The sequence below is a fragment of the Mya arenaria genome, chromosome 5, assembly GCF_026914265.1.
Source record: "Mya arenaria isolate MELC-2E11 chromosome 5, ASM2691426v1".
Taxonomy (NCBI): Eukaryota; Metazoa; Mollusca; class Bivalvia; order Myida; family Myidae; genus Mya; species Mya arenaria.
The window spans coordinates 67,682,787-67,754,875 of NC_069126.1; the positions used below are offsets into that span (position 1 = coordinate 67,682,787).

A 72,089-nucleotide genomic window follows, 5' to 3' on the forward strand; every position below is an offset into this window, starting at 1 on the left:
TCAATGATTCTTCGAATTAATGAATCGTTTTTTTTTTTTCAAATGCACGAAAATTGAAAAGGCATTTTCTGTTGGTTTTAGAAATCTTACAGTGAAAATGCTTAAAGGTGCCAGCATCCTTTCCCAAGATTTCTTTAACCGAACCCATGTAGCAGAAAATGTTTATTTCATTTCCGTGTATGTCAAAATATACTATTTTTAAATAAAATATTTCACTTTGGAGGGGTTGCATTTTTTAAGTCTAAACGTAGTTTATAATTAAACTTGTAGGAAAGGCTCATGAAATGAGAGTGCAACACAATATAAAACTGAATTAATTTATATGAAAATATTTGTTTTATGAACATAATTCAATTGAATCCGAAAGTTATTTGTTTATAACTACTATAATTCACATGTTTAACTATTGTTTATTTAATTATGATAATTGCATATTTTATATATAAACAACTTAATGAAATAAGTTACTGAATCGGTTTTTTATATCAATATCAATGTTTCAGCGTCCACGGCATCTGATGTGGCCAACCATCCAACCGAAAGAGATGCCCTTTGCAGTGGAGTTGGCGAAGAGGCGTAATGCGGCTTCAATTGCAGTCAGGTTTGCGTAAGGTTATGTGGACAACTTCATCAACAAAGATATGTATTATTTTGCTCACTTTTTTGTATAAGATTTCGTTTGCACTATTTGGCTCGGCATTGTTTTTTTATATAAACAATTCATATTGAAAGAATGTTTCACTTAGTAGGTCACTTTACATTTCATAGCATTATGATGAATTAATTCAAATATGTGGACAAGATTTTTAAAGATTCTTATTAAATCAATTATTTTATTAAACATATCAATGATTCTTCGAATTAATAAATCGTTTTTTTCCAAATGCACGAAACTTGAAAAGACATTTTCTGTTGGTTTTAGAAATCTTACAGTGAAAATGCTTAAAGGTGCCAGCATCGTTTCCCAAGATTTCTTTAACCGAACCCAAGTAGCAGAAAATGTTTATTTCATTTTCGTGTATGTCAAAATATACTATTTTAAATAAAATATTTCACATTGGAGGGGTTTCATTTGTATAAGTCTAAACGTGGTTTATAATTAAACTTGTAGGAAAGGCTCATGAAATGAGAGTGCAAAACAATATTAAACTGATTTAATTCGTTTGAAAATATTTGTTTAATGAACATAATTTAATTGAATCCTAAAGTTTTTTGTTTATAACTACTTTAATTCACATGTTTAACAATTGTTTATTTAATTATGATAATTGCATACTTTATATTTAAGCAGCTTATTGAAATAAGTTATTGAATCGTTTTTTATATCAGTATCAATGTTTCAGCGTCCACGGCCTCTGATGTGGCCAATCATCCAACCGGAAGAGATGCCCTTTGCAGTGGAGTTGGCGAAGAGGCGTAATGCGGCTACAATTGCAGTCAGGTTTGCGTAAGGTTATGTGGACAACTTCATCAACAATTGTTTATTTAATTATGATAATTGCATAATTTATATATAAACAACTTAATGAAATAAGTTACTGGATCAGATTTGTATATCAATATCAACGTTTCAGCGTCCAAGGTATTTGATTTGGCCAACCATCCAACCGGAAGAGATGCCCTTTGCAGTGGAGTTGGCGAAGACGCGTTATGCAGCTACAGTTGCAGTCAGGTTTGCATAAGGTTATGTGGACAACTCCATTAACAAAGATATGTATTATTTTGCTCATTTTTTTTGTATAAGTTTTTGTTTGCACTATTTGAATCAGCACAGTTCGTTTTTTCAACAATTCATCTTGAAAGACTATTTTTACTAAGTATATCATTTTATATTTGATTTCCTTATAATGCATTAATTAAAGTATATTGACAACATTTTTAAAGGTTCTTATTAAATTAATTATTTTATCAAACATATCAATGATTCTTTGGATATATTTTTTCAAATACACGAACATTGAAAAGGCGATTCCTGTTGGTTATAGAAATCTTATAGTGAAAATGCTTAAAGGTGCCAGCATCCTTTCCCAAGATTTCTTTAACCGAACACAGGTAGCAGAAAATGTCTATTTTATTTTCGTGTTATGTCAAAATATAATATTTTTGAAATAAAATGTTTCACTTGAAGTGGCTTCATTTGTACAAGTCTAAACATGGTTTATAATTAAACTTGTAGGAAAGGCTCATGAAATGAGAGTGCAACACAATATAAAACTGATTTAATTCATATGGATTACATTTGTTTAATGAACATAATTTAACTGATTTCGAATGAATTTTGTTTATAATTACTTTAGTTCACATGTTTAAGAACTGTTTATGTAATTATGATAATTGCTTATTTTATATATAAACTACTTATTGAAATAAGTTACTGCATCGGTTTTTCATATTAATATCAATGTTCCAGTGTCCACCGTACCTGAAGTAGCCATCCATCCAACCGGAAGAGATGCCCTTTGCAGTGGAGTTGGCGAAGAGGCGTAATGCGGCTACAGTTGCAGTCAGGTTTGCGTAAGGTTATGTGGACAACTTCATCAACAAAGATATGTATTATTTTGCTCACTTTTTTTGTAAAAGTTTTTCTTCGCACTATTTGGCTCACCATTGTTTCGTGTGTTTTTTTAAACAATTCATCTTGCAAGAATGTTTTCACTAAGGAGGTCTATTTATATTTCATAGCCTTATGATGAATTAATTCAAATATGTGGACAACATTTTTAAAGTTTCTTATTAAATCAATTATGTTATTAAACACATCAACGATATTTCGAGTTTATGATTCTTTTGATCCAAATGCACGAAAACTTAAAAGACATTTTCTGTTGGTTTTAGAAATCTTACAGTGAAAATGCTAAAAGGTGCCAGCATCCTTTCCCAAGATTTCTTTAACCGAACCCAAGTAGCAGAAAATGTTTATTTCATTTCCGTGTATGTCAAAATACAATATTTAATCGATAAAATGTTTCACATTGGAGGGGTTTCATTTGTATAAGTCTAAATATGGTGTATACTTAAACTTGTAGGAAAGGCTCATGAAATGAAAGTGCAAAACAATATAAAACTGATTAAATTCATATGAAAATATTTGTTTAATGAACATAGTTTAATTGAATCAGTATGATATTTGTTTATAACAACTATAATTCACATGTTTAACAATTGGTTTTTTATAATTATGATGCTTGCTTATTTTATATTTAATCTACTTATTGAAATAAGTTACTATATTCGTTTTTTATATCTCTATTCAATGTTTTAGCGCCCACGGTACCTGAAGTGGCCATCCATCCAACCGGAAGAGATGCCCTTTGCAGTGGAGTTGGCGAAGAGGCGTAATACGGCTACAGTTGCAGTCAGGTTTGCGTAAGGTTATGGGGACAATTTCATCAACAAAGATATGTATTATTTGCTCACTTTTTTGTATTAGCTTTTATTTGCACTATTTTGCTCGGCATTGTTTCGTTTTGTAACCAAATCATCTTGAAATAATGTTTTCCTTTAGTAGGTAACTTTATATTTCATAGCCTTATAATGAATTTATCTTTAAAAATGGTTTACCAAATACACGCAAATCGAAAAAGGCATTTTTTGTTGGTTTTAGAAATCTAACAGTGAAAGTGCTAAAAGGTGCCAGCATCCTTTCCCAAGATTTCTTTAACTTAACTCGAGTAGCAGAAAATGCCTATTTCATATTCTCGTGTTTATATATATTCAATTAATATTGCACATTGGAGGGGATTTGTTTGATATTTGTTTATTAGCTCTTTATTTCATATGGTTAACATTTGTTTATTTGATGATGAAACTTGATATTAGTATATATTTAACGTGTTTTTTTAATATAAGTGACTGCGTTCTTTCAATGTTTCAGCGTGTGTCCAGCCATTCGGTTTGGAATCGATGCCCCATGCATTAAGCTTTGGATGGCATATCACTTATGGTACTTGGACAGGAGCAGGTGAGCATTGTGTATAAAACTTGAGTTTGAAAGAAATGATATAACAATTATTCGGTTAAACATGGTCAATTGTAATATTGATGAAAAATGCTTACAGTCATTGTACAGGGGATACTAGTGTTATTGATTGTCAATTCGGTCTTGCAAAATGATGGTATTGTTTCTTGCTTGACCTTTCGGAGAATAAGGAGGACTATACTAATCGTTTAAGCATTGTTGTCAGCGTTCGTACTTTACTGCGTTGTTCAGTACCATCACACAATAAGATTACATACCTCCATATCATACTAAATACGAATTATGACCCCTGATAGACTAAAGATTAACCTTGGGTTTATGTTTTGGGTACAGTGTTTTCTTGTTAATTTTTAAGGGAAGTTTGGATTATTACAAATAACTTTTATAGTCATCATTCAGTTGACTTGATACAACTGTTTACGGACATCAAACAATAGCGTTACATACATCCATGTTATCGACTTAGAACTTTTGGATTTTTACTAAGATATGTAATGACGTTCATTAAATGGATTTCATTCTGAACAGTTTGTACACGGCCATCTAACAATAAGATTACATAATTCCATATTATCCTAAATACAAATTATAACCCTTGACCGACTTTATTTTGAATCATGATGACGATTTTTAACTTAACCCGCACTAGACCCATATGTGGTTCAATATTTCAGTGTCCAGGGAACCGGAATTGTCCCACCTTGCAACTCTAAGTGATACCTCTCGCAACCTAAACGATGCTCCATCAGTGGCATTTGCAATGGTACGAATTGATTAAAACATTGCCTGATTGAATTTTAGAACTTAAATAAAGATAATATTTAATGGAAATATCACTCTAGTTCGTTCGAATGGCATTCGTACAACAATGATATAAACTTTAATTGATATTATAGTTATTGATTAGAATTATAATGAAGATGGTTAAAACGACGATTGTGGTGCTGTTGGTGATTATGCTGATCTTGTTATTTTCAAGGATAATGATTTTGTCAACAAGATATCTAGACATGATTGATAGTTTGTTGTTTAATACCATTTCAGCCCGAAGGCCGCACATACCTGTCTTCCATTTAGCACTTTTGGCCCTGTGTGATAAATTAGTGATGACACAATGGGTAACACCTCACTGATGACACAATGGCTTGATTGCTAAACTGGATCCGGCCTTTTCACGGGAAACACTATGGAAAATAAAATATTCAATAAATTGACGCTCTATTTTGGGGCCTTGTGTTGATCGATAAGACTTTTACATTTATGTGACAATCTTATATTGACGTGACATTATAATGGTTATGTTACATTCTTATGCTAAAGTGACTTTCATATATTGATTTGACATTCTTATGTTGATGTGACATTCTAATGATATGTGAATTCTTATATTGATGTGACATTTCAATGTTTATGTTACATTAGCATATTGATGTGACATTCTTATATCGATGTGACATTAAGGTGTTGATGTGACATTCTTATAACGATGTGACATTCTTATATCGATGTGCGGGTCATTTGAGCGTGAAGGTCACGTGGTATTCGAGCTAGGGTAGTCGGTTATATTGGCGGGCAAATCAGTTGTAGTCTTGACTTCTAATATCGAACATCGATTTCATTCAAATTTGAAAAAGGATGTTTGTATACATATGTTTGATATGTGTTTATAAATGCATGCATGTCCGGATGGATACCGTAGTTCCTATATTCTGAGGATGAATTAGGGGTTATCTGTTTTAGTTAAGCCCTACGTGCATCGCTACGGTAACACGTTTCATCCACCGGGTGTTTTTCGTGGGCGGCTGTCATTCCTATGAAGGATATATGATCAAATCTGTATCACCGTTAAAAGGCGCAATTAAGACTCTTTGAAACTTTGTAATTATTTTTTACGACTGGTAGTATACAGGTTTGATCAGGGCATGTGCCGGAGGGGCCGGCAACATTAAGACAGAATAGAACAGTATGTTCGAGCTTTTCAGTGTTGTTTAAGTATTGATGTAGATAATTTCCTTTAAAAGAAAATTGTATGTGTATGTGTGTGCCACACTGTTCCAACATGTGCCAAAATAAATACCGAAGTCTTGCCCCATGCAAACATGTGTTTGTCTTTTGTGCGGAGAGACGTTAAGACTATCTTTTACAGTATTGTAACGTATCAAACTATATTGATTTTGTTTATGCTTAATAAATATATAAAATATTTTTTCGTTATGTTTAATTCTTTGATGAACTAATATTTCATTTTTTTTTTGGAATACCCAGTAAAGGTACTGAATAAGTTCCAAATGTGATTTGGTTACCCTACAGGAGAGGTGTTTGCGTGCAACCACTATCTAGCAAGGAAAATTACCTCGTTTTAAGAAAGCCGACAAGGACCTTGTTGTGACACTCTAATTAAAAAAAACAATATGTATGACCATCATAAATTTTGACTGATAAACCTTTAACTACTTACTAAATAATTCATTTACGGAAACTATTAATAACTGATAACAAGATTGCAACCGTCCATTTAATAGGTGAAAACGCCAAAAAAAATGGTGAGTGCTAAAAGATTTAATGTGATCTACTGTGGTCTCATAAGGTAGAAAGGCCGTGTTTTCTGCACCTTTCTTTCCATTTAAACCCCGTATCCTTCATAAGAATCTTATTTAGGAGTAAGGGTACATCTTTAAAGTAATTGTGTCTACCAAAGCATGGAAAAAACATACAAGATATTACACTTATCAACGTTCAACCCAATGCGAGAAGCGTGGACATATGGGGGACTTAAAACCGCGCATGAATCCTGACAGGTGGGAATTTTGAAATAATAATAATCATACGACGCAGAAAACATCATTTAAAGAATTCTCACTACGCCATTCTTGAAATTATATAAGTTATTGATATGATTTTTAGCGAATCTACTGAAGTCTTTCCAATATCCCTGATATATGCAATCATTCGAACGCCCTTATAGAGCACTGTATAATATGTGTTGAGTCATTTACTTCTTTATAGATATTAATGAACTCATTACATATGTTCACCTAAATGTGTACAATGTTAGCATCAGTTATGTACTAGATACAAACTATAAAATTGGTGTTAGTCCTGGCGAAACGGTTTCTTACGTCTGTAAGAGGACACTTTTGAATTACAAACGAGTAACTGTATCTGACTTATACGACGATAAGTGTTTTGCATATATTAGTGAGCAAATAAATGCATTAATAAATAAATAATGACAGATTTATATAAGATAATATTTTTATGAAAGATAAACATTAGTTTAAATACAATGCATCGGCACGTGGGAGTACTCGAAATTCTCGAGTACGGTCCGCTTACAATCGTAAGAAGATGTCTGTGAAGTTAACCTATGTAGCCGATGTAGCCTATGTAGCATGTGTAGTTAACAGGCTGCAACGTGCAGCCTATGTAGCCGGTGTAGCCTCATTAGCCTGTAGCCTGGTACAACATATTTAGCACAAAGAAATATTGACATCCTTAATGGGCTGAAACCAGAGTTTTCCCAGCACAGTGGCCTATGTGAGGTTGAAGTGTTGCCAAATGCCTACCACCCTGGCATAGTGGCGATACCCATGATTGTTTCACGTGCACGTGTCAATGCCTCGAACATGACCCATAGCCGCCTATTTAGCGATGCATAAGGCAATGTTCACGTGCTTAATGCGCCCAAGCCCATTCGCGACACCCATGATTGTTTCACGTGCACCTGTCACGACAGGCAACATCGGCTACATAGGCTGCACGTTGCATGCTGTTTACTACACAGACTAAATCGGCTACATGCAGCCTGTTTACTACACAGGCTACATCGGCTACATAGGCTTACTTCACAGACATCGTAAGAAGACACTTTTTCAATAGCTCTGCTGGGGTTTCAGTCGTATAATCAATCAAATTGGCTAAGCAATACAAAACGACCTGCCAAAGCAACCTTTGGGGAGACATTATGTGTATTATCAATTAGCCCTCCGATACGGTGGCACATGGTTGACAAGTGTATGTGCGCGCGACAAACTAAGTCAGAGTTACTCGTGCACACGACTTCGGTATCTCGTGCGCACGACTTAGTATCTCGTGCGCTCGACATAATATCTCGTGCGTTCGACATAATATCTCGTGCTCACGACTTAGTATCTCGTGCTCACGACTTGGGTATCTCGTGCTCACGACTTAGTATCTGGTGCACACGTCTTAGTATCTCGTGCTCACGACTTAGAATCTCGTGCTCCCGACTTAGTATCTCGTGCTCACGACTTAGTATCCCGTGCTCCCGACTTAGTATCTCGTGCTCACGACTTAGTATCTCGTGCTCGCGACTTAGTATCTCGTGCTCACGACTTAGTTTCTCTTGCGCAAGACTTAGTATCTCGTGCTCCCGACTTAGTAGCTCGTGCTCACGACTTAGTATCTCGTGCTCCCGACTAAGTATCTCGTGCTCACGACTTAGTATCTCGTGCTCAAGACTTAGTATCTCGTGCTCACGACTTAGTATATCGTGCTCCCGACTTAGTATATCGTGCTCCCGACTTAGTATCTCGTGCTCACGACTTAGTATATCGTGCTCAAGACTTAGTATCTCGTGCTCACGACTTAGTATATCGTGCTCACGACTTAGTAACTCGTGCTCACGACTTAGTATCTCGTGCTCACGACTTAGTATCTCGTGCTCACGACTTAGTATCTCGTGCTCACGACTTAGTTTCTCGTGCTCACGACTTAGTATCTCGTGCTCACGTCTTAGTATCTCGTGCTCACGACTTAGTATCTCGTGCTCACGACTTAGTATCTCGTGCTCACGACTTAGTAACTCGTGCTCACGACTTAGTATCTCGTGCTCCCGACTTAGTATCTCGTGCTCACGACTTAGTATCTCGTGCTCAAGACTTAGTATCTCGTGCTCACGACTTAGTATATCGTGCTCGCGACTTAGTATCTCGTGCTCACGACTTAGTTTCTCTTGCGCAAGACTTAGTATCTCTTGCGAACGAATAAGTATCTCGTCCTTTACAGTTAATAAAGGAAAAAGAATAAACAACACCAAATGATAGTCAATATGTATAGCTCACTTGTCATGCCATAAAATGAATATAATTGAACATTTTTTCATTAAATAACCAGAAACATATAAATCCGGCATCCCAAAGCCCAACTCAGCAACATCCAAGTAAACATATTTATTTAACTAATACCGGACAATAATACATGCAAAATCAACGCAAAACCAAAATCACCTCACTATATAAATAAGTAGAAATATATATGTAAACATATATAAACACATTTATGGACAGTAAGGTGAAAACACAACAACAGCAAAAGTAACCCTTTAGACTGTCATTAGAACTTATGACTACTACAATTGGTGTTTCTTCAAAATGACAAAAAACTGAAATGAAAAACCTTGTATCTAAGAAAGATAATCAAATAATCATTTAATGAAAAGGGCCATGGCTTACTTCCCCTAAACATACAGCCCGGTGATAAAATTACTATAAATTTGAAATGACTCTAAGGAAAAACAATCTCAAACAATGAATACCGTCTGGGACCAATAATACACCTATAAAAGTAATCTTACTCCCAGATACCCTCAAAATTCAAATGCAGACCTCCATCTAAACGAGCATACAGATGTCTTTTTAATTTCTCCTTTATAACAAAAAGCCCATAAGATCTGATAAATAAAAAATACTTTAACCATGACCTTTTTTACGTATAAATTTAAGCCATGAATAACGTTTTTAAACTTCGCATCATCAACCGGTTGAGGGAGCACCGACAACACTATGATGACACGAATATAATGATAACGTGATCTTATTCCCCTTATTAGATGGCAAAGGCACTGCACATAAATGGAACATTCTCACCGTTAGCCAGATTATTGGTACCTACATGGATCAAAATAAAGCTAAATTGTAGCAAACTAATTCCAGCGATTTGTCGTGTCAGTCGCGATATAATTGTCCCCGGAAATGGATAAACGTCTGCTTCCTCAATCGGTGGGTAACATGTGTTAAAAGTAAAGGTAAACTTTATTTAACGTCGCATATAATGAACAAACTAAAATTAGATGGGTAAAGCTTTCGCGCGACGTTACCTATGTAATCATAGAAACAAAATATTAAACCGAAAATTTAAACATATGTACATAAATAAACAAATCTAGTAAATGCTGTTTAAAAGTTTATTAAAATGACAATTCGACATTGACAAATGTTTTATGAAAGGAATCCAACCCACAATTAAGCTAACACTTCAACAGCTTCATAAACCTCATTACTAAATTTTGCTGCCTGATAACCACATAATTTTGACTTCGTTTGAAAAGTATTTGATGACTGAAAAATGTATAAAAAATTACCAGACTGAAAAATGTATAAAAAATTACCATAAGTACATTATCCATGGATTTTACAGTGTGTATATTTGCACTTCATTTAAACTGAAATAAAATGCAAAAAAACATACTTTTCAACCTTTGAAGTAAAAAACTCATACCAAAATAAAATGGGGGCTACCAGGCATTAAAAATCACGTTACTAGCAGAATAAAGAAAATGTGCATATGCAAATTTGAAAAAAAATACCTGTTCTTTAATTACTCAAGAATAGCCAGTTTTTATAATAATCTCATTCTGGGAACTGCCGCATGCGTTGACGAAGGACCTCTCTGTATTACTGTTACTTGTATATGTCATAAAATTGAGGTCATATCACAGAAGGACTCGCCATTATTTTTGATAGATTATTATAATACATGTACATGGTTTCTTTTTCTGCTAGCATATTTGTGTATTAAATACCTTAAATGAATATCACAGATACTTTGGCATCAAAAAGGTTAAAATTAGGCATGAACAAAAAGTCAAGGTAAAAATATCCATGTCAACTGAATATTTCAATTGCACAATATGAGTATTAAACACATAAAGAAACAAACTAATATATATGTTTAAGTGGTTATTCATAAAAGACAAAATAAAATAACAAGAAAAACTCACACAAAAACACATGAAATATATAAATAAAATGCAAAAGAACAGTGTTAATGTTAACATCATTTAAAATCTATTCAACACTAAGAGACTTGTATATACAATTAAAGTAATAACAAACAAGAAGTATCGCAAGATATTTCTTATTTGTACAGTTTCAACAGCCAAATGCTTATCAGTATCTCGAACATGATAATGGAAAAGTCGTAATTGCTTTGATACAATTCATTGCTGGACACAATTATGACCGATTAACATAATCTGTAAATAACAATTAGTTTAGCATTAGAAATTGACCACTCAATGTCGCACGGATTATTGGTCCTCGTCCTCCACCTTGATATCAATATCCAGACGGTTGTATGTCTCTTTGAACAGCAGAAGGACGGGAACACAAATGAATATCCCGCCAAGCAGACACCAGTTCTCCCACATTGTACCTGGAAAAAAATATGTTAAGTGTATCAAATGTTTTGAATGACCTTGTAAATGACCTTGACATTGATATCAAGCTGATTGTATGGCTCTTTGGACAGTAGCAGGAGGGGCACTCACACAAATATACCGACCATCAGACACCAATGTCTCTCAATGTAATTGGAAGGGAAGATGTTGTATGTCAAATGTTATAAATGATGACCTTGTCTATGACCTTGATATCAATATAACTCTTTGGGCAGTATACAGGTACACACATGAAATAAAAGGGAAATATTTTGACACAGGTGATACATAACTTATATAGCTTACATAAATTTGATATCGTTGTATACAATGCATTGAATCTTACTTACTGATGTATAACATCACTTACAACACCTGTATCTTTTTCAATTTATGTGTATTTTTTCAATTCAAGATTTACTGGGTTTGTATACCACATAAATCCAAGTTAATTTAAAAATAGCGCTGGTATAATATGTACTAACCATGTGACTTTCCCATGATAAATATACACACTAGAAACTGGGAAACCATTGTGGGCTATTTATAAACGGGTAAAATCAGCTGAGACAGCCACAAAATATTCTTTTTTTTAATCATGAAGAATGATGTATTATCAGCCTCATACTAGCTTGTATTGAGAATTCTAGGCTTGTTTTGTGGTAATTATGTATTTGCCAATTTTGGGACCATCTGGTGTCTAGTCCCTTTAATATGGACACCAGTACTGGCTTTTGCCCAGAAAACAGACTTGAGTGTGAATTTTTTAAACTATCAGCTATCATCACAATCAAGCTAAAAGAAACAAATCAGGAAGCAGACTGACCTATATTAGGAACTAACTGAACCAGTAGGAACAGCAAACCGGCAATGTTGTTGAGCAGCGTAAGAACGAGGTTCGTGATGCCCTCAGCAATCGGGTATGTCACCTCACATGCCATCTCAAAAAACAGTGGCACGGACGCCCCCATCAGCAGGTTGGCTATGATGTAGGTGGAGAACAACACTCCTGGAATATATATATATAGGATCTTACATGAGTTGCCAGATAGTACAAACAAAAAGTTTCATAATATTTATTAAATCATTAATGGCAACGTTTATAAGATTCTTTTTAATACATGATACATTCATAAACAAAAATGAAGATTTTATCATTTGGGGTTGACCTCAATGCTCCATAGTATTACACGTTGATCAGTGTTCTCAATAAGTTTCAGTTGAACCATTTCAAATAGTGAAGTTACCGACCAGCTACTACTTATTGTACTTAACATTAATTTTGTTTTTGGTTCTCATTCAGTGAAAAATATTGTGATATTACACTGAGACAAATAATTCACCGCAATCATTTATATTTGTAACAAGTTTTGTCAGTACTTTATAATTTACCTTTTATGACTGAAACAAACATAGGATACTTGCGGATTACCTGTGGTTTTTGGTACAATAGAGATCAGTGCCAGTACGAAGACCACAAAACAGAGACCGCCTGACATAAACAGACCAATCAGGATCCACTTTATGTGTCTTGCGAACATGTCCGCCCCTCTGAAATAGGCACACTAAGAGTACTTAATGTCTCTAACAGGAGGATTTGGATCATTTTCCAAATCAGCTGAAGACATAACTGTAACAAGACTGAACATTAAAGCTGCACTCTCTCTCACAAGTAAACCATTTTTACAACTTTTTTATTTTTTGTCTTGGAAAGAGCAAATTTTTTTCACTGACAAAAATCAGATTGTAGATTTTCATATTTCCGTTCCAAAATTAATTATGGGTTAAACCGTTACCTACTAACGGTTTAAGAAAAATGCATAAAACATCAATTTTTGAACATATATATAAAACTCTGCAAATCTGCTTTATTGTCAGCAGTTTATATAACTGGTTTCAATGGATTTTCGCAAAACTTGGCTCATTCCAAGACAAGAAATAAATAAGTTGTCAAAACGTTCAATCTGTGAGAGTGCAGCTAAAGAGTAGGACATAATTCCTCACAAAAATCCCCCCTCACGACAATCCCTGCAGAAAAAAAAACCATTCTTTTTTGCAAGCAGAAAAAAAACTCTCATTAAGATTTTAAACAATCTTTAATGTTGCTGTTCAATATTTGATAATAGGAAATACTATACAATATAGGCATATGGTAATCAACCTCATATTTTAGCAGAAGAAGTTAAAGGCGCATATTAAAGTTTGATGCATTTTTTTCTTCTATTTTTTTTTCAATGCATTATCATGTTTAACTCAATTGACTTTAATGATAAAAACGAAAAAAAAAAAGCATATGATATAGGCACTGATAAAAAGTATTAGCCTTTATAAATGTTTTATTTCATTGATAGCTACATGGCCACTTATTCCCCAGTAAAAAAAGTGCCAAAGTATTGCTAATATTATTTATCTGTATGGGTGGGGGTGGTGCAATGGGGGTGGGGGGTCCATCCCCTTTTGTATTGCAAATCGCGTAGAAATTATTTACTAGCATATGACTGGCTTTCAATGAAAAATTAATTCATAACTTAATGATATTTAAAATATATTGACCTGTACATTCTAACCATCATTAGCCCCCTGAATTATTATGCTACAACCACAAACAAAGCTGATATGTCCAAAATGTGACAATTTATTCCCACCTTGCAACCAGAAGTGCGGCTGTGCAAGAACCAATGACTCCAAAGAATCCCATCCAGGCTGCCATATCCTGTCAAACATTACTAAACGTATTAAGAATACAACATACATGCAGCCAATGAAATTGCAGATAGGGAATCATTAAGTTATAGGCTGAATCATGAGAATTTCATGCGTGTATAAAGGTCCGCCTACTGTCACTCATCTGATACCCACTCCCTGTGTCAGTTTTTGCTTTGACGTCAACCAATGAGGAAGTGTTCTCCTGAGAGTTAGATTACCTGAAGTAATATTTTAATGATTTCTGCCCATTCTTAATCATTCAAATATTACTTAATTTCATCTGACTATAACAAATTTGTAAGAATCACTAAGATAAAACAATATTGATATAACAATATCTGTTCTGTTCATTCTAATTCAAATTCAGGAAAGTCTTAATTTTAATAATCATTCAAATAAAATAATAAAATTTAAAAAATCTCTGCTGTTCCTTTCAAATCGGACAAACCCGAATTTGATGACTCGGAAACATTTTCTTGTTTATTTTCCTTATGCTTAACACACACACAATAGTGGCCATTTTCATGCTCAAAGTTTCATAATTTTTAGATAGATATCAATCTAGGTTAGTTTTTAAATTATGGCCAAATTTAAGTTTATTTGAACATCTTATTTCAAAAGATAAAGTTTTCAAATATAACGGTCTCTTTAATGTTGCTTTTGAAAATGAAATTATAGAAAATATTATACAATTAAACTGAATTATAACTTAAATTGACCTTAATCCCTTCAAACAAATGTCAAACTCTTCTTCTTCATGAAATGGACAAAGTAGCTGATTACAAGGGAGGTCACATACCTGATTTATACCATGGTCTTTTAGGTTCACATCCAGAACACCCTGCCAGCAGCCTAGAATACCCCCTGACACTCCGTACGTGAAACATATCAGCCAGAAAGTTCGATTCCTGAAAGTAGTACAACATGTTAATAAGGTTTATACAGATAATATAGTATTTTTTACCATTTTCAATCAAATATAGAAAGGGTTGTCTGGTTAGCGCAGTGGTTCGCGCACTTGCTTCTCAGCAAGGCGACCCGGGTTTGATTCCCGGCCTGGGCGCATGTGAGTTTGGTTAGTGGTCACCAAGCCGGACAAGTGGGTTTTCTCCGGGTACTCCGGTTTCCCCCACAACACAAGACCACACTCTCGCGCAACATCGTGCCAAAGAGAGTGATTTATATAAGTTGTAATAGCTTGTTTCACAATCAATTAAATAAAGTTTAAATTAAATATAGATCCTATATTTATAATTCAATCATTTGTTTTTCTTTTTAACATGTTTTCCATTCAATTGTGATCAAAAGGGAACAAGACATACATGTATCATAATTTTTGTAGCTAATCACATTGTGCCTCAACAATTCTTCTTTCATAATTCTTCCTATCTAGCCCCAAAACATAATCAAAACACGATATTCAAACTATGTGTATACACGCTATGTTAGGCGACACAAGCTTGATTTTTTTAATAAATACATATATTGGCAGAAGGGGACTGCCAACTATGGGTAGAAGGGGACTGCCACCTATGGGTAGAAGGGGAATGCAACCTGTGGGTAGAAAGGGACTGCCACCCATGGGTAGAAGGGGACTGCAAACTATGGGCAGAAGGGTACTGCCACCTATTGGCAGAAGGGGACTGCCAACTATGGACAGAAGTGGACAGCAAACTATGGGTAGAAGGGGACTGCCAACTATGAGCAGAAGGGGACTGCCAACAAGGGTAGACGGGTACTGCCAACAAGGGTAATGGGGTACTGCCAACTATGGGTAGAAGGGGACTACCAACTATGGGTAAAAGGGGACTGCCACCTATGGGCAGAAGGGGACTGCCAACTATGGGCAGAAGGGGACTGCCAACTATGGGCAGAAGGGGACTGCCAACTTTGGGTAGAAGGGGACTGCCAACTATGGGTAGAAGGGGACTGCCAACTATGGGCAGAAGGGGACTGCCAACTTTGGGTAGAAGGGGACTGCCAACTATGGGCAGAAGGAGACTGCAAATTATAGGCAGAAGGGAACTGCCAACTATGGGAAGAAGGATACTGCCAACTATGGGTAAAAGGGGACTGCCAACTATGGGTAAAAGGGGACTGCCAACTATGGGTAAAAGGGTACTGCCAACTATGGGTAAAAGGGGACTGCCAACTATGGGTAAAAGGGGACTGCCAACTATGGATAAAAGGGGACTGCCAACTATGGGTAAAAGGGTACTGCCAACTATGGGCAGAAGGGGACTGCCAACTATGGGTAAAAGGGGACTGCCAACTATGGATAAAAGGGGACTGCCAACTATGGGTAAAAGGGGACTGCCAACTATGGGCAGAAGGGTACTGCCAACTATGGGCAGAAGGGTACTGCCACCTATGGGTAGAAGGGGACTGCCGCCTATGGGCAAAAGGGTACTGCCGCCTATGGGTAGAAGGGTACTGCCAACTATGGATAAAAGGGGACTGCCAACTATGGATAAAAGGGGACTGCCAACTATGGGTAAAAGGGGACTGCCAACTATGGGCAGAAGGGTACTGCCACCTATGGGTAGAAGGGGACTGCCGCCTATGGGCAAAAGGGTACTGCCGCCTATGGGTAGAAGGGTACTGCCAAGTATGGATAAAAGGGGACTGCCAACTATGGATAAAAGGGGACTGCCAACTATGGGTAAAAGGGGACTGCCAACTATGGATAAAAGGGGACTGCCAACTATGGATAAAAGGGGACTGCCAACTATGGGCAGAAGGGGACTGCCAACTATGGGTAAAAGGGTACTGCCAACTATGGGCAGAAGGGGACTGCCAACTATGGGTAAAAGGGGACTGCCAACTATGGATAAAAGGGGACTGCCAACTATGGGTAAAAGGGGACTGCCAACTATGGGCAGAAGGGTACTGCCACCTATGGGTAGAAGGGGACTGCTGCCTATGGCAGAAGGGGACTGCCAACTATGGGCAGAAGAGGACTGCCAACTATGGGTAAAAGGGGACTGCCAACTATGGGTAGTAGGGTACTGCCAACTATGGGTAAAAGGGGACTGCCAACTATGGGTAGAAGGGGACTGCCACCTATGGGTAGAAGGGTACTGCCACCTATGGGTAGAAGGGGACTGCCGCCTATGGGCAAAAGGGTACTGCCGCCTATGGGTAGAAGGGTACTGCCAACTATGGGTAGAAGGGGACTGCCGCCTATGGGTAGAAGGGGACTGCCAACTATGGGCAGAAGGGTACTGCCAACTATGGGTAAAAGGGGACTGCCAACTATGGGCAGAAGGAGACTGCAAATTATAGGCAGAAGGGAACTGCCAACTATGGGAAGAAGGATACTGCCAACTATGGGTAAAAGGGGGACTGCCAACTATGGGTAAAAGGGGACTGCCAACTATGGGTAAAAGGGTACTGCCAACTATGGGTAAAAGGGGACTGCCAACTATGGGTAAAAGGGGACTGCCAACTATGGATAAAAGGGGACTGCCAACTATGGGTAAAAGGGTACTGCCACTAATGGGCAGAAGGGGACTGCCAACTATGGGTAAAAGGGGACTGCCAACTATGGATAAAAGGGGACTGCCAACTATGGGTAAAAGGGGACTGCCAACTATGGGCAGAAGGGTACTGCCAACTATGGGCAGAAGGGTACTGCCACCTATGGGTAGAAGGGGACTGCCGCCTATGGGCAAAAGGGTACTGCCGCCTATGGGTAGAAGGGTACTGCCAACTATGGATAAAAGGGGACTGCCAACTATGGATAAAAGGGGACTGCCAACTATGGGTAAAAGGGGACTGCCAACTATGGATAAAAGGGGACTGCCAACTATGGGCAGAAGGGTACTGCCACCTATGGGTAGAAGGGGACTGCCGCCTATGGGCAAAAGGGTACTGCCGCCTATGGGTAGAAGGGTACTGCCAAGTATGGATAAAAGGGGACTGCCAACTATGGATAAAAGGGGACTGCCAACTATGGGTAAAAGGGGACTGCCAACTATGGATAAAAGGGGACTGCCAACTATGGATAAAAGGGGACTGCCAACTATGGGCAGAAGGGGACTGCCAACTATGGGTAAAAGGGTACTGCCAACTATGGGCAGAAGGGGACTGCCAACTATGGGTAAAAGGGGACTGCCAACTATGGATAAAAGGGGACTGCCAACTATGGGTAAAAGGGGACTGCCAACTATGGGCAGAAGGGTACTGCCACCTATGGGTAGAAGGGGACTGCCGCCTATGGGCAAAAGGGTACTGCCGCCTATGGGTAGAAGGGTACTGCCAACTATGGGTAGAAGGGGACTGCCGCCTATGGGTAGAAGGGGACTGCCAACTATGGGCAGAAGGGTACTGCCAACTATGGGTAGAAGGGGACTGCCAACTATGGGCAGAAGGAGACTGCAAATTATAGGCAGAAGGGAACTGCCAACTATGGGAAGAAGGATACTGCCAACTATGGGTAAAAGGGGACTGCCAACTATGGGTAAAAGGGGACTGCCAACTATGGGTAAAAGGGTACTGCCAACTATGGGTAAAAGGGGACTGCCAACTATGGGTAAAAGGGGACTGCCAACTATGGACAAAAGGGGACTGCCAACTATGGGTAAAAGGGTACTGCCACTTATGTGCAGAAGGGGACTGCCAACTATGGGTAAAAGGGGACTGCCAACTATGGATAAAAGGGGACTGCCAACTATGGGTAAAAGGGGACTGCCAACTATGGGCAGAAGGGTACTGCCAACTATGGGCAGAAGGGTACTGCCACCTATGGGTAGAAGGGGACTGCCGCCTATGGGCAAAAGGGTACTGCCGCCTATGGGTAGAAGGGTACTGCCAACTATGGATAAAAGGGGACTGCCAACTATGGATAAAAGGGGACTGCCAACTATGGGTAAAAGGGGACTGCCAACTATGGATAAAAGGGGACTGCCAACTATGGGCAGAAGGGTACTGCCACCTATGGGTAGAAGGGGACTGCCGCCTATGGGCAAAAGGGTACTGCCGCCTATGGGTAGAAGGGTACTGCCAAGTATGGATAAAAGGGGACTGCCAACTATGGGCAGAAGGGGACTGCCAACTATGGGTAAAAGGGTACTGCCAACTATGGGCAGAAGGGGACTGCCAACTATGGGTAAAAGGGGACTGCCAACTATGGATAAAAGGGGACTGCCAACTATGGGTAAAAGGGGACTGCCAACTATGGGCAGAAGGGTACTGCCACCTATGGGTAGAAGGGGACTGCTGCCTATGGCAGAAGGGGAGTGCCAACTATGGGCAGAAGAGGACTGCCAACTATGGGTAAAAGGGGACTGCCAACTATGGGTAGTAGGGTACTGCCAACTATGGGTAAAAGGGGACTGCCAACTATGGGTAGAAGGGGACTGCCACCTATGGGTAGAAGGGTACTGCCACCTATGGGTAGAAGGGGACTGCCGCCTATGGGCAAAAGGGTACTGCCGCCTATGGGTAGAAGGGTACTGCCAACTATGGGTAGAAGGGGACTGCCGCCTATGGGTAGAAGGGGACTGCCAACTATGGGCAGAAGGGTACTGCCACCTATGGGCAGAAGGGTACTACCAACTATGGGTAGAAGGGGACTGCCACCTATGGGTAGAAGGGGACTGCCACTTAAATGTATAATGGAACCTTCTTCTGTGGGTAGAAGAATACTGCCATCTTAAAGGTAAAAGGAAACAAATTGTACCTATACTTACACAAGGAGTTTTTTTATTCCGACTTTGAACTGGAGTCGCTCCATGGAGGCGGTGGGGCTGGGCGGGAGAGGTGGATGAGACGGGAAGTATGTAAAAAACAGCAGGAAACAAAGCGCTGACCAGCCACATGCTGAAATGTATTTGTATGGCTGCTGAATGGTTCTTGGTAAGATAGCAGTTACATATAACAATTAGACAGCAATCAACTTACGATTTCCAATAACAAGATAGTTTGACTGAAAGCTATGTTCTTGCACACTAGACAAGTGTTTCTGGTCGTTTGACCGTAGCTGGAAAATTAAGATTGGTCATACACTTCAAAGCACCAATGAAAAATATTTTAATGTATAATTTAAATTAACTTATTTTTTTATTTCAAACAAGCAAAAGCAAATGAGTAGTAATTTGAAGAATTTTTTTTTTGTAAAAAAGTGATTTTCTTTGGCATCAACTTGTTATTTCTAAATTACATAAAATCATACAGTAATTATCATTACAGTAAAATAATTTAAATTAAATCGTTGTTTCGAATTTCCTTTCTGTACTGCAAACAGAATTTTCATCAAGTTCCTTTAATAGATGTTGGACTCAAATCTTTGACCTTGTTAACTGACAATGACCTTGACCCTGGTTCAATCCAAGATGGGCTCTGCACATTGCCTTTATACGAAAGGCATATGACCATAGTTTCATAAAGGTAGGAGATACAAAATGACTCAAATCCTTGACGTAGTTCAGTAACCATGACCTTGAACCTGCGCGGTTCCATCAAAAGTTCTGCACATTGGCTTGATGGATGGAACTTGAGTCAAAAGCTTCATAAAGATTCTTCCATAGATGTAGGAAAAAAGGAGCAAACCCAAAAATTAAGGCACAAATCTCTCACATTTACACTTAACTTGACCGTGAACCGGTTCCATTCCAACATAGGTACTTTACATTGCCTTTATAAATAGAGCATGTGTTTCATAAAGATCCTTCCAAAAATGAAAAAAAATACTAAACTGACACAACATACAGGGCACAAATCCATGACATAGTACAGAGACCTTGATGCATTTCAACATAGGTTCTGCACATCACCTTGATGGATAGAATATGAGACCCAAGTTTCATAAAGATCATTCAATGCATATAGGAGAGACTGGACAACAATAATGTTTCGAACAGAAGGTTGGACAGAGGTCATTTCGATATAACAACCGAAACATTTAATGTACTATGTGGAATAACAAAGAGAATGGCTTGTACACCAAATGATATACAAACAATGTTCACTGATGTATACTGATGATATACATGTATGTAGTCAATTTCTCTGTAGTATACTTCTAAATACTTACAATAATACATGTACAACATAATGGATTCTCTTTCTGCCTTAACATCTGGTACTGCAATGGTGAGATAATTAAGTCATTAAACATTGAAAAAATAACATCTGGTACTGCAATTGGGAGATAATTAAGTCATTAAACATTGAAAAAGTAACATCTGGTACTGCAATTGGGAGATAATTAAGTCATTAAACATTGAAAAAATAACATCTGGTACTGCAATTGGGAGATAATTAAGTCATTAAACATTGAAAAAATAACATCTAGTACTGCAATTGGGAGATAATTAAGTCATTAAACATTGAAAAAATAACATCTGGTACTGCAATTGGGAGATAATTAAGTCATTAAACATTGAAAAAATAACATCTGGTACTGCAACTGGGAGATAATTAAGTCATTAAACATTGAAAAAATAACATCTGGTACTGCAATTGGGAGATAATTAAGTCATTAAACATTGAAAAAGTAACATCTGGTACTGCAATTGGGAGATAATTAAGTCATTAAACATTGAAAAAATATTTAGAGTTTGCTTTTACAAGCAGGGAGATTCATTAATGAAGCATGATAAGTTATATAATTGCATATGGTTTTGTTTTTTACTCAACAAAACCTTTTTAACATAATTTACTAAAAAGCTATAATTTTTTATAATTAGAATATTATATAATAAGAACCCTATTAACTTATTTTTGTATAAAACAATTCACATACTTGTCAAATTTCCATATGTCAGATTCGAATAATTGCCATCCAAAGCCATGGCATTCCCACTGAAAAATAATCGTTAAATTGCTAGTTTTAAGATGACAGACTAAAATGTTTATGAAAACTTCTATTTAATATCAGAAGTATCAAATATAATTAAGTCCAACTTCAACATTAAAACATCCATTCCACAGGCGCAAGTCACATAATAAAAAATCGGCCTATATATGTTTATTAAGATATCTTAATATAGTATATAGCCCATATAGAACATTAAAAAAAGTTTGTGTCAAGTACCTGTGATCCATTCTAACAACATTTCTGCCATTTTGGCCTTTATCAGTTCGTAATGCAATACAGGAAATGAGGTCATGAACAGGAAATGACATCACCGAAGTATCAAATAAAAGATTTAAAAACATTGTCATTACAAGATACGTTTTCCTTGGTGAGGCGATTTCCAAACAATAATTTAAGTTTTAAAATTGCAAAGACTTTATAACGAGTTCTAAATTTACCTTATATTGAGAAAATCTGTGGCATTCACTGTTATGTTTTGTGTTGGAACAAGATAGGGGCCTGTAAAAATAAATAATGGACATAAATGTGGTTTAATAGTTGTGATTGAAAGCCAATTTCATGCATTGTTTCTTCAAAAATAGTGAGCTTATCTTAATCCTGTCATAAGTGAAAAGTTGCTAGAAATTGGGGCCAGTTCTTGTCAACACAGTACACTGGGCATCAACATCGCAAATAAAAACATATCATTATTTTCAAAATGCATAATTTCTTTCATGTAAATATCTTCAACATTAAACATTTTGTCAATACTGATAGTGGCCGAGGCTTATTGCTCTTATTAACCACTTCTGGAAAAGGACCAGCTTAAAAAAACAATTACCAATGAGAAAAGAGACAGCGAGGCCAAGAGTGTTGGCGACGGTTGCTATGGCTGTTGCCGTGGTGCGTTGCTCCGGGGGAAACCACTCTGCGGATATAGCTGGTGGTGCTCCCATAGCAACCGGCCCGGCGAGACCATTCAGAAACTGGCCAAAGTGGATCAGCCTTTAAAACACAAATTTTTTATCTATTAAAATACACACAAAAAATGATGATGCTACATTTTCTATAACACTTTTTCATTTTTTAGCACTCTAAATTAATGTTGGAATATCGATTACTGAACTAGGGCAACAACAATAATAATAGATTGTACAATGAAAACATTAAAACTTATACATTTTTAATTATTTTACTAACATTAATGAACAAATGCCAAACAGCACTTTACAAACAATCATTTGAACAGATAGATTTTAAATCAAGTTTAAAATAATTCAATTTCCAATAACGTTGCTTTTTGGCAAAATATAGCCTTTCTATGTCACATCTTTAAATCACTACTAACAATATCGCTTGTACCGGTACTTGATGTTTTGTTGATGCAATGAAATCAAGGTCAAAACAAGGGTTAGTATTCATAAACTCAAGTCATTTCGTAACTTAAGTCAAATTCCTAAAATTTACATACCGGGTAGTCAAATTTAAAGAAAGGTACAAGCGTTCCTTATAAAAAAGTTTGTATACTATATATTTTATGTACTATACTATAGTACATAAAACTAAGGGGAAGAGATATTTTTTGATATTGTCCAGTGAGATACTTAATAACTTAAGTAAATGGCTAAAGTTAATATGTGTGGTAATTGATTTAAAGCTGCACTCTCACAGATTGAACATTTTGACAACATTTTTATCTTTTGTCTTGTAACGAACCAATTTTTGCGAAAATCAATGATCAAAAATTGATGTTTTATGCGTTTTTCTTAAAGCGTAAGTAACGGTTAAGCCTTAAAACATTAATTGTCAAAGGGAAATATGAAAATCTACGATCTGATTTTTTGTCAGCAATCTTTTATCATTGGTTTGCAGATATCTTCGCAAAAATTTGCCCTTTCCAAGACTAAAATTAAAAAAGTTGTAAAAATTGTAAATCTGTGAGAGTGCAGCCTTAAGATGTTTTCTGAATACCGGCCTAGCATTTTGTTCACATTTCACACCACTATTTCTTTCTATGTTTGACTGTGTAAAATGTAAAACTGAGTCCCTTTAAGATGACATATTTACATTAGTCTCAAACAGGACCACCAGAACCTACGGAGTGGCGATGGAGGTTTTTGTTGAAATACACCGCATGCCAGTTCCCACAACAACCAGAAAACCACTCAATACACACGCTGGCCGTAATCCTGTTACAAAATAAAATATTTGCAATACTTACAAGTTTGCCAATTGCATAAAATTTTGATTTAAAGCTTAAAATGATTATTTAAAGTGACACTAGTATTTAAAATCAATACATACACATTGTTAACAAATATTAATTTTGAGTGATTAACCTTTAACTTTTTACTAAAATGCATCTTTCTTTCAGATTAAACATGGTAATATCCTTCATAAGAACCGTTGTTTTCGGTAAATGAAAATAATTGCATTAGTTGTGGTACATCTTATTTGGGAGAAAGAGTGAATCTTTAATCTTTTTCACTTAGCTTCATGAAAGATGAACATATAAAGACTGCAAACAATTTCCATTGCATATCAACTCAAAATCTTACCTTTCTCATCAATAATCCATGAGAAAGCGAATGTTCCAATGACGTAGGCTATAGGCCCCCAGTTTGTAAGCAGGGAGAAGCCGGCAGTGTTCCAGCCAAAAACATCAGTAGCTGCCTAGAGTTTTGATTATAGGATAGTTGAATACTGCAGAATTAATAGTTAAAGCAGCTGCTGCACTCTCACAGATTGAACCTTTGACAATTTTTTTTTATTTTTTGTCTTGGAATGAGCCAATCTTTGCGAAAATGCATGGAAACCAGTTATATAAGACTGCTGACAAAAGATCAGATCGCAGATTTACATATTTGAGTTCAGTTATTGATGTTTTATGCATGTTTAACCGTTAGTAACACTTTTAGCCATAAAACATTAATTTTCTAACAGAAATATGAAAAACTGTGATCTGATCTTTTGTCAGCAGTCATGTATCACTGGTTTGCAGATATTTATGCAAAAATTAGCTCATTCTGAGACAAAAAATAAAAAAGTTGTAAAAATGGTAAATCTGTGAGAGTGCAGCTTTAATGTATCAGCAAAGCATGAAAGGCTATTGTGTAATTTCAATCGCGATGCTGAGGGAAGTGGTGAAGGAACTGTTTTGTGCCTTGTTTTCAAAGACAACGTTCAATAACTAGCATGGTTATAAGTGAATAACAATGTAACTGATATGCACATAACTTATTGCACAGTAAGACCGCTGCCTACCGGTTGCGGGTTGTTGTTCTGATATGATATCTAATGAATAAATGAAAGGGTTGGAAACATATTCAAGCATGATACAAATGGTAGTTATGGAATATGCCAATGTTCATTTTTGAATATGGCACATCTACATCAAATATAAGCCTACCTGTGATATGGGACTGAATGTGTTCCATACAGCACATTGAGTCATTGCCATAAGGCCATAGACCAGCAGGATGTACCATCTTCTTTTGTAAACCTGAAACAAATCCAAACAAGTCCTTACAAAATGAACAAATCCAAACATGTCCTACAGGATGCAATTGTAAAATAATTTGATAAAAAAAAATACTTTAATTAATATCAAATAGATTTAAGAGGTTTAACAAATCCCCAAAGTCCATTTGTTGTAATAATATAATGCTGTCAAATCATGATACATTTACAAATTATAAATTATACATTACAAATTATTACATTATAAATCAAGACTTTCCAATTCATGTCACCACAAAAATGATAACAACTCATTTCAGCGAATTCAGGAGTCTGCTTTCAACATGTCTTACCTTGATATTTACACCTTCTTTTTGAATCTGTTGTTTTGCAAATAAAGGCTCCTCTTCATCATTATCATTGTTGTAAGCCGTCCCATAGTTTGTTTGGTAATTTTCGTCCGGCAACAATCGTTCTCTGTATTGGGATGACATGGTCAATTTTTATTTCTCCTGAATGAAAAAAAGAAAAAGTAAAAATAAACAGCAGTAAAATATGGCTAATATCTTCATGCTAGATCCACTACTGCCTTTTAACGAAACTATCCATGTACTGCCAATCGAGTGGGGAGGCAGGTATGGATCGTTTCCTACATATTTTTCGATGAATTATTTTATTTTTATTTCTGCAACATAAATCATGACAGTGTTTTTATAAAAATATAAGTAATGAGATAATCTGTAATGCCAGTGCCCGCTCGTCCAACTTTACTTTTTTTTTTAAATATAGGAGAAAAACGTAATAAAATATGCCCAAAATGCATTATTTCGGACTAGAAATTACTCTGACATTGAATCCTGGATCCTCCCCTGAGTGCTGAAGCGAATAATGATATAATGTTTACAGAGTTCCAGATAAGCAGCAGTACACAAATCACAGAAATTGCAATTAAATCAAGTCTCTTGTCTCCATATCTTCTGAAAATATTATTAAAATATTACTGTTTTTATTTCTTTCAAAAGTACTGAAATGGCTGAAATATCAATCCTTGGGGTGTAAATATCTATTGCAATAAATCATGACAGTATACTGATCTCTGAATGTGATGAAAAACGTTTTCTGAATTAAATAATCCCCAAAACTTTACATCTTACAATTCATGAATATGTTGAATAAACACTTACAGGTAAAAATACTTTCATAAAAACATAAATATTTATTTATTTTTTTACTTTTGTTTGGGAAAAATATCATATAATTTACTAGGGGAATGGTACTTTAGAAAAAGGCCTTGTAGTTCATGTGATTGCGAAAACAGACGTTTTTTCTAAATGCTTCAAAATAGTCTGCCAACAACTGACCTCAACAATCTGTCGCCCAGAATGTTCCATCACTCCGCATGATAATGACACTGGCAAAGAAAATCGGCAAGAAATCCACATCCACTTACCTCACTTACAACAGAACTGAACTCTCTCTTTGCCGGTGTAGTTCTTAACATCTAACACTTTTTTTTTCATAAAAATGAATTAAATTCATTGAACATGCAGCGATTGTTTGTAAACACTTGGGATATTGAAACATGACCAGTGTAGTTTGTCACTTGCGGAATAATTGTAACATGATAAGAAAATGTTTGGTGACTGATCCATGTTTATGCACTTCCAAAAGCTTTTGTTTTGAATAGATATTGACATATTGAAATGCAATAACTTTGACTATATTAACATATTGAATAAAATTGAACTTTTATGGGAGCACATTAAAATATGGGTACCTTGCGTGCCAATGTCAACAAGGGAAAAACAGTTGTTTCCCTTTTTTTTTAAAAGATACTTGATAATTTTAAGGTAATTTATCATGTTTAATAAACAAAGTAACGGTATAAATAGAATACTAGGTTAGTGCTGTGGCTGGAGAAAGTTTAACTGGCTCTGCTGCAGAATTTATTGGATTGCCTTTGGCTCACCTGTTAAATTCCTCCGCCTTGCCAGATAAACTTCCTCCATCCATGGCACTAACCTCCATCCATGGCACTAACCTAGTATTCTCTATATACATAGAAGCTGGGACCAATAATACATCTTACTCCAAGATAGAAGCTAGGAGTAGATATAGTCTAAAATAATAGACGTGTTATACGGGATTCTTCCAATCCCTAACGTCTAAACGGGAATGTGCAAAAAACGGGGGTGTTTTAAAAATATTGAAATTGTTTTAAGTGAAGTATTTTATGGTTGAAATTGATCATAAAGAGTTATTTTCATATTTTGCTATGTAAGTGAAATGTTATTTTGCACTAAACAAGCATTTAATGCATTAAAACAAGTTGTTTACCTTTCCAATAAAACGAAAGTTGACTGACACAGATAACAATTATGCGAAGTGGAACAACTCGATACAATCGTAATAACTCGGCCTCCTCCGACAAAGCTTCGAGATAGACCTCGTTATACAATCGTAACAACTCGGCCATGGCCGAAATGTTCCGAGCGATTTAAAACTGTGCCCTGAAGCCTTGCAGGTGCCCTTCATGTATATATCGTTATGTTTTGACAGAATGAAATGAAGAAAAGCCGTCAAATTCATAATTATAAGTTGGATAAAAAAAAAAATTGTGTACGGAACTAATATAAAATAACATTATCTGGTAATATTTCTTGTTTTTATGATATTTTATAGACGCTATATGCTTTAACCCGGAATCCTGATCGGAACAACTACCCACTTTTGATACTAAACAATTTGTACATGAAGGATTTGCCATATCAAAAATCTAAAAAAAATCCGTCAACGTACAATTATTTGGACTAGGAGTAGATAATAATGTGTTTCTTCTCCCTGAAAGTCCTGTAATGGCTTATTGCATTTTTTTATCTCTCAAAAATTAATGGGACGTCCGCTGAACTCACCGTTCAAAAAAATTTACATTCACTTACCATTAAGTACAAGAAAGCGTGTTGTCATTCAATAAAACCGATGTCAAGCTCAAACAAAATTAAACTTATTGTTTTGTTTCGTCTGCCATTTTGAACTCATGTGACCAGTCATGTGATCTACACATGTGTGCGCATGCGCACTATAGTAATATCCGGTTAAACCAGGAAATAATAAATATTGTTCTATCGGTATCATTTCGAGCGTGAAATTTATGAAAACCCAATAATGTCATGCGTAAGTGTTTATTGACTGAGATGTAAATTTTGGCAAATAACATGGCGGAAAGCGATGACGTGCCGGAAGATTTCTCCTTGCCGCTAAAATATCAAGAAGTCCACTTGCAGGGTCTAAAACACAGTGCCAGAAAAAAGATATCTTTGTACATGAATCTTGAGGGATCCATAACAGGAGATGTGGATCTTATCAATAATTTCGTTGGACTTGCTGAGTTGATAGGATTTGAGTATCTAGAAATCGGCAATTTTGAGATCCAGAGAAGTCCAACTGAGGCTCTCCTAAATGAATGGACGAATAGACAGGATCTGTCACCCACGGTGGGAGCGTTATGGAAGCACCTGCTGTGTCTTCAACGGTTTGATGTTCTCGAAGGCATCTGGAAGTTGATAAGTATGCTTTTATTCAGTCATGTTTTAAGGAATTAACTGAAAACATTTAATGAATTATCGAAAAATGTTAAGCCTCTAACATAAGTATTGATTTGGACAAATCAACAAATGTTTGGAAATCTGTGAAGTTGATCAATTACATTATTAGTACATCATTTTTCTTATATCAAATATTTAGAGTCTAGCTCCATCAGAAGGAGTACCAGTTCCAGTTACGTCAGAGGAAACAGATCAACTTGAGCTTTACTTATTAATTAATAATGCTAGCAGCTGTCTTCACAATCAGATGTGTGTAAAATGAATTAGTATATACTGACGCACCAGTCAATTCTAACCATGCCCCCCCCCCACCAGGTCCTGGGAATATCTGGGACTTTGACTAACGGTCCAGCCAACTCCAGGTAAAATCTCCGCCCTGCGGTGATGAACTGATGGTAAAATCCCTGCCAAATGCCCCTGCGCCCCTGGGATCCTAGGTAAGGCTCATTCTCCGCTATATTTTGCACAAAGATAAAACCACCGTATTCAACCGGCACTGCGGGGCCACCTAAAAGGTAAAAACACGACCCATTTCCCTGGCTATCACCGGTATACCCCCGGGACCTTGGGGGGGGGGGGCGGAGGTTACAATTGACTGGTGCATAACAATGATATTATTTGTCTTTTCAGGGAGAGACTGTGACAAATACCTTGCTATCAAATCACAATTTTCAAAGAGTCCAATTCAAGACCAAACAGGTATTAAATTTAATCTGACATTCTGACTGCAAGAATTATTTCCATTTAAGTTCTATTTGAAGGAAATGGTAAAGCTTGATTTTCTGAAATAAGAAGTTTGTGAAAACATTCAGAGCAACAATGTAATTTCTTAAGAGCATTAAAGTAAGTCTATATGGCTTGTGACCTACATTATTAAGCATTATATATCGAAAGGGAAAAAATGCTTTTATAGACATAAAAAAGGGGCTTGGTTTTTATGATACGCAAACAATTATAGAACTGTATACCACGCTCATTTTATGTTTACCTGTAGTGTCTGGAATATGTTTATATTATATGTAAATGCAGTGTAGACAATTTTTCTGACTGAATATTGAGATGATAACAGATATAAATATAATAATATATACTGAAATCAAACATTGAGTATTCCTGAAACATGCTTAAAGACAATATTTTTGTTTAAATTAAACATTTCTTATATATCGCATAAAATTATCTCCTATAGTTTCTGGCACAGATGACCATATGGTAGATGATGGCCAGGTATCAACAGTCCAGGATGGTAAGCAAAAGTCATTATTTAAACTTTTGAGTTTACAAACAAACATATGTATGTACATAGTTGAGATTAAAAATTATTCATTCTAGTAACATATTAACACCCATATTGCTCTTCCTTTGATAAATGCTTATCCTGACAATTACCTTCATATTCTGACAAACGAAACATCTTCGGATTGTACAAAAACGAGGCTTGTAATTGGTCAATTGACGAATTATTGCAGTAATATGCATTTGACATTGATAATACAAGTGGAGTCTCTGATGGTGTCGCTGTTCAAACAGCCAAAATCTTACATTCTATGTATTTGTGATCAGTCACTGATGAACCACAAAACTAAAACTGTCAATCCTTAAACAAGAATTTAACCAATGGATGCATAACTAACGCTACATATATTGCATTTAAACATTCAATGTAATTTTGTATACAATATACTTGTTAATGAATTAAGCTTCCAAGGATACAATTATAAATAATATGCAAATAATAAATATATTTAGATGACATGAAGAGAATTATTAATAATTAAGAACGGGCGGAGTAAGCCTAGCGAATGAGTCCTTCTTAATCATTATGAATTCACTTAATGTTGTCTAACTGACTTAGAATGCAAACTCATTGGCTGATACATTGTCATCGCAAAATCTGATGCAGGGAGTGTGTATCAGGTGATTGGCAGTAGGAGTAGGCGGACCTTTTAAACATGTGCACGAAAGCTGAAATTCTTTATGATTAAGTATACTAGTACACTGGCACAGATGACCATAGGTTGCCTATCTGCAATACCATTGTCTGAAAATGTAGGTTGTATTCTAACAAGAGTTATGTTTTGTTTGTTGATCAGCAAGTTTACTAGTAAGGTACATTGTATTACACAATGTTTATTATTGATATATAGCTTTATTATTGATGCGGTAAAAAATTATTATCTATCATATCAACAACAGTTGAACTCGGAGACCAGACAATGTATGATGCATTTGTGTGCTACAACCCGGAGGGGAAGTCAGACCTGGCTTTTGTACGGGAGTTAATCGAGCAGCTTGAGGGCAAACACGGCCTCAAACTGTTTGTGCCATGGAGGGATGATTTAGCCGGAGGGTCACACAACACTGTCTGTGCTAAACTCATCGAACACAGGTAAACTTGTAACATCATGTCAGGGTTCTCAATAAGTTTCGGTTGGACAGTCTCAAATAGTAAAGTTATCGACCAGCTTCTACTTATTCTACATAAAGTTCATATAGTTTTCCAAATTTGAACCGGCCCAATTGCAATTTGAACCGTCCATTTTGGCCGGCAGCCAGTTCTTATTGAGAACACTGCATGTAAACGGGTATTCAATATGTGCACAGATCTATTGAGCTAGCTTTGATAGTGTCCACCTGCACCTTCTATTTCTATAGCATTTATCGAGTTATTGCAATAGGGTGTCTTTATACTGTCTTTATACTGAACAAGCTTTTATAGCGATGATGGACATTCTCCATCTACAGAGGTGCGTTGGTTTGAATGCCTGCAAATGCCCTCTAAGCAATTAATTTGTACAATCTTTAACTGTTGAATTTAGAAAAAATTCTGTCACAGCTGTATTACTGATGACCTTTCACTATCAGTAATTCAATTGAAGTAATTACCAAGGAATGATTAATCATTTTTTTTTAGAAGAAATTTACTTGGAAAGAAATAATTTGGAAATTCTGGTCTGTTTATTAATGTTACGTAATGTTATGTATTAATTTAATAACACATGTACACTTAGTATATTGGAGGCCATTTTAATAAAGATCTTAGTTGATTTTAGCTGTAAATCAAAATTATCTTACTGTCATAGTTACATGATTTTTTGCTACATGTTTGAGTGAATTGAACTTATGCCAGCACTGAAAACTAACACAATGTTGGGGAAATAAAACAAATGATGCACTGCTATTTGTGAAGTTCATACAGATTTAAGATTAGTTTAAACATTATATATTTTACAATGATTGTGAAGAACGCTATGATAGGTTATACTAAGTCACTTTGGTTGGCACAATGTTGCGCGAGAGTATGGTCTTGTAATTGTGGGGGAAACTGGAGTACCCAGAGAAAACCCACTTGACCCGCTTGGTGACCACTAACCAAACTCACATGCGCCTTGCCGGGAATCGAACCCAGGTCGCTTTGGTGAGAAGCGAGTGCGCTAACCACTACGCTAACCAGAGAACCAAGATTTAAGATGATTGAGTTAACAACTAAAATATTTTATTGAAATAGCCCCTAGTGCCCCTTATATTTTGCACATTTGAAATGTTTGCAGGTGTAAGCGGATGATTATAGTGTTATCCCCTCAGTACCTGCAAAGTGCATCCTGTGATTTCCAGACAAAATTCGCTCAAGGACTGTCTCCAGGTTCGTTTTTTTCTGCCTTTATGATTGATTTGAAATTAGAATCAAATTGTCTCTATGGGCCATATAGATTGAGCCAAAAATTAAAAAAGTGGTTGTCCAAAAACAGGTAGAGAAGTTGTTTTTTTATTCATTATTTTTATTAGCTTTATGTTAGAACATGGTCATCTTTGGGGTATGGCCTAAAATAATCTTCAGTATAAAGGTTTTTCAACTTCATATTAAAACACCAAAACAACAACAGAAAAAACGAGTATAAAAATGGTAGGGATTGGCGCCTATTTGATAGATAGGCTTGGGTAACCCAGGGTTACCAAAACCAGAAGTATTCAAATGATGTAAATTTATATATTTTTATATATACTAAAAAATACCAAATAAACAAAAAGTGAACTATTTTATTCCTTTTTTCAGACTTATGGAATATAAATATTACAATTTTCAGGTTGCCGAACAAAACGTTTAATTCCTGTCCTGATTGAACAGTGTATAATACCTGAGATAATCAGACACATCACCTGCGTTAACTACACGAAAAAGGATGTGATTGAATGGTTCTGGTCGAGACTCGTCAATTCAGTGAAAGCTCCCCTCGACCCAAACTCGATTGTGCAAAGGGGCATGAACAACAGTCAGTTGTTGACCTCCACCAACCTGGACACCTCTGTTAGTGTTCCAGGGTTGTCTTGTAAGAAATCATCATCTTCTGGATCGTCGTCATCATCTGGATCGTCATCTACAGGGTCGTCATTGTCATCAGTGTCTTCAGGAATGACACCGATGTCAAATTCAAGTGGGGGGAGTATGTCGAGTAGTCAGTTAAATTCTATGGAAACAAGTATGTCTATGTTGTCAAGTCAAACTAGTAGCAGTCAGCCAACTAGCATCCCTGAGTACTTTGAATTCTTGCCTGCATCACCACAGTCTCAACGCAAGGTAAACAAATACGAAAAACTGAGTCAAGTCATGAACAGGCAAGATAGACCAGATGGTCATAGTGCGAAATGTGTAAGTGCCCCGGTTGTGTATGAAAGAGCCAGAGATGTACCTCCCACTCCGCCAGAAAGGTTTTTAACAGAGACAAAGTATGGTCGTTCATGTCCGTCACCAAGGGGTGGCTTAAGGGGTGGAGACCGGCCGCCCCTACCCCCTCCACGAGACCTGTCCATGAAGCTTGAACAGAAAGTCTCAACTCGATCAGAGAATAAAGCGTCACAGGGCCAAGAAGAATACTTCTGTTGATTCATTCAGTCAAAGTTTCAACTTATTTATTTGATCAAATGTAAATTACATTATTACAAAATTATATTATATTATATTAACTACATACTGTATCAAATACTTTATTTTCACCAATTTAATGTAATATATACTGACTTTGATGTTACAACACTTTTAATTATCTTTAAATTTGACTTATTATAAACATACTGATTTTCTTCAAATAATCTTCCAGTAAAAACAACATTGTTCTGTTTTAATAGACACACGTTACTGCAGAAAAAATGGAATCATTGATCTGTTAAATGAATTTTAATACCCTTGTAACATATGTATAACATTTTATTTGTACTGGCTTTGGAAAACTCTGTTATGTGAATTTCGGGCTACTTAAATTGTTTTTGGCTCATCTCTGTAAATTTGTAATACATCTGTAACAGTAGATTAATAAGTGTGGTATAAATGTGTTTAGGGTATCATACCGTTCAGGACGAAATGGTCCGATACCGATACTAAAAAAACGATTCAATATTTAAACGATACCTATACTGATACGAGGCGAATTACTTATGGTTTCTACCTATGAACTGCAAGGTTAGAGTATTGATCAACTTATGGTGTAAGAAACATTATGTTTATAATTTGTTTACAATGGTTTCATCTTTATTGACAGGAAAATATTTGTAATAGTGCGAAATTACTGGTAATTTGTTTACAGTGTTACTGTAAAATGTCACCCATAATTTTTATTAGCTAAAGTACGTTACTTTTTGCACTTTCATCATTATATTTAGTTTATCCAGGATGGGATTTGAATGGAATTTCTATTTTTAATATGAAAAGTATCGATATCGGAACCGTTTTTTTATGAAAGGTATGCAACCTTATACATGATTCTTCCATATTAAGTGTCACTGTGTGGTTTAAAATATGCAGCTGCTACGTGTACATATTTTTTTCTTAAACGTGTTTCAGAGTTGTGCAATATTTATTGCTTGTCCTTGAATGTGGTTTGAATTTGTATTTGGGTTTACAGTGTGTTTTTGGACTAAAAAAATAGCCTCAAAAGTTGATATGAAGTATTTTTATTAACTCAATAACAGCACTGATATGTTTCAATGCAATCTTAAAATGCTTTAGAACCAAGTGCTAGAAGGAGGCTTTGCTCCCTGTGCACTCAAGGCACTGGGTCAATTCACAATTTAAAGTGACTCTCTCATGTTCTTGGACCAAAAATTAGTCTTCCCGGTAATGCAACTGAAAACACTTATTTATCATTATTTTATTTATGATATCGAAATTTGCAGAAAAAAAACAGTTATAGAATAAAAAAGTATTTGGTTTAAGCGGGGTTCAAACCCACGCCGGTAAAGTCATTTTTTTTTTAGAAAACAGTTAGTCCACACAGCCACCAGGACTTTTACAAAAATGGTGGATATGTTGACCAGTTAAGGATACAATGATAGCATCACGTGATAATGTCAATCAACTAATCACGCAACACCACAGCCGTAATTAATTTTCAATCGGGTTATAAACGCTAATGAAAATTGTGGTCTTCAATGACGATATTTGAGGAAATATTAACATTTGCTAAAGAGTTCCAGTTTTTCGTATTTTTGTTTTATCACTCCTTATGATTTGTCACACTTTATTTCGTAATTAAAAAAATAGTGCATTTTACAAACCATGAGCAAGTCACTTTAAGGCATTTTGTCATCATTGTCACAATTTAAAGGGCCTTGGACCCTTTCACAAAAGGAGGAAAATACTACTTGGTTGATACACATGTATGTTTTTCTTTGAAAACTATTTTTGTGTTACAATGAAAAGATGTTTGATGTAAATAGATGTTAGTTTGACTTAAAAGTTAATGCATGCTTTTATTATATATGTAATGCATTATTAATAATGATGTTTTCGTGTTTTTTTGGTTTTTCAATGATACATATAATTGTTTTGATCTTTAGATCTTTATTATTATTTTATTTTATTTTTATATTGAGAGTTATATTTTTATCTTGTGTCATAAACACTATAGTGCCTTTAATTTTGAAAATGAAACTTTCTTATGGAATTTACAGTTATTTATACGATTATACTGGTATGCAGTGATGGTTAAGTGAGGGGTTTTATGTGGATTGAGAGGGTTGATAGCTTTGAAATTTCATATAAATTTCAATGAAATTTCATATAGATTTCTATGAAATTTCATATAGATTTTGATTGGGTATTTATCAAGCCAGTTATCAACTAAAAGTGTATATTAATATGTAGTAGGAGAAAACTGTGTATTCAGTAGGAGAACTCTGTGTGTCTTGTATGAGGATGTGGTTGGACGTCAGGGCATCAACTGGTGATTTCCACTCAGAAACTTTAGTTAAGACTGACATAAAGTGATGAAACTTAGTATGTAGAAAGCTCACATGGAGACATACATTGCATTTCAGGTATGTGGGTCAAGGTCACTTTTATTAAAAATAAAAAAAGTATTTGGTCAATATATTGACATATAGTGATGAAAGTTGGTATGTAGCAAGCTCAAGTGGGTACTTTCCTATGAATTGCATTAAGGGTATGTGGGGTCAAGGTCACTGTTATTGTAAATAAAAATGATTTCCCTCAATAAGTTTAGTTAGGAGTGACATATAGTGATGAAACTTGGCGTGTAGTAAGCTCACGTGGAAACTTACCATAGAATTGCATTTAGGGGATTGTGGGGTCAAGGTCAAGGTCGTAGGCAGGTTTCTGCGCAATGGCGTTAGGAATGAATGACAAGCTGATGTAGAAATGTGCAATAGATGTTTATTATGGAAATTGAGGTCAAGGTTGCTCGTGTTGAAAATAGATATGACTGGTATTATTAAAGCTAACATACAATTATCATTAAAAACCTGGTTACATCACATTGCAGTGTTTCTAGTTTACTTTGTAAAAATATCATCTAAAATGTATATTTTTATGTTTTTATTTCTTTATCTTTTAGTCTAGCTGAAGGGACTTTTTTATAAAGTGATTCTCACACAGAGCTTGTGTAAACACTTTTTTTTTCAAATCAAGCTTTTTTTTATTTACTGTTTGAAACAAACACCATCAAGTACAATACAGATACTTGTTTGAACAGAAATTGATAAATTCTAGCCTAAAATCATCCTATTTTCAGTAGTGTTATTTACGATTTTTATCAAAATGAAGTATTATCCGTCAATTTTTCAAGCATTTATGACCAAATTGAAAACTTCTTTTAGACTTATGATAACCATTGTCATAGGCATTTAATTTACATTTCAGGTAAGGCCGCACCAATTTGATTTTGTGTTTGACAAATGTTTTGGCATGAATTGTTTTAAGCCAGCTGGCGAAATATTTATTTCATTACTTTTAGGGGGGGGGGAGGCAAATCCAATTTTTGTTTTGGATCGCATGAAGATAGAAGTGAATCATTCGAACAAATCATCATTTTTGTGTGGCCTTAAATGTGTTGTTTTTTGTGTCAGCGAGAGAATCAAACTTTAAGTATGTCAAAGACTTTCAACCATGTACTTGTATGATGTACTGGGTCAAGGTTATATTTCATGAGAAAGTCGAGGGCTTAGCTCTGTTCCTGTACTCAATATATTTTTTACTCCACTTAAGCCTGCCAAAAGCATTTAAAATGCCTGTTCTATCATAAAACTTTGTTTTATCTAAAATAAAGATGTGAATGATTGTCTGTGAGTAGAAAATACAATGGAAAATGTGAATGATGTTCTGTTGAAAATAAATATAGCATTTTAACCAAGAATAAATCGTATAAAAGGTTTTGAATGGTACATATAGTTTAAATAAACACAGACAAATGTGGACTGAAAAGCTACATGTATAAAAGTTTTTAAGTCCCATATTAAAAAAACACACATTTAAACTTGAAAATACAGGGATTATTAAGGTTGGATTAGACCAGGATTGAGAGGTTTTAACTTCAGACTATTGTACACTGTTTTAGCTTAGACATTTGCATAAAAAACAGTAGGAAGTACCTTGAAATGAATAAAAAAGGACGTTGGAAACAAATTCAAAAGGGGTCTTAGTCCCTTGACCCTTCTGTGGGTATGGATCCCTTATACTCAAACATTTCTCATTCTCCAGGACGATGATGCTATGCATACAACACGCTAGGTTTATCATTGTTAAACCTCTGATGAATGTTAATAGCTCGAGCACACCTTTCCTATTTTTCAGGATTGACATTAATCGCCTGTTATAACCCTTGATTTTACTATTTATGAAATGCTTGTCCGTAGGTCGAGACATTAAAAAGATACCATGTTTTGTGTGTTCGATCACTGAAGTTCAAAGTTGAGGTTAAAGGTCAAGGCCACTGTTTTTTAGCCGCAAGGACACGCCGATCACATTTATTTAATAGGAATGTACTCTGTTAATACAATACGTTTATTTTCATTCCATTACTGTTCTACATATGAAAAAATAACTTCAAATATAAATGAAATGTAGGGTACGAAATTACTATATGAAGGTTACGAAATGACTATCCAAAGGGTACGAAATTACCATATATCGGAGGGAACGAAATGACTAGTTCCCCTCCTGCTTTGGTGTCAAATGACCTGAAATACATAAAGTGACATTTAACCTAAAAACAAAACCTTCAGATTAATGAAAGGGGTCATCCCTAACAACGATCTGGCATAAAATAACTATGCATTACTGCAGTTTAAAAAATGTCAGAAAATCTCGAAAGGTCTAAAAAGCTCAGCAGGCCCCAATTTCTCGAAACTTCTCAAGACTCTTACAACAGAATTATTTTAGTTTCTCTATAATTTGCATAATATTTCTTTCTTTAATAGTTTGTATACTTTAGATAGAAATTGTCTATGTGATAATCACACTAAACCATTTTTCGTTCATTAAAATTCAATTCAACATTGTTTTTTGACTATTTGAAATTAGTAACTTAAGCCAGTTGAGCTTAATAAGTTTCGAAAAAAATGGGACCAGGAGTTCATTCCTATCAAATGATGTGGCGTCGATAGCTCCTTGTAAGAGCGGCCGCTGCGTGCATGGAAGGTTCCGAGTTCAATCATCCACCGCTCATACCGAACGACGTTAAAATTTGTGCCAGTACTGATGTAGCTCCAATGCCTGTGTATCTATATAAATTAAATAATTCGTGAAAAAAACGCCATTTCGCAGATTATACTTCCCTGTATGTAATCGTTTAAGATCCCGCATAGTTGCTGCGCGGCAAATCAATAGCGACCTTGACAAAATTCATAGCTGGGCTGAACAATGCCTTGTATCATTTAATCCTGCGAAGACAAAGTTACTTCTCTTTACACGAAAGTCAAATTGGCATTTGCAGCCTCCTTTGTTCACGAATAATAGCTTAATGGAAAACGGCACGTCGCACAAGCAACTCGGTGTCACCTTTTCTACATATAGGAATTGTTCATGTCACGATCATATTCAATTAAAAAAATACAATGCGTTGCAACAAAACTAACCTTATGTGATCATTTAAATACATTCTTAAACGAAAATCACTCGAATTTTGCATGCAACATTTATATGACCTACACTGGAATATGTCGATGTTGTTTGGGATGACATAACGCCTCGCCTATTTCTAAGCCTATAAAAAACTAAAGTCTACAGTACTAGTTTCTGCTCCTACACGCGCCTAATATTTTAGATTTACTTGCGTTATAATAATGCCAAAATGGGCCAAAATTTCAACTTGAAAGAATTTTGTAGAACGCTGCAACGCTGCAAACAATTTTACCATTTCTTTTTCACTTGCCCACTCGTTCACATTAATAGAAGATATTTCTTCGACCAATTTCCTACATTTAAAAATTTGTCTCTCCAACAGCTTCTCTTCGGTAAAACAAATGGTCAATATGGTCAATTTGATCAGACACTATTTTGTCACGTGCAGCAAGTGCTGCATTCGTCAAACCAAACGTTTATAAACATACCTAAACATAACACTTATCTAACTTCATACATCAACAAGGCCATTTCGATCTGTTTTCCTTCAGCTTCATTTCTATATCGGTATTTCAACTCTTTTATCATGTCTCTTTCATTACTATAAGTTTAATATATTCATTCATCAACATATATTCCACGATATTACTTTGGAATCATGCATACAAGCGACCAATTACACCACAAAAAGCACGGCGGCTTTAATGGTTTGACAGAAGCGAGACATTGAATAAGATAAGTGTAATATATTATTTCTAAATTACTTGTGTTTTGTCAAAATAGGTTCATATGAAATTTTGTAAATATTAAATATGAGGAAATAAATTTTTTTTTTTAAAAAAAGGTCATTTTATAGCTAAATACACATGTACTTACAAAAATAACTATTTATTTATTTATTATTATTTTTTTATTGTCCGAAGTCAGTATTTAATTGGTCATGGAATGATTTTAATTCACCATTACAGACGAAGGACTGAGTCAAATTCCTGTGAATAAAGCCATATTTTTTGGCAATTTATAATATTGATTTTCGACCTTGGATCACCGTTGTAGCGGTGACAGGTGAATATTCCGGGGTTCTCGTTGCCGTGCGCGTCGCATTGGCCCAACCCTGACACGGATACCGACCTCAATGAATGACTGACGACTTTAGTAAATTAAACACTTACTGACTTAGTCCAAAAAATGCAGTCGGTACAAAGCGTACATAAATTCATATGCTATATATACATATATATAAATAATCATTTAGTGGCATACCTGAAGCATTTAGAACTGAACGCCCACCGGTACACTTGAGTAAGGTGACATCATTGAAAGGGTTTCTTTATTTGGTTTGAGTATGTTATTTGGGTGAAAGCGCACGGCGTTTCACTGCCATATGATTGTTTTGAAGAATACAGAAACCATTTATAGACATTCATGCAGTCAAATTACGAACGACTTTCAAGAACCAGTGAACAGGTACGTGCATATACAGCATTCACACCCATAATCTTCAACTTTTGTTCATGATTTCGTCTTTTTAAGAACATTCATATTTCGTGGAAATGTAAATTCATTCATACGCATGGGTATACTGGAATTGACAGTGAAAACAAATATCATGGACTCGCTTGAATTGTCCAAGGCTCGTCTATTCCTCCTTTCAGTAACACCGAAGCCAAACCAAGGGCAAAAACAAAACAAAAAGCGTTGGTTAAGTTATATTGCTTTCATTTCAAACGTTTTATAACTATTATGTTATGCTCATGCATTTTGATAATCTTACTTAAGGTAAAAACAAATCACTTGCAAGCTGGTCGTTGTATGTAAGTAATTGTTGTCTGCCTAGCGCCCTACAAACCTGTTGCCTGCACTATTAAAATGGCTGCCTCCATGAGAAGGTTGTTTGCGCAGAAAAGCAACTGCTTAGGTGTAAGTATTGGATATGTCTTCAAACGGGTTTGATTGATGTATCTCTTAATAGATGTACGTTTCATTTTAACCTTGCATGTGTATTATTAAAATGGTAATATACACTGAAACAATAATTTGTTGTTTCGGACAATGAATGAATTTCGGATACATTGGAATACCCAAGGCGACTTGAAATGTAGTTCCATGGCATTATGAGATTAAGCAGATTTCGTAACAAAGGTGTTTTAAGTAATATTTTAAAGTTTTGTTTAGTCTGCACCTCTGAACCTTTTCACATATGTATCTACAGCCCTAGTCCAAATAATTGTACGTTGACGGATTTTTTTTAGATTTTTGATATGGCAAATCCTTCACGCACAAATTGTTTAGTATCAAAAGTGGGTAGTTGTTCCGATCAGGATTCCGGGTTAAAGCATATTGGGTCTATAAAATATCATAAAAACAAGAAATATTACCAGATAATGTTATTTTATATTAGTTCCGTACACACAAAAAAAATATCCAACTTATAATTATGAGTTTGACGGCTTTTCTTCTTTTCATTCTGTCAAAACATAACGATTATACATGAAGGGCACCTGCATGGCTTTTGGGCACAGTTTTAAATCGCTCGGAACACTTCGGCCATGGCCGAGTTGTTACGATTGTATAACAAGGTCTATCTCGTAGCTTTGTCGGAGGAGGCCGAGTTATTACGATTGTATCGAGTTGTTCCCCTTCGCATAATTGTTGTCTGTGTCAGTCAACTTTCGTTTTATTGGTAAGGTAAACAACTTGTTTTAATGCATTAAATGCTTGTTTAGTGCAAAATAACATTTCACGTACATGGTAAAATATGAATATAACTCTTTATGATCAATTTCAACCATAAAATACTTCACTTAAAACAATTTCAATATTTTTAAAACACCCCCGTTTAGACGTTAGGGATTGGAAGAATCCCATATAACACGTCTATTATTTTAGACTATCTACAGCCCCAAATCCACCTCTCAGGGACTGCCAGAGGTTTATAAGCACATCTTTGCTATCACTGTCGATATCTTCTTAACAATTGTAGAATTATGTTTGATAATATTGATTTATTTCAGCTGAAAAGCCTGTTAGATGATCTGTCATCAACCCCGGCCTACAACTATGTTCCTGTGTTGTTCAACACAAATTCAAGTAAACACTATGATCTCAAGTGGAGGGTGAAGAGGAGAGAGAAAACAGCTTATGTGAGAATGAATTTTAGGGAATATTTTTGTTTATACAGTGTTACAGGTTTATACAGGTGCATACAACAAAATATATAAGATCAAGTTAATGTCCAATTAATTTATTAGACTTGCTAATTCAAGTAGACTTTGTTTATCATGATCATATCAAATATTTGTTTTCGAAATCTGTATGATGATTCACTTAGAAACTGTTTTTTTTACAAAAATAAGTTCTTTGATAAGATGTCAATAACAATTTTTTATGGTTCAAGAATCTATAGTTATAAATCATTAATGATAAAAAATGACATCCATTTGTTTTTAGTTTTGATGCAATAACAATTTTTTACGGTTCAAGAATCTATAGTTTTAAATCATTAATGATAAAAAAATGACATCCTTTTGTTTTTAGTTTTGATGCAGTGATATAACTTCATATAAGGTTGTGACTTTATTTTACAATCAATTTTTATCCAAATTTTTTTGAAGGGATGTCACTGACAACCTGATGGGTTAGGGAGGAGTGTCCCCTCCATTTTGTTAGCATTTGGTCTAGCTTACCTGGATTAGGTTGTGTGATGGGTTTCTGTCTGTCCGTTGTCAACATTTACCTTAAGTCAACATTTTCTAAACCAATGTAGTGCAAAAAGTGGTTCCATGCAGATCTGCGGTTGCCTTGGAATCCAAAAGGATAAACAAAAAATCTTTTTTTCTCAGAAATGGCTGGCCAGATTTCAAAATTAATTCACAGTTTACTTTTGTCAGACAAAAATAATGAAAATCCAGCTTTTTGACTGGGTTCTGCAATAACCCAAGGAGTTTATGTTTACTTTGTTACTTGAAATTGGTATGGGGATGAATGATGTCAGGATATAATTATCTAGCAACAACAAAGCTGTAATTAAGTGATAATTAGTGATGTTACCGCTTATGAAAATTTTGGTCTTCAAAGAAGATATTTTAGAAAATATCAACATTTGTAAAAGGGTTCCAGCTTTTGGTATCTTAGTTCTGATACTCCTAATGATTTGCAACACTTTATTTTGTGTGTTTTACATTAACATGAGCGAGTACCTTTAACGGAACTTGGTGTGTTGTTAAAGACCTTGCGGAGATTCTATCTGTCATTTGAAGACAAAAATTGTCAAAGATTGCTTTAATGTTACATTCACAGAAACAAGTGAGTTGATAGAGAGCTGTAAAGGGATTAGGGCTATTCCATTTTAACATATAACCACCAGGGGGAATGCACTTTTTAATTATGCCAACCCCTACTGAAGCAAATTTATCTGTTTGGGGTCCAAATTAGCGAAAAAAAGACACCCTAATATTATTTAAATAATTGCCTTCGCTCCATGGGTTAAATGTTTTACTGGAATAGCCCTTAGGTACGTACTCTTTTTTTGTTAATGCTAAGGGAATTAAAACCTTTTTTCTCTTCTTTTGGTCAATAGTAATGACTGTAACTGTTTATTGTATCTTGTCTTGCAAACTTAAAATCTATCATATTTTATTTTTTTAAAAACTTTTCAGTACCCAAAAGACAGAGATCAACGAATGAAACTGCAGGAAAAAATCGCAAATAACCACAACATACAGTCGTATCAGTCCCAGAGATCGCCACAGTTTCAGATCACTCTGCAAGAGTCAAGTATTAAATGCTATAAGCATTTTCCTTGATATCCTTTTAAGCCAGTTTTTGCATCAGAATAGCTCCAAATCCAAACCATTTCTAAATAGTTCTGTTGAAACATTATTTATTTTACAATGAGTGTAAAGAACATTTTATTTACTTTTACTAAGTGACTCTCGTTTGCAAGATGTCTGGATAGTTTGAATCACTATTTCATGGTTTTGAATCAGAATTAAATTATCAAGACAAGAAACTATGCAGTTTAAAAATGAAGCAACAGGCTATACCACAAAAAGGATAATTTTCACTCTCTCACGTCATAGATTGTCAAATAGTGACTTTTGGGAAAAGATGTTTTCCTGGCCTGAACACATGTAATACAATTTGTTCAAAATTGTTAAATTTAAGGTACTCAAAACACCAGGCAGAAATTATTCATTAATTTGAAAACACATTTGAGAACACATATTTCTGCTGAAATGGACCATGGTTGGATTTTTTTTTTAACTTTTTGAGTCTTTAAAGTTTACAGCATAGATTTCTTATGTATTATTAACTTGTATAATTTCAGGAATGGTTTTTGACAGATTTGTTCCAATAGAATATGTGGATAATTCCATAATGACAAATGTGGAGGTAATAAGTTTGTCACTTTTCTACATCGGAATACCTTACGAGCCGCATCGTGCAATTTTGGGCTTTCAGACACACATGTACAATGTACTTTTGCTGTTTGTTTTTTTTTAGTTCAATGACATTTCAGTTTTTTAGCAATTACAATTAAACCATAAAAAAATGATGTGCCAATGAAATCCTTTTAAAGAAAGAACTTAGGAAGAAATTAAGGCTAACAGAAAATAGATTATTTTGGGTGTATTAATTATAATTTCACTTGTCTGAAGGCCTAAAATTGTGTGATGGGGCCCATATATTTGTTATCCCCTGTCAGAGGGATAAAGATTTGGCGTATTTCGTCCACCTATTTGTCCTGTGTTCAAGTGTCTTGGTCCATTTGTTACTACTGGTCAGAAATGAATAAAACTTAACTGTGTGATGTGTATAACCATAGTGTGGCAGTGTATGCAAAATGTCATTTTGGATCAAGTCAGTCGCACAAAAGGAATTATCCTTTAATTAATGAAAAAAGCTAAAATTTGTCTGGTGTGAGCCATTCTTTTGTAACATCTGAGCAGAAATGAGTGAAACTTAATTCACACGTGCATGACTACTGTGCTCTGTTGCATGCCTACTATTAAACTGACCCCTAATTTTCGAAACTTCATAAGTCCATTATAACAAAATTAAGGCAATCTGACCATTTTTGTTTTTCTATAAATTGTGTAACATTAACTTTTTGGGGTTTTACGACTTTATATTGGAAATATCGTTATGGATATCACAATACACCATTTTTAATTAATTAAAATCATATTTATGTATGTATGTATTTTGGCTTATTGAAATAAGCTTATAAAGCAAGTGAAGCTTTAAAAGGTTTCAAGAAATTGGAGCAAGGAGGGGGAGAGCAAAACAAGAATTGTTACAATGTAACTAATGAAAAGATAAAAAAAAAAAATTCAGTCAGTCTGGAGCCATCTCTTTGTAACTTTGAACAGAAATTCATGCCTTATGTCAAGTGTGTATAAACATAGTGTGCTGGTGGTTCAGCAACATAAAGAGTTCTTGCCCTTTAACTAGTGAAAAAGCTAATGATTGGCGGTTCGGAGCCAAGACTACCGTATGTTACTAACTGACAGGAATTAATAAAACTTATGCCATGTGCTTATAACTTAAGTGTGGTGATGCATGTGCAGGATTTGTAAAGATCGCACCACAAGAGTTATTGCCCTTAAATTATTTAAAAATAGTCCTTCAGGAAGCATTTCTTTTTATTTCATAATGGCATTGAATTACATTTTAACATAATATAAAATAAAAAAAAACAGATTTAAGAGTTCTTATACTTTTAACATGTACTTATATTCCATGGTCAGTTATAACCATTACTCATGTAAAACTTATAATTCAATGTTAAATTCTTAACTATTCTAGTGGCTTATGTTTGAAAACTGAACTTTGTGATAATCTTCTCCCGTTTGAATTACTCTTTATGGATTAGTATTCATAATTCAGTACATCTTCAAAGGGCAAGTGGTGATAATTCATTCTTAAATCTGATGTGTTTAATTTAACTTTCCGTTAAAGCTGCACTCTCACAGATTGAACGTTTTGATAACTTTCTTATTTTTTGTCTTGGAATGAGCCAATTTTTGTGAAAATCCATGGAAACGAGTAATATAAGACTGCTGACAAAAAATTAGATCGCGGATTTTTATATTTATCTTAAAAAATTGATGTTTTATGCATTTTTCTTAAACAGTTAGTAACGGTTTAAGCTATAAAACATTAATCTTCGAACAGAAATATGAAAATCTGCCATCTTATCTTTTGTCAGCAGTCTTATATCAAAGGATTGCAGATATTTACCCAAAAAATTGCTCATTCCAAGACAAAAAATTAAAAAATTGTCAAAATGGGATATCTGTGAGAGTGCAGCTTTAAATTTCAATAATGATAAAAGGTTTGGTTCTTCAACAATGCTCTATCCGTCCGAATGGATATCAGCTGTCAAACTTTGCTTGTTAAGATTGATTTTTTGCTGGACATTGGGATTATTTTTTTTTATTTAAAATCTTGAATTGTATATAAATGGCTTTGATTTTTTCAAACCATTTCAATAGGAGCCTAAGCCTGATGTTAACTTTCAAGTATTTATTGCTCTGTAAGCCAAATGGCTACACTTCTGATCTGCAGTACCGTATTATAGCAAGATTATAGACAACTGTTTAAGCTCTGCTTCTTTTATTTCAAAATATCAGCACATCATCAAATATTTCATGTTAGAAAGTTAACAACGATGTTGTTTATCACATTGATAACCAAAACAATGTATTGAAAAATTTGCCCATAGTCAGTGACCCTAACATAAATCTCCATTTCTGTTGAGAATTAAAAAAGTCCCTGTGGCCGATTGTTCAGAACTAACAATTTTTGATATACCTGTTTTGGCTGAAAGTGTTTTATCTTGATATAGGAGCATGTTACAAAATAATTTGCTAAGTAATCTTAAAGTGACACTCTTATTCCAAATCAGTACATACACATGTATAAAAAAACATAAATTTTGAGTGATACACCTTTAAGTATTTACTAAATAATGCATTTATGGGAAATATTAATTACTGATAACAAGATTATAACTGTGTATTTAATAGCTGAACACGCAAAAATATTTAATGATTGGTGAGTGCTTAAAGATTTACTTTGATCTGCTATAGTCTCAAAAGGTAGAAATACCATGTTTTCTGCACCTTTCTTTCAAATTAAACTCGATATCCTCCATTTATAAGAACCATATTTTTCAACATTTATTCATCCTTTTTGGTATATCAAAACAATTGTATTAATTATGGTACATCTTATTTGGGAGTAAGAGTGCATCTTTAACAAAGATGCTATTCACAACGTTGATATCTTTAACAAAGCTCTGATCACTCCCCCCACTATATTCTAAAGCCTTGTTTGTATTTTTCATTCAGAAAGTGTACACAAGAGTAAGCAACACCAAAGTGAAGGTGAATCAGATGAGAGCTAAAAGGCAGATTAAAAAGTATGAACCAAACTTCAACATGAAAACCATCGGGGACGAACTCGTGGAGATATACATAGAAGCTCACAATCTCCTGCCAAAGTACGCTTGTCATTCTATTATTAAAATTAAAAATTTCATCACTCTAATTCACACTGGTTACCAATGTAGAAAGTAAAATCAGCCATGTCATGATTTTTTTTAACCTATCAAAATTTATCATCTTTACAAATCAGAGTTGGACATGTAGTTAACAACAGCGATATTATGACATGTAATTTTGCCCCTGTCCATCTGTGCGTCCGTTCATGATTCCATCCGTAAGTATAATGCAAACTTGTGTCCCTCAAAACTCAAAAACTAGTCAAGATACCTTGGTTGAAGGATATTGAGGTAATGACGCCCCGCACCTTGGGTTTCATTTCCTGCTGCACTTAGTAAAACCAAAGTAATGGCCTTTGAATTAGCAATATTTGACATTTCTGGACTTGTGTCTTTCAAACTCCAAAACGGTTTCACCGTGCTGCACATAGTGCAGAGTTTTGGTCCTTGCATTGGCAGGAATTGGCTTTTTGGACTCGTAGAACTTGTGTCGCTTAAAACTTCAAAATAATTGTCGGTTAAAACTTCAAAATTATTAGTCATACACTAATGATATCTTTTATTTGAGGTTATCAAGTTGTTGAACTCACAATTTTGATGCACATTTATGGAGAATGGACAAAATAATGACAAACACGGCATATGGGAGCATCTGTGTCCTATGGACTCATTTTTAGTTTATGACTGGACTGATTTTGAAGACAAAAGTCGAGTGATTGTCATAGTCTTAGTGTCCTGTCCTGCCAGCTTAGGCAAAAGCATTTACGATGTGATGGTGATCAAAATCATTTGATGGTACATTTGTATTCAAATATTTTTAATTTTCTTTGACCTGAAATATCTTTTAATGTTTATCTCTTAAAAGAATGTTATTTAATGGAACTTTAATAAAATATTGCATAAATACATGTAAAAAAACACAGGAAGTTTTATAGCTGAAATCCAACTATATTCGTATTAGGTGAAAGAGATATTCTCTGCTCTTCAGGGGAGATCACTGTGTAGGAGATTGATATAATTGTTGAGTTATGATCCTTTACTGACTAAAGCTATGCTTAATAATACTTTACGTGTGCATTTGAAGATATATTGGAGAAAGAAATGATATTTTGTATAAACTGTATTAAACAGAGTTTTATTTATTTATTGGTACAGATACAGAGCCAATATGCAGCGGTTTACCGATTTGGTGACTACACATTGTTTGGAGGTTAGAATCTTATAGGATTTAGTGCAAGGAGGACATAATTTGATATGCCTTATTCCCTATATTTTGTATTGTCTTATTTGTATATGAAATTGAATTTTAAGCTTATCTTGTTTCTTTTTGGAGGATCAGGGATTTGTCATGGGCTTTATGTTGTTAATATGACAACTGCAGTGGTCGAAATTAGAACAAGTCCCGCACTGGTAAAATGTCTTTTGGACTTGCTCAAATTCTGAATTTTATATAGGAGGGCTTGTTTAAAAATTTGATGCCAAGCAATAGGATTAGAATTCGGGCATGTTCATCCAAAAGTCTAATTTCGATGACTGCTACTGTTGTTTTCTTGTTGGGATGTTACTCAAGAATGACTTCATGTACAAATATTCATTCACATTTAACCTCTTGCATATGAACCATTTGTCAAGCAGAAATGGGTATTTACATACTATGGTTTTACTTTGTCATTATTGCCTGATGTAAAATCTAAAAAAAATTAAATTCCGGGGGATTTTTATCTCCCGCCGGGAGACCGGGGGATGGATTGAAATGCCGGGGGATTTTTCCCCCCACCGGGGGATATGGCATGTATGGTATTTGACTGTTCACATGTTATATCATGTCAGTGGTCAGTGGCCATGGGACGGGTTCATTAAGTGTCTAAAGTTATCTTCTCTTGTCTTAGTTGAAAAAATGACTTTTTCTCAGATAAATTATGAAAAGTCTGATATCGTTGTAATAAAAAAATCTAAATAGGGTTTTATTGAAACAAAAAATCCGATAAGGGTATTGTTCGTAACAAAATAATATGAATATTGTATTATATTTCTAATGAAAAAACTAACAATTAAGGCCATGATGGCCTTTAAAATGAAAACCCCCCCAGAAGAACCTCGTTGGTTCGAACTTAAAGGGACCGGTGAAAATACCTCGAGCTTAGGAAAATTTGAGCCAAGTGGTAATGCTTACATTCGGTATTAAGATTTTGGTCTTTTACATCCTATTTGAGTCAACAAGGAATTAGAGCCAAGCGAGTTCGAGCCAACGGCGTTCGACTGTATAGCATTCTTCAAGGGACATTTTCGATTCCAAAAGATTTTAAGTTCGACTTATTTTAAAAAGCAACTGTTTTATGGGCCCAATTGAAGAAGGCTGTTCAGCTATACCACTCAGTTTCTTTTTAGTTTAATTTTTTTTGTAAATTCTTGTAGAAAATGTCACACTTGACTGCCTTGAGAACAATCCGATGGCAATATAATGAAGCGTTGGAGCGCCCCAAGGTGGTAAACGTGTCTTGCCAACCTGGCTATGTGGAGGGCAATTACATCGCTCAGGTCACGCTCAGAATGCACTCAAAACAGGTTAGTCCATTTATATTCGAACATGAAAGGTTTATTTCTCTCGTGCAAACAAGAACTTTTATTATCCGATCATGATGAAAGTTGGTGACAGTGTTTGTAAGCATAATATTTTTTATGGTGAATTTTGATTTGGAACATTGAATCAGTTTTTCAATTTACATGTACTACAAAGATTTTCTCCATTTACAAGTTCATATCATAATTGGTTTGATAATGGTGTGTGTGCCAAACAGGTGACTCATCCAGTTTCACGGAACTCCAGTTAGATTTTTCAATCACACTTTATGGAACAAGTTCTGGTTGCTTTCCAGACCTTTGCCAATAACACTTCATGGAGAAATTTCTGTTTGCTTTCTAGACCTTTGCCAATAACACTTTATGGAGAAATTTCTGGTTGCTTTCCAGACCTTTACCAATAACACTTCATGGAGAAATTTCTGGTTGCTTTCCAGACCTTTGCCAATAACACTTTATGGAGAAATTTCTGTTTGCTTTCTAGAAACTTGCCAATAACACTTTATGGAGAAATTTCTGTTTGCTTTCTAGAAACTTGCCAATAACACTTGATGGAGAAATTTCTGTTTGCTTTCTAGACCCTTGCCAATAACACTTGATGGAGAAATTTCTGTTTGCTTTCTAGACCCTTGCCAATAACACTTCATGGATAAATTTCTGTTTGCTTTCTAGACCTTTGCCAATAACACTTTATGGAGAAATTTCTGGTTGCTTTCCAGACCTTTGCCAATAATACTTTATGGAGAAATTTCTGTTTGCTTTCTAGACCCTTGCCAATAACACTTGATGGAGAAATTTCTGTTTGCTTTCTAGACCCTTGCCAATAACACTTCATGGAGAAATTTCTGTTTGCTTTCTAGACCTTTGCCAATAACACTTTATGGAGAAATTTCTGGTTGCTTTCCAGACCTTTGCCAATAACACTTTATGGAGAAATTTCTGTTTGCTTTCTAGAAACTTGCCAATAACACTTTATGGAGAAATTTCTGTTTGTTTTCTAGAAACTTGCCAATAACAATTGATGGAGAAATTTCTGTTTGCTTTCTAGACCCTTGCCAATAACACTTCATGGATAAATTTCTGTTTGCTTTCTAGACCTTTGCCAATAACACTTTATGGAGAAATTTCTGTTTGCTTTCCAGACCCTTGCCATTTATGACCAATTTGGAAGGATTATGTATGGTAACGAAAACCATCCCACGAACGTTCTAGAGTTCATTGTGTTCGAGAAAAACATTTCTGACCTGTACGGTCGATGGAAGGTTCACGATAAGGTCGTGCCTAAATGGCTGACTCTTAAACAGGAATTACATAATAGTAAGAGGATTACAGATGATGAGGCCAGGGCATTTGAAGATATTATGGAAGAAGAGGCACAAAAACAGAAAGAAGAAGAAAAGGCGAAAAAAAAGGCAGAAAAAAAGGCAGAAAAAGAGGCGGAAAAAATAAGAAACTTAAAGAAAATGAGAACAGTTTAAAGTTTGATGATTAAATGCTTCATGCTTATAGCATCAAACGTTGTGATGAATTGTCTTTAAATGTTTGTCAACTTCAGAAATGAGCATTTAAGGCATTTTGAATATAGAAAATATGGTATAATACATTCAAATTGTCGACTAATTCTGTTATTAAACAATAAAACAAGCCTTTTTCTGTTTTATCTTTCAAAGTTTTGCTATCATGTTTCTTTTATTACCAAAAATAATTACATGAATGTTATAAGCATTAACAATCATATTAGAAATTATAGCTCTGACTTAAAACAATTGATTTAAATGTTTCATCCTTAACAAAAATCAACATGCAAGTGTTCTCAGAAGAAAGGGTCGTCTTAGATGAAAACGTCAGTGGGAACTATTTTTGCCAATTTTGTTTTTGATGAACACAATAAAATAAATGAGAAAAATTCTGACTTTATTTAGTGTATATGTGCATAAGGTTTTTTGTATTGATTTAGTTTAAGTATATAATTTTTAAGCAATTACAAAGAAAGTTATATCCACTTGCTTAGTCACTCTCATTGGCACAATGTTTCTTGAGAATCTGGTCTTGTGTTGTGGGAGAAGCACACTTGTCCAGCTTGATAGGAAGCGAGTGAATTAACCACTGGGCTACCCGGACAACTTGGTTTATGCGAGAGAAACCATTGATCTAAGACTGTAAATAAGGCTAGTATGCAGGGGTGTACCTAGGCCAGAATTGATGTGTGGGCCCGCTTTGATATGAGGTTTGGGGCATCTATTGCGTTTTTTATACCCCCGACAAACAAAGTTTGAACGGGGTATATTGGAGTCACCCTGTGGTGGGTCGGTCGGTCGGTCCGTCAGTCAGTCCGTTGCAATTTACCTTTACGGAGCATAACTTAAAAACTACTGGATGGAATGGGATTAAACTTCATACAATGATAGAGCATACTGAGAGGAAGTGCAGTGTACAAAACCATAACTCTATTCTTGCTTATTACTGAGTTATTGCCCTTAGTTACTTTTGTTTGTCCGGAGTATAACTTGAAAAGTACTGGATGGAATTCATTGGAACTTCATGCATTGGTGGATGGAATTCATTGGAACTTCATGCATTGGTAAAGCACAATGAGAGGAAGTGCAGTGTTCAAGAACCATAACTCTACTTTAGCTAATTACTGAGTTATTGCCCTTTATTTGTTTTTTTTTGTTGTCAAATATATTTCAGACATAAACTTGCAAACTACTAGATGGAATTTATTAAAACTTAATAAACTGGTAAAGCACAATGAGAGGAAGTGCAATGTACAAGAACCTTAACTCTATTTCAGCCAGTTGCAGAGTTACTGCCCTTTGTTACTTTTTCTTGTCCGGAGCATAGCTTGAAAACTATGAGATGGAATTTAATAAAACTTCATACAGTGATAGATCATAATGAGAGGGAGTGCAGGGTACAGGAGCCGCAATTCTATTTCAGCTAATTACAGAGTTACTGCCCTTTGTTACTTTTTCTTGTCCAGAGCATAACTTGAAAACTATTGGATGGAATTTAATAAAACTTCATACAGTGATAGATCATAATGAGATAAAGTGCAGTGTACAGGAACCGCAATTCTATTTCAGCAAATTACAGAGTTACTGCCCTTTGTTAGTTTTTCTTGTCTGGAGCATAGCTTGAAAACTATGAGATGGAATTTAATAAAACTTCATACAGTGATAGATCATAATGAGAGAAAGTGCAGTGTACAGGAACCGCAATTCTATTTCAGCCAATTACAGAGTTACTGCCCTTTGTTACTTTTTCTTGTCCAGAGCATAACTTGAAAACTATTGGATGGAATTTAATAAAACTTCATACAGTGATAGATCATAATGAGATAAAGTGCAGTGTACAGGAACCGCAATTCTATTTCAGCTGATTACAGAGTTACTGCCCTTTGTTACTTTTCTTGTCCGGAGCATAATTTTAAAACTATTAAATGGAATTTAATAAAACTTCATACAGTGATAGATCATAATAAGAGGAAATGCATTGTACAGGAACCGCAATTCTATTTAAGCCAATAACAGAGTTACTTCCCTTTGTTACTTTTTCTTGTCCATGGAATGACTTGAAACTATTGGATGGAATTTAATAAAACTTCATACAGTGATAGATCATAGTGAGAGGGAGTGCAGTGTACAGGAACCTTTGTTACTTTTTTTCTTGTCCTGAGCATAACTTGAAAACTACCGGATAGAATGTAATAAAACTTTATACAATGGTACAGCACAATAAGAAGGAGTTCAGTGTACATGAATCATTACACTATTTTAGCAAATTACAGAGCTATTGCCTTTTTATGTCAAACTTTTGTCCGTACAGTAACTTGAAAACTACGAGATGGAATTTCATAAAACTTCATACAATGATAAATCATAATGAGAGGCGGCGTTCGGGGGTATTAATCACCTTTAGTGATAGCTCTAGTTTTGTAATGCAGGATGCTTATAGCATTCTCTATTGCAACTTCTTTGAATAGAAAACAAAGTTAAAAATAAAAAAGAAACTGGCTAATATTCTTACCTGGAGCATATACTCCTTACTCCTTTAGTTTTTTTAACTCCGATTTTTGAAATTCATGAACATGCCCAGGACTTAATAGGAATATGAAAAAATGCACCATCAATTATTCACATTTTCAATGTTCATTAAATCTAATGACTTACTCAAGTAATGAGAAAGTTCATAGTCTGTTTAGAATAATTATAAAATGGTATTATCATGAACATATTATTATTATTATTATTATTATTATTATTATTATTATTATTATTATTATTATTATTATTATTGTATTGTAAGAGGGACAGGGTGCAGCTTAAGAGGGACAGGGTGCTGTGAAAGAGGGACAGAGTGCTGCGTAAGAGGGACAGGGTGCTGCATAAGAGGGACAGAGTGCTGCATTAGAGATAATGCTGCATTAGAGAGACAGGGTGCTGCATTAGAGTGCTGCATTAGAGAGACAGGGTGCTGCACAAGAGAGACAGGGTGCTGCATAAGAGAGACAGGTCTTGCATTTGAGAGACAGGGTGCTGCATAAGAGAGATGGGGTGCTGCATAAGAGAGACCGGGTGCTGCATTAGAGAGGCAGGGTGCTGCACAAGAGAGACAGGGTGCTGCATAAGAGAGACAGGTGTTGCATTTGAGAGACAGGGTGCTGCATTAGAGAGAGTGCTGCATTAGAGAGACAGGGTGTTGCATATGAGAGACAGGGTGCTGCATTAGAGAGGCAGGGTGCTGCATAAGAAAGACAGGGTGCTGCATAAGAGAGACAGGTGATGCATTTGAGAGACAGGGTGCTGCATTAGAGAGACAGCGTGCTGCGCAAGAGAGACAGGGTGCTGCATTAGAGAGGCAGGGTACTGCATAAGAGAGACAGGGTGCTGCATTAGAGAGGCAGGGTGCTGCACAAGAGAGACAGGGTGCTGCATTAGAGAGGCAGGGTGCTGCATAAGAGAGACAGGTTGCTGCATAAGAGAGGCAGGGTGCGGCACAAGAGAGACAGGTGTTGCATTTGAGAGACAGGATGATGCATAAGAGAGACATGTTGCTGCATAAGGGGGGCATGATGTTGCATAAGGGAGACAGGTTGCTGCATAAGAGGGACATGATGCTGCATATGAGGGACAGGATGTTGCATTAGAGTGCCAGGATGCTGCTTAAGAGGGACAGGATGCTGCATTTGAGTGACAGGGTGCTGCATAAGAAGGACAAGTGCTGCATTCGAGTGGCAGGGTGCTGCATTCGAGTGGCAGGGTGCTGCATATGAGGGACAGGATGCTGCATTTGAGTGACATGGTGCTGCATAAGAAGGACAAGTGCTGCTTAAGAGGGACAGGGTGCTGCATTCGAGTGGCAGGGTGCTGCATATGAGGGACAGGATGCTGCATTTGAGTGACATGGTGCTGCATAAGAAGGACAAGTGCTGCATAAGAGGGACAGGGTTCTGCATTAGAGTGGCAGGGTGCTGCATAAGGACAGGTTGCTACATAAGAGAGACAGGATGCTGCATTAGAGTAAAGGGTGCTGCATAAGAAGGACAAGATGCTGCATAAGAGGGACAGGATGCTGCAATAGAGAGAAAGGGTGCTGCATTAGAGAGACAGGGTGCTGCAGTAGAGAGACAGGGCACGGCATAAGAGGGATAGGATGCTGCATAAGAGGGACAGGGTGCTGCATAAGAGGGACATGGTGCTGCATAAAAGGGACAGGTTGCTGCATAAGAGGGAGTGTGATTAGAGTAAAAAGGACACATACTATCGGACTGGGAAGAATTAGAACATTATAAATTTTACGGAAAATTATGTATTAAAATTTGGTAACTGTAGTTATTTTAGGTTTTCACTGCCAAATATGTATCATTTGTATGTAATTTTAATCATTTAATCTTATAAGTTTTAATCGAAACAAAAGAAATATTTGACCGACTTAAGAATTAAAATCTATGACGGCAGAAGAGTGCCCATGCTGGTCTTCACGAAAGCATAAGAATGCTACCAAAAAGGACATGGTGCAGCACACTTCCATAACTGAAGCTTAAACCCAAGCAATTCAGAATACTTTTTTGGATAAAAAAGGACATCCTATTTAAATATACGAGGCATTTGTTATTCGTCTTTTGAATTTGACCTTCAAAAACTCAAAAACATTTATATAAAGATTGTAGAGACCAAACTCGAGTTATTAATACACTAGTATTTGTCGTACTGTAACCGTACATCATATGGCAATACGATATTCAACAGATCCTTTAAATACTAATGGCAAAAACGGCATGAACAACTTTTTGACAGTGGTTACATAATCATTTAAGTAAAAGTGAGAACACAGAAAAGGCTGCAAACATGGATCTTTTAATAAATCAAGGGCAAATAACTCGTATAGAAATTACACAATCCAAAATATAAATAAACAGGCATCATCGCAGTATGTTGGTTCACATTTATTTCAAGTTTCAAGAATTTCTACCAACTAGTTACTGAGAAATGGCTGTAAATGAGAGTTTTTCAAAATATCAATGGCAATAACTCCAAGTACAATTGACCAATCCAAAAAAAATGAACAGGCAGCATCCCAGTATAGTAATTCATATTTATTTTAAGTTTCATGAAATTCTGGCAGCTAGTGACTGAGAAATGGCTGTGAATGTGCATTTTTCAAAACATCAAGGGCAATAACTCCAAGGACAATTGACCAATCGATTTTTTTTGGACGGGCATCATTCCAGTATAGTGGTTCATATTTATTTTAAGTTTCATGAAATTCTACCGGCTAGTTACTGAGAAAACGCAGGTGACGAACGGACGGACGGAAGGAAGGACAGACGGAAGGATGGACGGACAACGCCATTTTCAGTATCCCCCTCCCTATTTCATAGGCGGGGATAATAAAAGCTAGTGCTAACTCCGTGCATCTACCAAAACAACATACTAATTTAGATGGTTTATGAAGCCATACTCCACTAAAAACATAAGTTATCTTATTATTTTCAACATGACACTACAAGCAGGTCGTTAAGGAATGAGGAATGGTTATTTCAAACAAGCCATACTTCAAATGAGCTCAATTCCGAGCATTTCTGGGGCTGTATTCATATATCTTCATAATGCAAAAAAAAAAATAACTTAGTAAAATTGTTCGTCTTTTTTTGAATATTTTGAGAACTATCTATCTATTTTTGATGAAAAAAGATTGAAATTCAAATCAGAAAATAGAATGTGTCACCAAGTTGAAAAAATGCACTTCGATGCTTTATGAATAAGGCCCATGTGCACCAAGGAATCCAGATCATCATATGGAAAAAATGTTCAGCATTTCATTAAAACACTGATAATATATAGAAGATCTCGCCACTCGTGAACATATGAACTTTCGGTGATCACGAGATGAAATACAATCGCTATATAACTTTTTATTTATGCTTACAATGTTATGTTTTACAACGCTTTTTCCTATTTTATTACCATGACCTTTGACCTACGCACCCCGTTAAGTGTCTCGGCCGCATAACATAATTATTAAAGTGCATGCTGGAATAAAATAGGGCTAAATTCCAATACACTGTTATTTGTAGCATCATATTTTATAAACACACAGTTTAATATTAACAGTACATAATAATAAGCTGTTTTTGCAATTGCACACAAAGGTTCTATAACAATTGGATCGCGTATGAATACACCACTAAGTCACGGATGAACATGCAACATTTGTATATGCCAAAAACGTAATTAAATAAATAATATCAATGTTTCAAGTGACCGTTGATTATAAACGTGGAAATTAAATCGTTTGTATTGTCACTGTTTCTAATTTCAAATTCTATCTCCAAGAAGCAATACGAGACTGTTTATTGGATTGTGTGGAATAACACGAGACATGTTCCTATTATCCTATTATCGAAGTACTTTATAAGTGCAAACGGAATTTTAACCCCAGTGAACTAAAGATACGCTGACCTTATTAAAGACTATAATCCCAGTACAATATCGGGTCAAGAATCGGTCATTAATTACTTGTCAATAACCCATGTATTAGGATGTAACCATGTATATCTATTTGTTAATATAAAAAGTGTGTTAGTTGATTTAAAGCTTCAGCTAAAGTTAAGTGCACGTTTCTTAAGAATTTCACCATCACGGGTAGAATAGCATTCACATTATTTTGCTACATGAGATTCAAAAACAACACCACAGTTAGACTCCTGTTAAACTTGTCGTTCTTTTAATGAAATATTTGTCAGCTTAATTAATGTGTGATATCGGGTTTCAGCAAATAGATCGTTATGTTTTTTTTCATAATGAACTATTTGGTTTAACCAGTATTTATTGCAGAATATATTGAACAATGTAAATAAGCAATTGCGCTACATATATATGCGTAACATATTAACAAATAGAGAGTGGTGAAATGAATAAACAGTGAGTAAATCACAAAATTGAGAATTAACCATAATTGGTTTTACTAAGTCTCTCTTTTGTTTCATTGTTAGAGATATGGTGAGTACAAATAATTGAAAAACATATTTCAGAAATTGCTTGATACACTACTGCTCGCAAGAATGACATTTTGTTAGCTTAACATACTAATATGTTGGACATTATCTTTGCTTAAGGAAGAAATAATTATTCTCCATGAAATATTTAAGTATTCATTGAAATGAATATCGTTTCTTCATTGCGGTATTCAGACCATTCTGTATTCTGTATTTGATTGTCTGACGTCTTTATTTGTTTTATGGGTTAAAGCGGCACTCACAGTTTTGACACCTTTTTTTGTATTTTCATTTTGTTCTCGAATGAGCCATAAAAATGCGTAAATGTCATGAAGCCATTGATACAAGACTGCTGACAAAAGATCAGACCGCAGTTTTTTTTTAAATTTACGTTCGAAAATTGATGGTTATGGCTAAATGCGTTACTAACGATTTAAGATAAACAGAAGATTTTCGGCAATTTTCCAAACATATGAGATCTGTTCTATTGTGAGTTATCTTCTATGACAATATTGAATGCATTGATACCAAAATCGCCTGATTCTGAGGCAAAATAAAAACAGTCAATCTACGAGAGGGCATATTTAAGTGACCATATTCATTCATATAGAAGGTTATTAAGGTTCAAGGGACATTGACGGCTAGAAAATAAGGCTCGACGCAATTGCTCCTACCTTCTGCCCTATAATATGAAATGGGCTTCGGCTTCTGATTGACCAAATTAACGAACGGTGAGTCGGTGAGAGAACGACGATGGAAGTCGTATGTAAGTGAGTTACAGGTAAGACGACGCCTGGTGTTAATGATTTGATTTTTTTTCTCAGACAGTCATTGAAAAACTGGTTAGATTGAAGCGGTGGAGAACGTTTTAAAGCTTATTTGAAAGCTGCAAGGGACAGCTGTGAAGTGACGGAGGAAGGAATGAGATTCCAATATATAAGTTTGAGTATATGAGTTTTTCGAGACAGTCTCTATTCAGAATGTATTTAGGTATTCAGAGACCACCAAGTCGTCGCTGTTGCCTTATGATGTTAAAATGTGACGTTTACTTGCAGTCGTCTGAAAGGGTAAGTCCTAAGTGTATGTGCTTTGTAAAAGGGTGCTATTGGATATTATCGAAGAATAACTAAGGATGGTTTTATTTGGTTATTTTCCTCGAGAAGGTAAGTGTGAAGCCATGTCTTGGACCAATCGTGGTTGGCATGGAGATCAAGTTTCAAAATCAAAACTACCTTATCAGCAGGATCAATAACAATTGTATATAAATGGTAGTGGCATTAGCAAAGAGTCGGGAATTGGAACGGATTTTGGTAACTATGTCATTTTTATAGATCAGAAAGAGTAATCGGCCAAGGATTAATCCTTGGGGGACTCCGGATGAAATAATAAAGCAGCTTGAATGCACGTTCACGATGACTTCTGTTTGTTTACGAGAAGAAAAGAAGGAGTCAAAACAATTAAGGAGGCTTCCTTGAATACTGAGATGCTGTTGCTTGAAAAAAGGCTATTGTGCCAAACACGGTCGAAGGCTTTGGATATATCAGAGAAAACAGCACGGACCTCCTTATCTTCGTCAATGGGCTTACAGATGTCATTGTATATATCAGAACCTTCGTTGATGAGTGTATGACTGATCATGGCCGGGCTACATGATTAAGAAGAGTTGATTGTTGCAATAACGTCTTGTGGGAAAATAACAATGGATTCTAAGTTGTTGTCTGCACGAGGGAGTGTATCTTGAAGACAGTCGTAGACAGTGGATAATTGACAGAACAATGCATTTAAGATATTTACTAAATCATTGTTTGCAGTGACTCCATTGGCTATTAGAGTGGGAAGATAGTTTGATTGTGTTTTTTTTAATAGTTTTTTGATAAGATTGAATGTACTTTTCGCTGCTTATTCGTTGAAAAAGCTTAATTTGAAATTCGAAAGGCTTTGGGTATTTCCCTCGTGACCTCAGCATACGTACTCTTAACAATAAGCATTTAAGAAAGGATTAAGGAACAATACAAAAAAAATGTTATAAAGCTGTTCAATTTGAATCGCCTATTTTAATATATTGGACTAATCCGATTTATATCTGTAAACAAAAATGATCTTAGGCAGACTGTACGTTTTTTATTAATCGCTCTCCAAAATATAATAATGACGACAAGGAGTACTGTTTAAAAGTCTGTCGAACGGTTAATTCATGAGTTGAGCGTTGGGTATTCTTTTTTATTTTACTTTTAGACATCCTAAGACAGACGTTTTAACTTAAGTCGAAATAAATAAGTTAAATATTCATAGTCAAATAAAAAAAGAGAATAAAATGTATCTTTTAGTATGTTTTACACGAAAGTATGCATTTACTATCAATGAAAATGTAGTATTTCAGTTAAGAAAGTATCTCAAGCTAAGAAATCCCTTAAGATGATTTGTGAAAACCGGCCTTAGTCTAAGATAATAAGCATAATATTTGCCCGGATGCTGAAGGCATTGGCTCAGATACTAACAGGCCAAGCATTTAAAATAATATAAAATCAGAACCTGCTTTCAACTGGCTCTCGTTGGACAGTTCTGATTAATACACCCGAGTTTCATTCGTTCGTTCCATACTGGCCACATATTTATAGAAGAACTTGCTGGTCAGCAGTTATGCCAACATTTGCGAGTTGTTTCAGATCCAACACTGTATGTCGAGAGGTTTTCTTATGACTTTATCTGTCTTAAAGGGAGCTACAAACGATTCTCAGTTTTTGAATCCCATTTTAGGTATTGATATATATAATTCTATTTCAATGAATATCTCTCTGGTTTTCCCTCATAAATTAAGACACATAACTAAATTTGAACAAAATTAAACAAAATAATTTCAGTCAATGAATGAAATTTTCAGAATGTTTTCCATAATTTATCTTCATCAGCAGGGAAACAGTTCTTAACCTCCATCAGAAAGGAACGGTTTTTGTTGCATCTAGCGAGTTGTGAACATGTTAACATGAAACATATTTGTATTGGGCATGACTATTTTTAAACAAGAAAAATCATTGACATGCAAAAGTGAGGTTGTGCACGCAAACTGGTTTAACCCCCAGTCAATTTACTTTTTATCGACCGTTCCAGGGCGGTACCAAACAATTCTTGATAAACACACCTACTTTTTTATATACATTTTAGTATATATGCACTGGGTTGTTGGTGGAGTTTTGTGCTGTTGTTCCATGTTTCTTGATTGTGATTTTTGCTTTTGTGTTCTATGTCTTTGGCGTTTACCCTGTGCCATTTAAACGTTTGGCTACTGAGCTTGTTTGTGTAGTTTTTCATTTAAATGTTAAATGCTTCAACGGGAGCATTCACATACTTATCCCCCTTTAATGGAGTAAAGTTTCATTCGCAGTTTGCCAGAGGATAGTAATTGAATAAATGACAATTACTAAAACAAACTGCAGCCAAAGTTATGGTAACTTAGCAGTGCATTTATGCATATGAACTTTGAACTTAATAGCGTTATAATAATTGGAGTAAAACTTTGGACATAAATTAGTTATGGATCTTGTGCACTTCACTGCTCAAAAATATATGTTTTCTGATGAAGTTTCATGTAAGTACCTCAAAACTTTGGTACTAATGCCCTGGACAAAAATAAATCATATTTAGGGGAGCTAAATGCGTTTAAAACAGCGATCGGCAATTATTATCAGTTTCCGATAACCGTTAGCGTGGGTTCTGATCACGTGATTGCTGAAATCCTGTATGGAGGAAAAGATACCCCCCCCCCACCTCCTGCACCTCCTGGTTTCTTAATTTAACTAACGATTTTATATTGAACTGTAATCGTTGTTCAAATTTGAAAGTTATTATTAATTTCTGCTACATTTTCATATGTTCATTTGCTGGCTGATTGTTGTCGCCCCTTATGCAAAAATGTTGTGTTCAATTGATATTACGTTATGCATTTTGATATAACGTCATTTTATGAAAAAAATGTCATGTACACTTAATATTGTTACGTATTGCAAAATGAACTCTGGAACCCTGGTATTTACATGAAATATGAAACTAGGACTCGAGGGGTTAAGATAGCAGACTCAAATATGATTATCAATTTGATTTAAGAGAGTGCTGAATAAAACATGAAATTATCAAAGATGGTCGTAATCCACATTATCTTAAGATCATTTTCCATATAGACTTTCATGCACATTACCAGCATAAACCCAATGTTTTAACTAGTTTATAATGCATAATTAGTTAAAGCTGCACTCACAAAGATTGATTGTTTTGACAGCTTTAAAATGGCTTAAATAAAGCCTTTTTGCATAAATGTGTGGAAACCAGTTGAATAAGACTGCTGACAAAAGATCAGGTCGCAGTTTTCATATTAACGTTCGAAAATTAATATTTTTATATTTAAGGTCGTGTCAAATAGAGTGACTTGGCATAAGTTTATGTAATATAACTTATATCACAAGCGTAAATAAATAGGTTTAAGCTAACTATTTACAAACTATTATTCCAGCGGTTTCTATCGCTCCGTTTGAATGAATTTGTTTCATTTGTTATTCATGTACTATAACCTTGATATTTAATGTATTAAATGCATGTCATTGCCCCCATTAAAACTTGAAGAGAGAAAACAATCCACATCGATTAATATTTCGACATAAAAACATTTTTATCTATGAATGTAAATTCCCTCTGCAATCAGTTTAGCTTCCCTTGAAACATTGTAAATAATTTCCATTTTATTTAAGTACTGAACGCTTTCCGTTTAAGACATTTTGGCAGTACATGAAATGTGGAATATCCCAAACTAGCCTAATAATATGCAATGTTTATGCATGGCGCTGAAACATTCGCTGGACAACATCCGGAGATAAAAGCCCACATTTACGAACGGAGGAGGAAAAACATTTGATAACCACGTTACACATTAATTTAGAACTATCTTTCGTCACAGCTATTAGTTCGGTAAAATTGTCCTGGAAATGTTGGTCAAATTCCAAATATAATTCATAGTGTACTATAAACATAATCTGATAATTTTGAAATAACGGAGACGAACCTAGAATAAGCATCCATCTTAGGACTTTAAAAACTCACTGAAAAAGACTGAACAAACAAGCGAGAAACAGCATTTTTGCATAACGAAGATGCGTTTTTGAGTTTTTACCGGATCTGGAAATTTCTGTGTTACCCATCACTTGCATCTATTTGCTATCGTTCACATGTATGCGGCATATAAGTTCCTTTTACATGTATGCGGTGCGGATGGAAAAATCCGACCCGAAGGCACGTGCGTCATAGCCGGTAATTAGGCTTGCTGAGGAACTTTTCAAGCAGCATGCACGAGGGGTGGATTTTTAACCCTCCCCGTATTTATGTAAACTATACCTTTTCTTTCAAACCGAAAAAATAAATTAAGTGAAATTTGACGGTGCAAGTTTTGTTTTTAGATATTCACCAAATTGCGCGTGCAAAGATGTTTATTGACGCCAAAGTGACGTGCAGTAATTTAAAGTGAACGTCGAATAGTTTCCGAACGACGTCGACGTTTTGAAGTTTTTTGTTTTTTTGCATTACTATTTTTGTTGAAGTATATTGTTTTCACTCAGCTCTACTAACATAATTTTGAAGACACGTTAAAAAGTCGGAAACGCCTGTCCTTATGCAAGAACTACAGGGATTATCCCGGTAGCTAACAACGTTATCATATCTAATGCCCTTAATAACGTTATGGCATCAACATTTTAACATACATACATCAAAACACACACAAACAGTATAAACTATTATCAATATTTATTTAATTGTTTATAATTTAATGTTCATGGGGAAAGGTCTGCAAACTTGAACAAAAGATCTTTTCGTTGATTTCTCTTGTCATCGCAATTTACTGTGTAGTTTTACATAGAACGTTCAACATCTTTGTACCGTTTTGGGTATAAACACAGGCTTAAACACTATCCGCGCAAAGAACTATTCGTCGGAATTAAACCGTCTTGAAGAAGAGTAAATAGTACAGGGTTAAAAAAACTTATAAGAACTCACACAGATGAAATAAAATCTCTATTTGGATTAGTGTGAGATTGAGCGTAAAAAGTGGCATAACCCCACCTAGTGAGGGGTTAGTAAGATGACTTAGTTTTCACTGATCGTGCAATTGAGGTTATCCAATATCCAATATTTTTGTTGTCTAAGGTGTCTTTCTACCCTGGTCTTTGTGCCTTAAAATAGGATTTTGCTTGCGTTTAAGGCTTTAAATTTAGTTTCCACTGTTAATATTGTAGTTATCGCTAAAAAGTTTAGTGAAGTACATAACCCCCTATGGATTCAGATAGTGTTATAAGTGCATAAATACAAATTTTACATCTGATAAAAAGAAAATTAAGCAATAAGTACATATGACTGACGTTGTTGACTTCCTTAACAAGAGCTTTTCTTTATATTCGCTTATCGTTTTTGAATAATTGTGCCCGCTACATTGTTTTGTATGTTTCGCGGTCGGAGTAAATCAATGACATACCTTAATTTCTTTCCTTGTCTATTAATGTTCCGTATGTTTCTATTACAAAGTCGAATTTCATCTAAAGACATGGCTTTGTGTGTGACATGCCAATATAATGCATTGTGTTTTTGTTATCCTTTAACCTTTCAGTGAGTTATTGCCCAATAAAGACATAAGCACGATTTCCTTGGTTTCTTATATTGGTATTCGACATGTCACATTTATCTTTGCAATGACGGGACATAGTCGACGACGCAGTTACTCTGAAAGTTATATACTGTGCTGCTTTTTTTTGTTTGTCTGTGAAACTAATGGATAATTTTGCACTTAAGAAATGTTCAGAGAAATATGAAAGAAATGAACCAATAGTGACGGTAGGCTCTGTAACATGTTATGTTTGCTTTGTTATAATTTTCTTGTATGCTTCTGTAAAGATACCCTTTGTAAAAATAAAGTTTAATTATATGAATCCATTGGCGATAATGTTTAATTGTGATGTCCTGTGACCCAATATGCATTGGTGTCATTTATATACATCATTATAAAGTTCGTGCTTTTATTCTTTATTGTAATTGAAATCGACTTATTATAGCTAGCCAATTTTGCAATTTTGTTCTTGATTTCAACTGAAATCGATATATTATAGCTGGCCAATTTTATTCTTTATTTCGACTGAAATAGACACGAACAGGCTCATTTTGCAACTATGTTCTTAACTTAAATTAACACTAGCTAGCTCATTTTGCAACTAACTTCTTTATTTCAACTGAAATCGACACTAGTCAGCTCATTTTGCAATGTTTCAAGACAAAACAAATTGTTTCATCATGTGACGATCAAACTGGTTTATACAGTACAATGTGACCGCCTCACGACTAATTATTCATTTCCATTTGCTGTCTGATGAAAACAGATGTTTGCATAATTTAAGAGGTTAGTTTTGCTTAATTAAGTCATTTACACAACAATTAAGTTAACATTTTCCCCCTCTAAGTAACTGTAAAACTGTAAAATAAAGTTCTCAAAAAGAGAGCAACTGTTTGTGTGCCAAACAACCATGAATTTTGTTTTCAAATAAACACATGCTTTTATAAAGCATTATCTTAAACCGAAATGTGTATGTGTTATTTATGTTGGTTATGAAATGTTGTGTTTAAGTGGTATCGAACATGTGTCGGGAATACGATTTCCGCAACCTTCCCTCTTAATGCGTTACATTGTTTGATGTATTTGAAAACAATCATATTAATATATTCTCCTTTAATTTTGAAATGGTACCTTTACCTCTTATTTGTTTAAATACTTTTACAAACACTTATACATATTTTCATCAAAACACGTGCATATAAAAATCATTGAGAAAGCAGTTTCTTAATGGAGCGTTTATTCAGTTGTGAAAAGCATTGGCAACGCCGCTGATGCCTTTAAAAATCATACTTTATTTAACGAATTCCTAAGGAGCAGTATTGTCAAACAGAAAAAATACCATTATGGTTATGACTTGAAGATTCTCAAAACGCTGTTTTATAACTGAGCTGATTTCAAAATTAACTAACACGTCTTATGGCAAAAATTTCCATGATTCTATTTAATTTAATTTGGAATACGAGTATTATACAATGTCATAGTGGACTTAAGTTTGTTTTAGTAGCCCAAACGTTATTAGGAAGGTGTCTATGGGATGAACTAGACAAAAGTCAACAAACTTGTCAACACTTCTTTTGAATTAAAAGCTCTTCGACAAAGAGACTAAAATTAATTAAGGAATGAATTATCGGGGTATGAACGCAATTGGGCTGGTCAAAGTGTGTGGAGTCCGAAGGACTTCACGCGTACTTTGACCAGCCCAATTGCGTTCATATCCCCGATAATGACATCAACCCCGCAATTCATTACTTATATTTTCACCAATAGTTCATTATTTCATTCAATAATTGTTAAAAAATACTTAATTTCATTTAAAACAAAAACTTTCAGTAACCCTTTCCTACCCATTCTGTAAATAGAACGACCCGACTGTAACCGGAAGCATTTTTTTCAAATGACGTCACAATATCGCGGGAAAAGATCAACCACTTGAAATCACTTTTAAACGTAAAATTCAAACAGTTATGGCAACTATACATTTAAAATTTTAAAAATTAACACTTTCTAAAATATTGATTTATATTTTACCGGACCTTCTGACACAATACAAACAATAGCAAGATAAATATTTTTCATGTATATTGTTATGCAATGAATTGTGATCCGAACATATCCGAAGATGTTGCGTTCATCGATTGATGAACGCAATTGCCGAAAGGCAGTTCATTGAAGGAATGGAAGTTGAGGTGTAAATATTACTTTTTGAACGCTTATAGTTTCAAACGTAAACGTTATGACAAGCGTACGTATCAGATAAATGTTTTTGATTTGGTTTGCATGGCATGTGTTGCCTTATCATACATATCTGGTGGTCGGGGACTGTAGATTACAGGGCGAGTCATTAGCCTTTTCTAAAAGTACTCATTTAAGGCATAATTGATACTAGACTAAGGTCATACAACGTCCCATCAAAACACCAAACACCAAAATAATCCAAATTCTTTATAAAATTGTTTGGTGTAGCCGCCTTAAAAACGATTAACAGATCAGGAGTATACCTATATTTTGATCATGTACCGAGAAAACAACAAAGCCGAATTCATGAGCTGCTTATAAAAAAGAATGTAATATTTATCTGGTAGCATTAGACAGTATCACTTGCGTTTATTCTTCTCACAGTACGTCTCCAAAACGATATGATTTCACATTTTAGACTTGTTGAATGAGTAAATACTCCTATGGGTATATTTATTCTACATGGTATTTCGATAAGGTTTGACATCTCAAATCTTTTACGTTGACATGATATTGCCACATATATCACGTAGGAGAGTCATTTGTAATTGATCAATGTAGCTTTAGACTGCCTGTAGTGAACATTTAATCTGGAATAACGTTCACAAAAAACATTATTTCACAAAAGATTGCTTTTCCATGTTTAATTAAAATTATAAATTCTGTCAACGTTCATATTACTTCATATTGCTTCATTGATACATTAGAATATACTCCCCATATTTTACGTTTGTAGAGCATTTTTCTTCGAGCATTTTATGCAGAAAATCAAATGATTTCACACAAAATATAATTAAAAATGACGCGATATCTCATTTTTAGTTCTGCGCATCTTTTTAACAAGTTATTCTTTTCTTAACATAGAAAAAAAACAAATAAAACGCGAAGTCAGATGTTTACATCCTTGCTTCTCAGCTGCATATCACCAGGACCAAATTTCAGATACCCATACACGGAGGAATACATATATCTTATACAACTTCAAATGAAATATCGCGGCATTTTTAGGATTAAAGTCATATGATTTACTGTATAAATTGATCGCGGCTGGAACAAGTAAATCTTGCGTGTTTGTTCTTTGGCAACTTCAAGAGACGACGGACGAAATATCGGGGTATTGTGGTTGCCATGGTGTCCGAGGTGTCGTCGTAGTGCAAGCACTTTAACTTTGACCATTACTCAATTATTTTTCAAGATTTGTAATGAAAATTGTAACATTTTCTCCAGAAACATTTAAAGCTGAGTAATTTCCCTTGCACGACTAAAACAAAAACAACAGAAACAAAAACAAAAATTTGTACTGCGTACACGGCGCTCATGTTAAAACGAGTGTTTAAATATATTAAAAAAAAACAATATGCTAGTCAAATAAAAATAAAAATTAACACATAATTTTTACACGACACCAACCTGCTCAAAACATATAGGTGTTTACAGTGATGTTTAGGTGACCTACTTACACAATTTCATTTTCAGTGTTAAGCTTGAGTACAATACATTTTATTTTTGTATATCAATATGACACACAGGATACACAGGTGTGTATTTATGACGAAGATTAGTTTCACTGATGTTTTATTGTTACATCTTTGAGACCACACGGAAATGGCATTTCCTTTTAATATTTTTTTTCGAATGAATCAAAACGATAGGCAGTTCGAAACGATGAACTCGTGAACAACTATTTTATACTATGATCAGTGCTCTAGATAAGGCCTTATCACGCATTTGAAAACTGTGGAACGAATTAAAATTTAATTCAATGCGTCGTCGTAGGCATTAAAAGATCCAACAACGCATTTGCGACAAATTGTTGAGTGTCACATTTTCCGGTAACGATTCCGGCTTTTACACAGTACCGGTGCTCAGTATAAATATACCATTGATAAAATTACAAATTGGCTACGTCATGATCTAGATCTAGTAGTTAATCGATGCCACGGTCCATCATTAAGGAAAATAAAGATAATTCAGTTTGGCAAGTTGTTACGAAAAAGCATTGGCGAAAACCGTATTATTTATAATTTTAGTCTTACATATTCTAAGAATATTCAGATTTTCACTCTTAGGTATACAGAAAAGGAAATTGATCTATTTACTTGTAACTAATCATTGTTTAACAGTTGAACCCAACGAGCGAAGGTTCTTTAATTCAAAAATATAAGTGGAGCACTGTATTGATTATGAATTATTTCACTGAATACCTGTTTTAAGGCATTTGATATATATTTTACTTGATAATCGACTTTGTTTAAAATGTATATAACATAATTTATTAAAAGCAGTTTTTTCATTCGGAAGACTACCAAGATGAATAAGATATAACATATGTTCTCGTTTCTTTATGCGACCCTAGGCTAAAGTCAAAAGGCTAGTTACCTAGTGTGCCGCGGGACAGAGGATTGGATTTACGCGACTTTGACATCTCAACAAAGATAATGTTACAATCACTATAACAAACTTGACATTGTGAAGACGCCCAACTTGACGTATGACTATTTTTACCTACAGTTTCATATTCAATTATAACAATGCAAGCTACAGAGGCAAGCCATGCCACCAATATTCTAACTTTATCTAAAGGTGCACAGATGCAGCATATTGACAACTTCTTTTTATTTTTGAATGGACGACCAATATATGCGAGAATCACACAGCAAGATAATGAGAAACACAAACATAAAACAGACACATATGAGATATTTTGAAGATATTTGCAAACACGTCGGTTAATAAAACATGTATAATGGAATTACAAACCGTCACTGTACAAAACTACATTGATAAATATGTACACACTATCAGATCTACGGGATTTGGAGCACCCGGCGCAAGCATCCCCATCATCCCTTAAATTGTGTTATTTTTTTAATAACGAAGATGGAGTACAAAACACCCAAGTGTACCATTTTAGGTTTGGACGGTACCACCGAATCCCCCATACCAGATTTAAAACATCAGTTTCGGTAGAGGGGAAACACGACCAAATTGGCACCGTTTTCAATGTTGCGCCTCCTGTAACGCCAAATACTGGAACCGCATTTAGTACTATAAACTTTTGACGTTACTTAATACAACAATCTGTACTTTTTGTATTTTACAAAGTCATTAAACTAACTACTGGATGAGTTCAAGAGAGTGTATGTAGCCATGAATCGATAAGAAATAATGATAAAAAAGTATTTTAAAATGCGAAATTCCGTACTTGTGATAAAACGGAACCTAGAGTAGAAACTATACTTGCTCAGGCTGAGTTCTAATTTTAAACCAAATTAGATGCATGAAACGCTTATTATCAGTAAATGTTTTTATAATGTAATACTATTTTTTTACTTAAACTTTAATGTTTAGGAATCGACACATTAAAAAGGAAGGGACATTTACAAAGGGGCAATACCGTAAAAAACCATATTCCTGACATCGGAATTGAGGATCTGACATGAGTCGTCATATAATACAGATTTTTTATCAAGGAGTTTTTTTTAAAAAGTTACCAAGGGGGCAATAATCACACATTTTCAGGACGAGTTCAATAAAAGTTCGTATTACATTATGACAAGTATCCGATTATATTTAGCACATGCATTGTCCGGAACTAAAAAGATCCACCTGTTTAACTTGGGCTGATGATGACAAAACACTACAAAGCTATGCCATTTCTTGCTGCACGTCATTGCAAAAATTAAGTCCCGAAATAATTCAAACTGATATATTGGATCCGTCCGTTGTCCTTTTAAACAAAGAATAAATACTGAGTTGATAACAAGTATGAATCACAACATTAACACTTAAATACTAATGATTTTTATTTTAAATCGTGACGTTACGCGTGGTTTGATTACTGTACAGATATTTAATCTGTACAGATATTTAATATTTTCATGCCGTCATATCTTGTATATGTACATAAAGTGCTGAACGACTTTGAAAATGTTTTTCAGGAAATCAAAATGACAATCACGTTTTCCTCATATCATTTTAGATTGAAATAGAACTGCTTTCCTCAAAAAATATTTTATCTTAAAAACAAAATGAGAATTTAAACGTATGAATAAATATATTTTATTATCAAACTCAGAACAAGGTTATAATACACTGTAATATGAAACAATCTCAATACTTGTATTTAACCGGACACAAGGTGTGACATGTGAGCCATTTTAAATGTTATTTTGTAGCTCAAATTGAGGAATAAGCAAAATAATTGTAGCAATGAAATACTTTCTATTTTGCAAAAGCTCTGGCAGCAAAACGTAGCTGTGGAT

At 35.1% G+C, this 72,089-nt stretch overlaps 3 protein-coding genes across 5 annotated transcripts; 2 read left to right on the forward strand and 1 right to left on the reverse strand.

Annotated features, from left to right (window-relative positions):
- Nucleotides 1-10,170: 10,170 nt before the first annotated feature.
- LOC128234202 (solute carrier family 49 member 4 homolog) lies at nt 10,171-28,475 on the reverse strand. Of its 2 annotated transcripts, XM_052948281.1 has the most exons (15): nt 28,344-28,475; nt 25,758-25,916; nt 25,355-25,447; nt 24,504-24,618; nt 24,044-24,134; nt 22,787-22,950; nt 22,404-22,464; nt 21,892-21,950; nt 21,181-21,231; nt 19,838-19,967; nt 14,944-15,052; nt 14,084-14,151; nt 12,871-12,989; nt 12,265-12,447; nt 10,171-11,434 (listed from the first exon to the last, which is right to left on the reverse strand). In XM_052948281.1, exons 2-15 carry the CDS (start codon nt 25,896-25,898, stop codon nt 11,310-11,312), a joined length of 1,509 nt encoding a protein of 502 aa, XP_052804241.1. In that variant the 5' UTR covers nt 25,899-25,916; nt 28,344-28,475; the 3' UTR covers nt 10,171-11,309. The 2 variants fall into 2 exon arrangements, with proteins under 2 accessions (XP_052804241.1, XP_052804242.1); XM_052948282.1 differs by lacking the exons at nt 24,504-24,618; nt 28,344-28,475 and having other exon boundaries at nt 25,758-25,896.
- LOC128234201 (myeloid differentiation primary response protein MyD88-like) lies at nt 28,473-37,672 on the forward strand. 2 transcript variants are annotated; one of them, XM_052948280.1, is made up of 6 exons: nt 28,473-28,971; nt 29,640-29,708; nt 30,211-30,255; nt 31,206-31,398; nt 32,561-32,652; nt 33,095-37,672. In XM_052948280.1, exons 1-6 carry the CDS (start codon nt 28,620-28,622, stop codon nt 33,889-33,891), a joined length of 1,548 nt encoding a protein of 515 aa, XP_052804240.1. In that variant the 5' UTR covers nt 28,473-28,619; the 3' UTR covers nt 33,892-37,672. The 2 variants fall into 2 exon arrangements, with proteins under 2 accessions (XP_052804240.1, XP_052804239.1); XM_052948279.1 differs by having other exon boundaries at nt 28,474-28,971; nt 30,199-30,255.
- A 3,535-nt stretch (nt 37,673-41,207) lies between these two features.
- On the forward strand, nt 41,208-52,361 carry LOC128233803 (39S ribosomal protein L45, mitochondrial-like). Its single transcript, XM_052947657.1, has 8 exons — nt 41,208-41,280; nt 42,375-42,503; nt 44,019-44,136; nt 44,690-44,754; nt 47,718-47,869; nt 49,025-49,079; nt 50,285-50,434; nt 51,592-52,361. Exons 1-8 carry the CDS (start codon nt 41,230-41,232, stop codon nt 51,925-51,927), a joined length of 1,056 nt encoding a protein of 351 aa, XP_052803617.1. The 5' UTR covers nt 41,208-41,229; the 3' UTR covers nt 51,928-52,361.
- Nucleotides 52,362-72,089: the final 19,728 nt, after the last annotated feature.

What these genes read in the sequence shown, in the direction of transcription:
- LOC128234202 (XM_052948281.1), bottom strand. Translation starts at nt 25,898, where the DNA reads ATGTCATCCCAATACAGAGAACGATTGTTGCCGGACGAAAATTACCAA. An exon ending in AAGAAGGTGTAAATATCAAG is followed by an intron (nt 25,448 to 25,757) that starts GTAAGACATGTT and finishes GATTTGTTTCAG; the next exon opens with GTTTACAAAAGAAGATGGTA. An exon ending in GGAATAAAAAAACTCCTTGT is followed by an intron (nt 15,053 to 19,837) that starts GTAAGTATAGGT and finishes TACTACTTTCAG; the next exon opens with GAATCGAACTTTCTGGCTGA.
- LOC128234201 (XM_052948279.1), top strand. Translation starts at nt 28,620, where the DNA reads ATGGCGGAAAGCGATGACGTGCCGGAAGATTTCTCCTTGCCGCTAAAA. An exon ending in AGGCATCTGGAAGTTGATAA is followed by an intron (nt 28,972 to 29,639) that starts GTATGCTTTTAT and finishes TTGTCTTTTCAG; the next exon opens with GGAGAGACTGTGACAAATAC. An exon ending in CGCTCAAGGACTGTCTCCAG is followed by an intron (nt 32,653 to 33,094) that starts GTTCGTTTTTTT and finishes TACAATTTTCAG; the next exon opens with GTTGCCGAACAAAACGTTTA.
- LOC128233803 (XM_052947657.1), top strand. Translation starts at nt 41,230, where the DNA reads ATGGCTGCCTCCATGAGAAGGTTGTTTGCGCAGAAAAGCAACTGCTTA. An exon ending in GGAGAGAGAAAACAGCTTAT is followed by an intron (nt 42,504 to 44,018) that starts GTGAGAATGAAT and finishes AAAACTTTTCAG; the next exon opens with TACCCAAAAGACAGAGATCA. An exon ending in TCAGAATGCACTCAAAACAG is followed by an intron (nt 50,435 to 51,591) that starts GTTAGTCCATTT and finishes TTTGCTTTCCAG; the next exon opens with ACCCTTGCCATTTATGACCA.